Source organism: Saccopteryx bilineata, chromosome X (genome assembly GCF_036850765.1).
Source record: "Saccopteryx bilineata isolate mSacBil1 chromosome X, mSacBil1_pri_phased_curated, whole genome shotgun sequence".
NCBI classification, from domain to species: domain Eukaryota; kingdom Metazoa; phylum Chordata; class Mammalia; order Chiroptera; family Emballonuridae; genus Saccopteryx; species Saccopteryx bilineata.
Genome location: NC_089502.1, coordinates 68,058,384 through 68,130,472, shown reverse-complemented (window position 1 = coordinate 68,130,472; position 72,089 = coordinate 68,058,384).

Below are 72,089 nucleotides of genomic sequence, written 5' to 3'. Positions count from 1 at the left end.
TTGATAACTGTTGACCCTGCCTAGTGTTCCCCTGAAAACTTGCTCTGAGAAAACACCCTCGAAAGCTGTATCACATCCCCCAGAACCTAGTAGGCACCTCAAAGGACCTCCAAAGAAGGAACTTGACCCTCAGCTTCCTGTTGTGGCCCCAGAAGGACTCCAAAGCAGCACTCCCCTTCCTGAAGTCTAAATGGCCTCCAAAGCTGTGGCCCACCCCTGATAACCTGGTGAATGGCCCCAGAGGCTTTGAATCCCCACAAATTAGTGTCCCCTAACACCTTGTGAGTGGGTCTGCTAGGCTTTTAAAGTGGCATAATGCCCCTGTACTTCTGATGGGCTTTCTCAGGAGCCTCCTAAAAGCTGTTCCCCACTGGTTAGCACCTCATGGATGGCAACTAAGAGCTTGTTCTTTGAAAAAATGTTAAATAAAATTAATAAAAGTTTAACCTGACATCAAGAGAAAAAGAGGCCACAAGTAAATAAAATTACAAATGAAAGAAGAACAGTTGTAACCAACACCATGGAAATATACAGAATTATAAGAAAATGAAACAAAAAAAAATTGCCTACAAATTGAACAATTCAAAAGAAAAATTCTTAGAAACATACAATCTTCTGAGACTGAATCAGAAAAGAACAGAATACCTGATTAAATAGATTACTACTAAGAAAACTGAATGGGTTTTAAAAAAAAACAGAAAACAAAAACAACTCCCAACAAACATAAGTCCAGGACCAGAGAGTTTCACAGGTAAATTCTACCAAAAATTTAAAGAATTAATACTTGTCCTTTTTAAATTATCCCAACAAACAGAAGACAAAAGAATGCATTCAAGCTTACTCTACATGGTCACCATTACTCTGATACCAAAATAAGAAAAATGACACTAAAAAAAGGGGAGGAAGACATTTTGAGGTCAGTAAACTTGATAAACATAGATGCAAAAATTTTCAGAAAAATTAGAAAAATAAATTCAACAATGCATTAGAAGTATCATACACCATGACTAAGTGGACTTATTCCAAGATTGGAAAATGGTTAAATATTCCTAAATAAATCTACATGGTATACCACATCAACAAAACTGAAGATAAGAGTCATCTGACCATCTCAATAGATGCAGAAAAAGCATTTGAAAAAATTTAGTATCCATTAATATTGAAAACACTCAGGGAATTGTATGTAGAAAAGTAACATATCTTACTTTAATAAAGGTCATACATGATAAACCCACAGCTAAAATCATACTCAGTGGTATAAAGCTAAAAGCTTTTTCTCTAAGATCAAGAACAAGACAAGGATAGTCATTCTTGCCACTTTTATTTAACATGATATTGAAAGTATTAGACATAGCAATCAGACAAGAAAAAGAAAAGGTATGGATTAAGAGAGGAAGTAAATTATATTTGCCAATGACATGATAGTATATATAAAACAACACTCTACCAAAAACTATTAGAACTAATGTAAAGAAATTGGTTGTATTTTTATACACTAATAATAAACTATCAGGAAGGGAAATAAAAATTTTTATTTACACGGAATATATTACCTATATATAAATTTAATTAAAGTGATGACAAACCTGTAATCTGACAACTATAAAATATTGATGAAAAAATTAAGTATAACATATATAAATAGAAAAATATACCACACTCTTCATTAATTAGAAGAACTAATACCATTAAAATATCTATATTACTCAAAGCAATCAACAGATTCAATGAAATCTCTATCAAAATACTAATGGCATTTTTCAGTGAACTAGAACAAGTGATCTTAACATTTGCATGGAACTACAGAAACACCAAGTAGTTATTGTAATCTTGAGAAAGAAGAACAAAGTTGGACATAGCATGTTCCTTGATTTTAAACTATATTACAAAGCTATAATAAGCAAAATTGTATGGTACTGGCATAAAAACAAAAACATAAATAAATTAAAACAGAGCACAAAACCGAGAAATGAATTTACAGTAATATGGTTAATTAATCTCTGATAAAGGAATTAAGAATAGACAGTGTGGAAAAGACAGTCTCTTTAAGAAGTGGTGTTGGGACTACTGGACAACTACATGCAAATAAAAAAAAACTGAACCACAATCTTGTGCTATTTTCAAAATTAAATTCAAAATGGATAAAATCTGTGTGTATAAAATTTGAAACCATAAAACTCTTAGAAGAAAACATTGACAGTAAACTCATTGACATCCACCTCAGCAATATTTTTTTTGGATATGTCTTCCCAGTCAAAGGAAACAAAAGCAAAAATAAACAAATATAAGTATATAAAAATAAATAATTTTCGTATAGTGAAAGAAACAATCAACCAAACAAAAAATCAACCCACTTAATGGGAGAACAATATTTACAAATGACACATCTGATAAAGAGTTAATATACAAAATATAAAAAAGCTCATACAACTCAACATCAAAACAACAACAAATGATTAGATTTTAAAAATGGGTAGAACTCCTGAATAGACACTTTTTCCAAGGAAGATATGCATATGGCCAATAGCTACATGCAAAGCTACTCAGCATCACTAATCTTCATGGAAATGCAATTGAAAACCACAATGAGATATTACCTGACATCTGTCAGGTTGGCTACTATAAAAAGAACAGTGTTGGGGAAAATGTAGAGGAAAGAAAACATGTATGCTCTGTTGGTGGAATTGTAAATTGAAACAGCCACTAAGAAAACAGTATGGCGGTTTCTCAAAAAATTAAAAGAATTCTCTTATGACTCAGCAATTCTATTTTTGGGTAATTATCCATAGAAAATGAACACTTATTTAAAAAAACATACATGCACCCTTATATTTATTGCAAAGTTATTTATAATACCCAATACAATATATGAAATCAACTTATTCCTTAATACATGAACAAATAAAGATGTGATAATGAAAAAACATTAGAGTTTGTTAAAGATTTAGGGAAGGAAATATGTTTGACTAGGAGCAACACAGGGAATATTTTAGTGCTGTGAAATTATTTTTTAGAGTATTTAATGCTAAACACATTGCTCTATACATGTATTAAAGACATCGAATTGTACAGCAAAATTAATGAACATATGTTTTTTTTCTTCAATTTTGTCCTTTTGGAGGAAGGTATGAAGGGAATAAATGGTGACTGACAAAGACTTGACTTGGGGGAGTGAACATACAGTACAGTGTACAGAGATGTGTTGTGGAGTTGGGAACATGAAACCTGTATGATTTTATTAACTAATTCCACCCTAATAAATTCAATTTAAAAAAAAAAGAGGCCTTAGCCGGTTTCTCAGTGCATAGAGCATTGGCCTGGTAAATGGACATCTGGGTTAGATTCCTGGTCAGGGCACACAGGAGAAACAACCATTTGCTTTTTCCCCTCCTCTCTCCCTTCTTTACTTCTTCCCCTCCCACAGCCAGTGGCTGGATAGGTTCAAGGATGGCCCTGGGTGCTGAGGACAGCTGTGTTGGGACCTTGTCAGCCTCAGGTGCTGTTTGGATCTCAAGTATTGGTCCTAGATGGGGTTGCCAGGTGGCATCCGGTTTGGGCACATGCAGTAGTCTACCTCACTATCTCCCCTTCTCTCACCAAAACAAAACAAAAAAATGAAAAAAATATAAACATAAATAAATTAATATGTTAAAAATCTACTGAGAAGTTATGGGTACCCAAGATGGAACACAGACTGTGACAACACTATCTAGACATTGCTAGTGTAAGGCATAACCTCTCAGAAAATGGTGGGATAAAAGTGGTACTGATCTAAATAACTGTAGAAATGATGAGTTTATAAGACTAAAAATGAAAGGAACTGTACATAAGCAATTCATAAAGTTGGTAAAGGTACAAATTTACAATTCTGAAACTCTGATCCATGGCACTGTTTAGAAATGGAGGGTTATAGATAAGCTAGAATCAACCCTTTAGTACTGGATTAGAATTGAAGATATGAGATAGATGAATATGAACTCATCTAATATTTTATCTTAATATAGATACAAATTAATATATGAAACAAATATATACACATACACATATGCATACATATACATGCATGCATATATAGTATGCGTACACATGTATGTATACTGAGGTACAGAATGTACAAGATGATCTTAGAGCATCTTTTTTTCTTGTGACAGAGACAGAGAGAGAGAGACAGAGAGATGGACAGATAGGGATAGACAGGCAGCAAGGGAGAGAGATGAAAAGCATTAATTCTTCGTTGTGGCTCCTTAGTCTCTTTAGTTGTTCATTGATTGCTTTTTCGTATGTGCCTTGACCTGGGGGCTGCAGCAGAGTGACTGACCCTTTGCTCAGGCTAGCGACCTTGGGCTCAAGCTAGCAAACATGGGATCATGTCTATGATCCCAGGTTCAAGCCAGCAACCTTGTGCTCAAGCCAGATGAGCCTGCACTCAAGCTGGTGACCTCAGGTTTCGAACCTGGGTCCTCTGTGTACCAGTCTGGTGCTCTATCCACTCGGCCACCACCTGGTCAGGCTGATCCTGGAGTATCTTGTAGAGCTAACAAGTAAGAAAAAGCCCCCCCCCAAATACTACAATGGTAAAGGTATGTTAGAGACAAAGGAGTCAACTGAAAGAGCACATAATAGCCAAACATGAACAATTTGGAAAAAAGGCTTGTTATACTATACTTTCTACATAATTTCATCTAATCTGTCTCTGTATTTAATTTTTTGTTAGTTGATTCTGTTATGTACAATTTTTTTACATGCTGTAAATTATCAAGCTTTTTCTTAATAGGGTTCAAGATGTTTAAATGCCTTCCTTATCATAAAGTTATAAATATATTCTCATATTTTATTATAATGCTTTTATGACTTTATTTATAGAGTTTAACTCATTTAGAATTTTTTTAATGATGTGAAGTAGGAGTGAGGTACTAAAAGGCAGGGAGGACCTTGGAATGATTGCAGAAATTAAAGAAACCCAGTATGCCTGGAACATTGTAAATTGAGGAAATAGGTGAGAGATGAAGTTAGAGCAGTAGATCGGAGTGAAATCAAGAGGCCTTGTATCATATGAATTTGTTTGCATATTAATATTTTAGAAACTATATATTGCTATATTCCTTCATGCACCTGAAATTATGTGGGATAAAAGAACTCATAGATCAGTAAAAATAAGAGAGAAGCAATTATTTTGATCATTTAGTCTACAGAGAAGCTGCCTCCTATACACCTTATGCAATGATAGAATCGAGATTGAGATAAGGTAAGGAATATTTTTGTAAACTTCATATGTAATCCTGATAAAGGCAAAATAGAGAGAATCTCTGATTTAGTGTCTTTTTCAGCTTATACTTCCTTTTTTTTCATGAACATTCCCATGATTTCTTAAAGTGTTTACCAGATGCCAACACAGCAGGGTAGGAGATACAATACACTGAGTGGCAGGGATATTCATTTGCCTTAAGAGTATGCAGTTAGAAGAGAAAACGGAAGCCACTAAAAGATACCTAAATGCTATAAGTTCCTTTCCAGAACTTGGAAATATCCTGAAAGAGGCATATAAGTAAGTATATAATTATTTTAGTATATAAAATCACTTCACATTTGTTCAAAAAGCAATTAAAAACAACGTGTATAGGATGCAACTTAGAAAATCATTTTAAAAAATAAATTCTTCCAGTTAGTGATTGTTTCCATATGATCTAAATTTGTTTTCTGTATAATAGAAAAATAATCATATGCTGTTATTTGTTTTTTTAATTATAAAACTTTTGATCAAAGTTTACTTTGTGTGGATGGAGCTATGAATAAAACAATTCCAGAGAAATACATATGGTGAGAAAGCAAACCTTTCACAACAGAAGGCCTCAGCCATTTTGTGAGCCTATGGCCTTCATGCTAAGTCCTGAACTTTTTCTCCCCTTACTTAATTTTGCTTGTACCTTGGTGACTATTGTACAAAATGATCCATACACTTGAACTTTTTTATTTAATTGCCATGGAAATTTGATAATTTCATCCTAAAGGAGAGTTGAGTAAAACTCAGGAAGAGCTCCAATTACTGAAAACTGGAAAAAATTAATCTTGATTAAAGCATTTCCCCCATGAAAATAGGACCTCCTGAACTTTGTAAGGGCTGATTATGGGAGGTTGTTCTTTGGGGAATGCATAACTGTACTTATTCTAGGATTTTCCAGGAATATCAAAGTAAAATAGTGGAGACATCAAAAAAGACTTTTAAAGGTGTAATTTAGTGGAATGCTGGCAGCAACTTAGTCCAGTTCCTCTCTAAAATGAAGTGCCAAGATATGCAAACTACTTTCCAAAAGCATGATGGCTATAAGGAATGCCTGTCAGCTGTCATCACCAATAAGGTTTTCCTTGTGAAAAAAAAAATGAATCTGGAGGATCACAGGAGATTTATTGTTCACTTAAAATAAGCACAGCATATATTCATCACTAAGAGTCTCATTGGTTTCTTTGCTCTACTTAATACTTTTAAACATAAGAACTGGGAGAAATTTGCAAAGATTAGATTTCTAGCAAATTCTGCTTCATGACTAATCATCTTTATTACATAAATCAGTAGCTTCAAATTAATCCAATATTTTAAATTTATTGCTTTCCATGTGACACAAAAATGTTAATCTATTGTAGTTCTCAATTCTGAAATGACCCGAATTCATTTCATTTGATTGAAAATGTCTCCTCATTGCTTTATAGGGTAATGTAACTACAGAAAAATAAACATTTGTAGTCTGGAGTTATTTTAAACCATTCTTCCATAGTTAAAACCTGTATTTGCATTGCATTCTTTAATTTCAGCATCTGGCATGAGTGACAGGAAAATTTTCTATCTCAATATTAATTATATCACTTTCCACCATGTATTTTCCAGAAAATTGAAAGCTCTACACCACTCTCATCAAGCATAACTAATAAAAGTAAATATCAATTTGTTTATTATAAACATCTGGTATACAAAGTACAGACACTATAATACTATTTTAGTATCCTCAATAAATTAAAAGTATTCTTGTGTAAATTCATTCTTGGTGGGCAATATGTGGTCAGGAGTGGCAGTACAACCCAAGGTGTTCTTTAACATTGTCATTTGCCATGGAAGATTTCTAAAAGATTTTGAAAGTTACTTTGGAACATGCAACTAATAGTGTACACAGTGTTCCTAAAGCAAGGAGTAATTCTGTATTTGAACCAAGGATGATCATATTGGACAGAGAATTTATGAAGACTCTAGGAGTGTGTTTCTTCTACCATGTCATATCAGAAAGCCTGCACCTCTCCAGGACAACAAAAATAAAGCTCAGTTTCATAGAAGCTTAGATTTGGAAAGGACTGTAAAAGTGGAATTCACCTTCCTATTTTTTATGACAATTCTAATGGATGGTAATAGATCTATGTGAACATTACCCCAAAGAATAAGTCATTCCATAAATCAATTAATTTGATTGGATGGCATTTTTATTCAGATACTCCTCTTGAACTGGAACTAAATTTGTTTCCTGGTAACTTTCACCCAATTAATCCTAATGTTTACACCCAAGACAACCCTCTTTCCTCTTCCACATAACAATTCTTCAAATGTTTAGAGTTAATTATTTTGTCCCTAAAAAATTATTTTTTCTCCAGTTTATGTAGCTCTGGTTCTTTGAAACTTTTCTCACACGATTTTACTTCCAGGCAACTTATGATCCTAATCACCCCCTAATATGCACTTATTTCTCAATACCCCTTTTAAAACATGGCCTAAGAATGGATTACTTGTCTCTAAATGTGAAGAGTACATTATGGATTTTTCAGTCAATAAATTTCTATGTCAAACTGAACTCTCAAATTATCATCCTATTCTACTTTATATGACCAGTTATTAAGTGACATTGTTTCTTCCACTCACATGGTATGGAATAATGTTAACTTAGTCAAAAAACAAGTAGCTCAAACCTTCTGTCTTTACAGATAAAACAGCTGAAGTCAAAGAGGATATGAGAAAAGCAGAAAACCTTCAATCTTCTCACTTCATGGGGTAAGAGTATACACAGAAAACAATAATTCAGAGAATGAGGCCAACTTCAGACAGTTTCTGAGAACTACATAATTCCAGCATATATATAAAAAAAATTTATTTCTCTTAAATGTTCCGTAGTCACTAGGAGTTTGGAAGAATATGTTATATTTGGATACAAAGGTAACCTAGGTTGTGGGAATAGCAAAGATGAAGGTAATGAGTGAAGAATGTGCATTGAAAACCCAACTTGGTTGGAGAAAAAGCCTAAATGGAAAAGTCATTGGCAACAGGACCAGAAAAAGAGGTTGAGAACAGATCATGGAAGATCATATCCCCACCTAAAGATTTTGGACAATTACCTATCCTTAGAGAGGCTAATGTTTTCTCAGATCTAAGTCATGAAAAATCTGGCTGTTGGTGAGGAATAATAACAAATCTATATTCTGCTTATCCTTTTCTCTTCATCCAAGTCCCTCATAGACATGCCAAACATAATAGCTTTATTTTTTCTTTACTCCTGCTTTCAAACAGCATCCTGAGATCGGTTTTGCACTATTAGAGAAATAAATGGGCCAAGTTAAATACCAGGAAAAGTGAGGCAGATCATATTTATCTGATAAGTTTATATATATTCTATAAACCATTGACTTTTAGAACAGAAAAAGAACACATAGAGATAGAATAGAGGAGGGAAACAAAACCCACAGATGGCAGTGACAATTTCAAATTACACTGCTGCTATTTGAGGCGGAAAAAGAGAGAAGATATCTGGGCTCAGCACTCTCAGAACTACAAAAAACTGCCTATTTTTGATGCAGACATTTGGTAATGACAAAAATAAGGCTAAAGAACTAATATTTTTAGTTTTCTTTTTGATATGGCAATCTAAAATATATCATACTGTGGGACTGAATATGTAACTAATGGTAACACACTATATTAAGTTTACATAGGTGTGATATCATAGTGTGTACAATTCTGAATTACTATGGAGAACTAGAATAAGGTATTTGCTTCTATTTTTTTGAGGAAGGGGTGTTCATTTTTTTACGTGAGATTTTTAAATTTATATTAATTTTAATTTATTGTGTTAACATAGATTCAAGTGTCACACTCAATATAACTCCCTCAGCCCCACCCCATGTTTGCTATTACCCCCCTTTTTACCCCCCCTGGGATTTGCTATCCTGTTATCTGTATCTATGTGTTATGTATATATGTGTTCGCTAATCCTTCACCTTCTCTAATTGGGTCCCCTCATTCCCCTTTTCTCTGACTGCTGTCCCTCTGCTCCCTGTGACTCCATCTCTGCCTCTATTCTGTTCCTCAATTCACTTTGTTCATTAGATTCCACATATAAGTAAGATCATATGATATTTGTCTTTCTCTGCCTGGCTTATTTTGCTTAGCATAATAATCTCCAAGTCCATCCATGGCATCCTTCTTTTTCACAGCCACGTAATATTCCATTGTGTATATATACCACTGCTTTTTTATCTACTCATCTACTGACAGACACGGGCTATTTCTAGATCTTGGCTATTGTAAACAATGCTGCCATAAACATGGGAGTGCATATCTTCTTTTGAATTAGTGATTTGGTATTCTTAGGATATATTCCTAAAGGTGGGATAGTTGAGTCCTAAGGCAGTTCTATTTTTAATTTTTGAGGAAACGTCATACTGTTTTCCACAGTGGCTGCACCAGTCTGCATTCCCACCAGCAGTGCAGGAGGGTTCCCTTTTCTCCACATCCTCGCCAGTACTTATTCTGTGTTGATTTGTTAATGAGCGCCATTCTGACTGGTGTGAGGTGGTATCTCATTGTGGTTTTAATTTGCATTTCTCTGATGATTAATGATGTTGAACATTTTTTCATATGCTTATTGGCCATCTGTATGTCCTCTTTGGAGAAGAGTTTATTCAGGTCCTTTGCCCATTTTTTAACTGGATTTTTTTGGTGTTGAGTTTTATAAGTTCTTTATAAATTTTGTTATCAACCTCTTATCAGAAGTATTGGCAAATATGTTCTCCAATTGAGTGAGTTGTCTTTTTATTTTGTTCATGGTGTCTTTTACTGTGCAAAAGATATTTGCATCTTTATTGCTTTAGGGATAAGACAGTAAATAGAGGTATAAACATGGCTTTTTTAAATGGAAATAACAAACCATTAAACTGTGCTTAATTACAGCTCAGTATTTTGAGTCTGTTTAAAAAGGTGATTCTGAAGAAGTCCAGGTTATCTTGTCTTTCAATTATGCTGCATACCCATCACCTATGTATCCTGATTTATTGATGTCGCCCCATTAAAAAATAAAATTATTAAAAAAAAATAAAATAAAAAAATAAAAATAGACTCAAATGTGGGAAATAATACACAATAAATCTTTACAATTGCACATTATTGTCAAGAATATAAAGGATCTAATTTTTCTAATCTTAGAATCAATCTTGTTAAAGCCCCAACTCAATACAAGTAATAAAAGTGTAGCCTGATTTCAGCAAAAATAAAAAATAAAAAAATAAAAAAAATAAAAAGGTGACTCTGGAAGGCCATTGTGTTAAGGTATATTTCAACCACTTCTGTTTCTTAAATCAGGGGTAGCTCTGGGGTTGTTTCTGTTTTGGCACAGTTTTGTGCATAAACAACATAGTACTAAAATGAGCTTGTGAAAATAAAACATTATTATAGAACATGGTAACTAGAGAATGGTGATACTATATTATAAGTACACTTTTTTCACATCAATCAATTTATTTCCATTAACCTATCCTTAGTCATCCAGGCAAAAGAGATCAGTCACATTACTTTGCAAGAAGTACATGTTTGTGCTTTAAAGAGATGGTATCTGTTTATCATCTCTATTAGATTTTATTCTATGTGGAATTTCTTGAAAACTAACCATTACTATGAAACATATTAATCATTTTAAGAGAATATTTTACTAGCCTGCTGCCAAATGCATTACATAGATATTTAAAAGTAAAGGCATGTAGAATTCTAGTTAAGCTTGAGTGTTTTTGCTAATTTAAAATAAAAGTTAATAATTACTTGTAAATATAACTTTTCAACTGTTATCTTCACCTTTTAGTCTCTTTATAAATACTCAATGATTTGCCTGACTAGGAAGGAGGTGGCACAGTGGATAGTGTCAAACTGGGACATGGAGGACCCAGGTTTGAATCCTCGAGGTCACCAGCTTGAGTGCGGGTTCATTTGGTTTGAGCATGGGATCATAGATATGATACCATGATCAGTGGCTTGAGCCCAAAGGTCACTGATTTGAGCAAGGGGTTACTCACTCTGCTGTAGCCCTCTGGTCAAAGCACATATGAGAAAAAAATCAATGAACAACTAGGAGCTGCAGCAAAGAAATGATGCTTCTCATTTCTCTTCCTTCTTGTCTGTCTGTCCCTGTCTATCCCTCTCTCTGACTCTCTCTTTGTCTCTGTCAAGAAAATAAGTAAATAAATAAATATTCAATGGTTTCTATCAATGAATTAATGTCCATAATCATGAGTTATATATTTCAGTCTTTCAAAAGCCAGGCAATTTATCTGAAATAAAAAATAAATGATAATATAAAAATAAATTATGCATTTAAAAAGTCTGATGAGCTTAAATGATAATGGTAGAAGCGTTATTATTTATTAGTTGGTAAAAAACTAACATTTAGGAAAAATTAAATCATTCCTAAAATAGAGGCCATCACACTAGATTAGATAATATCAAGTCATTTATTACTATAGTTTGATATACAAATATTGATCTACTTACAACCTATGCAACTTACGACTATTCGACTTTATGACCACAATTGCTAGCCATGACTGCTCTGCATCTGGCAGCACAAGCGTTGCCCAGCTGGGCATAGGACAGTGCAGACCAGCTTCCGGCAGCACTGCCATCTTCGCGTGCACCATTTCAACTGTTATCACTGACTCGGTACAGTAATTTGTGTTTTGTGTCTTGGATAATTTTCATCAAACCCCTCCCAAGATGTCTACCAAGAGGAAATTATATTTGCAAATATTAAACCAGTTGTACTGGTAATGCAGTGTTTTACTTAAACCTGACGAATGTAAAAATAAGAAACAAAATGGTGTAGAGATGATACAAATGGCATAAAATGAACAAAGAAAATTATGATACATAACAATAATGAAAGAAAATTATGATAAAATATGACTTAAAGATTTTCATAACATCATTTCACAGTACTGTACATATAGCCTACTCAACTTACGACCAAATCGCGTTATGACCAGTCTGTTGGAACTACTCATGGTCGTAAGTCGAGCACTAGCTGTAATGTTAAAAATAATTATATAAATTAAGACTTATACGTGATTATATTTACTTTTTTAGTACTATTTAATAAGTCAGTTCTTACCATGATCTTTCCTTTATGGTATAAATGAATCATTTCTATTGTAAGAAAATAGAGCTTCCCTTGCCCATGAACACCTTGATCCAAGATAGAATAAAATTTAATATATATTTTTAGTAGAGCCCTTCCCCTTTTGCACCCTTTAAAGGCTCTCATAAATAATTACTATCTTTATTTCAGACAGCAGTAACAATCCTTTGTATTTCCACATAATTTCAACTTTTCAAAGGACATTTATTTACATATATGTTATCCAAACAATATCAATCTTCTGAGGAAAGACTAATAATATTACCTCCATTTGCCAGATATATGAATTTTACAACCACATAGCAGTTTGATGACTTTGCTCAAGTCATACAGTTAATGAGATAAATAAGTCTGGAAAACAGGTCCGTTCATTTCCGTCTCTTTGTACTTTTCATTCTGTCATCACCCAGCCCTGACCATTGATTATGCTGCTGCTGGTAATGATAACTAAATCAGTCATGATGGGCTACACAATAATTCCCAACCACAGTGACTTAAAATAATGCTTATTTCTCACTCATGTTATATTTCTAGCAGACCAAAAGGGGGTTCTGTTTCTTATTTAATTATTTCAGTGACCAGACTTGCAAAGGTTCCATCATCTTGTAATATCATTACCTGAAAAGCCTAACCTCCTCGGTCCACAGGATAGAGAAACAGAAGAAATGAATAGTTCATATCCACTACTTTAGATTTTAATCCAGAAGTGACACATATCACCTTTACATACAATCTATAGACCAAAACTTGTAATATAACACATTCTCACCTAACTAAAAGGAAACTGGGAAATGTGGAGAAATGTATGGACATTTGGTGAGCTGTAAATGTCCCTGCCATGATAGTAAGTGTCTGTTGAGTTTTTAAGATGTGTCAGGCAGTATGTTAAACATATAGTGTCATTGCCTCATTTGATCTTTATTCTAGTCTTGTACTTCAAATATAACAATTATACTGATGAAAGAACTGAGTTTGAGAATGACAACCTGCAAAAGTTTTACACATGGTAAATGGTAGAACCAAGATTTAAACTCAGATCATACTAATTCTAGAGCCAAATTCAAGTTAATGTATTCAAGTTCAAATGCCTTTCATATCATGAAATCCTTTATTTGAGTGAACTATAGCTTTCACTTATTCCTTCCCACACTTGACTTTAATTTCCACTTTAATTTTTATTTTAAATTCATGAGGCATAAGTGAGAGAAGACAAGTGAATGAATGATAAACAGACTCTTTTAGTTGTATTTTTTCTCCTTTCCCACAATAGTATTATTAGTTCTATTGAAAGACCTATAAGCCAACCAGTAAAGGTATTTAATTGTTTGGGCCTGCTTACTGCTAATCTAATATATAATAGTCATCCCTGTTAGTAAGCTTTAACTGTAAAATAATACCTATTATCTACCTTGTATCTTCTTGCAAGAAGGGCCCAATGATAGTCTTAATAATTTGGGACATGCTTGTTGTAAGATATTTCCTTTTAGAGTTATTTACAAATATGGTCATAAAACTATATTTAACATTAAACAGAAGTCATCTCAGATATATATAAAATGATCATTTTTTACAAAACTGTTAAAATAAAAGTTTTTAGGTAAACCTTTTGCTCTAAAATTCAATTACACTGAAATTCATTTTTTTCCTGAAAATTTCAGATAATTTTATCAGTTGAGATTTAAAAACCTCATGGAACTGGTTAATATGGAATATATTGGTTTAATAGATACATTTTATTAAATAGTATCTGATTAGTATCTCAGAGACCCAGTTAATTTGGAAACTAAAAGCCATCTCCCTCATTTTTCTAATGAGAAGTATGAGAGAAATTATTTATTTACAGTCAGACAGAGACAACACAAAGATAAAAACTTCTAACTTTCAATCTAAACTAATTTAAAATAATAATGATATTTACAAAGGATTGTTTCTGGAAAGTTAAAATTAAATTCTCTTAAAACACTATAAATATTTACATTAGGTAAGGTAACACATGTTTATAACTCATAGCCAAGAATAATTATATTGACTACTTGTCATCAAAAAATAACTAAGTTTCTACTCGAAACAGGTATAGAGAGACAAAAGATATAGAAACATGGTTAGAATATATGTATCATAAATAATGCATTAACTGGGGTTGTAGAAATTTTTATATATATCTTTGTACTATGTTACTTATACAATGAGCATGAGTTCCTTTTTATTATTTTTATATGTATTGAATTTATTGGTGTGATATTGATTAATAAAATTTTATGTTTCAGGTGTACAATTCTATAACACATCATCTGTATATTATATCATATGTTCACCACCCCAAGTCTTCCTCCATCCCTCATTTATCCCCCTTTTATCCTCTTCTAACTCCCCAACCCCCTTTCCCTCCTCTTTTAATCACCATACTGTTGTCTGTGTCTATGAGGGGTGGTTTTTTTTTTTGCTTAATCTCTTCATCTTTTTCTACCCAGCCCTCACAACACCCCTCCACTCTGACAGATGTCAGTCTGTTCTCTGTATCTATGAGTCTGTTTCTATTTTGTTTGGTAGTTTATTTTGTTTATTAGATTCCATATATAAGTGAAATCATATGGCACTTGTCTTTCTCTGACTGGCTTATTTCACTTAGCATAATACTCTCCAGGCCCATCCATGCAAAATAAAAAGTCAAAAGATTTCAAAACATAATAGTAGTTTGTATTTGTTTGAAATGTTTTACCTGATGATTTCAATTATCTTTCCTGACTTCCAAGGATAAAAAGAATAATTTCATACTAAGCCAAAATGTGTTTAATATGTGTCACTTTTCTGTAACACAGCAGTAGAAGATCTAAATTATTGTCTTAGTTGTGTGAACTCAAGCAAGCAGGAAATAATCACACAATTTTTTAAATTTGTCAAATAAGAATAAAAATACTTTCCTTGTATATATCACAGGTTTGTTATGTAAATTACATAATTTAATACATGTGAAAGCTTTTGGAAAAAAATGAAATTTGATTTATAAATTTAAGGTATGATTTTGTGTACCCACATACATAAACTGATATTCCCTTCATATACATCAGTATAAATATTCTAACATTTTTCCTACTCCATGTTTTGCTGTTTTGTTCATTTTATAGAAAGCAGACAAAAGTCAAAAAGTTAGATTACTTGTATTAAGTTCTATAGTAAATGCTAGACAAATTTTAAGAGCTATTCATTGGATTTTGTTTATATGCATATATGTCAGGCACTGTACTAGATATTTTACATGTATGTTATTCTTTCATCCTTGGTCTAACTCTGCAAGGTGGATTTTGTAAAGATGGATAAATAGATAGGTGGATAGATAGATGAATAGATAGTTAGATATAAATATCAGAGATGTTAAGTAAATTGGTCAAGGTCACAAAACTGGTAAGTAGCAGAGCCAGGATTCATATCTAGGTTTGTCAGTCTCCAAAACTCTTTCCTTTATTTTGTGTTATCTTTAAAAGAAACATACTGAAGCAGAGTCCATCTTCTTTTGGCATGCATACATGTTTTACAGATGTTGAAGTGGTACAGAATAGCATTTTTTTAACCCAGTTGCTTTCTCTAACAATATGAATGGTTCTGTTCTGTTGACCTTGTGTTTCTGTACTGAAAACTTATTCTAACTTGCCCTTTCTGTAAGACTAAAATATTTCTGATTGAATTTATTATACTCCAGAAACTTGGGGCCTTGAGTTTAAAGTTTTTACAAGGATAGACTTCTCTGCTGGATTTGATTATCTTATTGACAGCAGTCGATATCCTCATGCATAGGAATGTATTTACTTATAGGCACATAAGTAATTCATTTATAAAATTAAATTATCTGACTAGAGAGATTGTGTGTTTTGATTGTGTAGCTGTTCTTCTGAAACTGACTTACAACTGATAAAAGCCAGATGGAAAGTGGAAACAGTTCATTTCATGACCTTTTAAATGTTTAAGTTTATTAACCCTTGCACTTCCCATTTTTTGAAGTTTAGTGGTAGGGTGGAAACAATTTGTTTAGAGTTTTTAATATGCAAAGTTGTCAGTAAATGCTTATGACATTCTGTACCAGGGGAAAGATTTTTGATTTTAGAAAAGTTTCAAGGACAACACTATGGCTCTTCATTATATTATTGTTTATTATTCCTCATTTTTAAAATAATTTTTCATCAAAAAGATTCTTAACATGTATATTATATTTGCTATTCCCTCTTATGTGGACGAGAGCTGGCTCTTAGTATTTTCAAAGTATTTTACTATATGAACACATATTCATATATTATTTGTTTAAATGTAGCATATAAGTATATTTATTAGTAAAACATTTGTCATTTTTCTTAAATAACTTTTAAAATATCAGTTAATATCATAAGCAATTTTATGCATTATAAAAATCCATGCAGCAGCCCTGGCCAGTTGTCTCAGTGGTAGAGTATCAGCCTGGAATGTAGATGTCCCGATTCAACTCCCAGTCAGGGCACACAGGAGAAGCAACCATCTGCTTCTCCACCCTTCCCCTTCCCCCTTCTCTCTCTCTCTCTCTTTCCCTCCCACAGCTATGGCTCAATTGGTTTGAATGCATTGACTCTGCGCACTGAGGATAGCTCCCTGAAGCCTCCATCTCAAGCACTAAAAATAGTTCAGTTGCAAGAATGGCCCTAGATGGTCAGAGCATCGGCCCCCAAAATAGATTGCCACGTTGATTTCAGTTAGGGCGCATGCAGAAGTCTGTCTCTCTATTTTCCCTCCTATCACTTGGAAAAGAAAAAAAGTATCCATGCAACAACATTCTGAGGTATGTGCTATTATTACTAGCACTCTCACTTTTCAGACTGAACAAACTGAAACTTGGTGATTTTGACCAACTTTGCTATGATCACAAAACTGAAAAGCAATGGAATGAGTATTTAAACTCAGGCGATCTGACTCCAGAGTATATATTAATAACCAGTAGTCTATATTGTTTATTAATTAAAAAACAGTTTAGCATGATGGTTTGTTAAGCATTATACAAAGAAAACAGGCCTTTTCTCCTTTTTTAATTTTCATTTTTTTACAGAGACAGAGAGTCAGAGAGAGGGGTAGATAGGGACAGACAAGAACAGAGAGAGATGAGAAGCATCAATCATCAGTTTCTTGTTGTGGCACTTTAGTTGTTCATTGATTGCTTTCTCATATGTGCCTTGACCGTGAGGCTACAGCAGACCGAGTAACCCCTTGCTCAAGCCAGTGACCTTGGGTCCAAGCTGGTGAGCCTTGCTCAAACCAAATGAGCCCGAACTCAAGCTGGCGACCTCCGTGTCTCAAACCTGGGTCCTCCGCATCCCAGTCCGATGCTCTATCCACTGTGCCACCACCTGGTCAAGCTCTTTTTATTTTTAATAATGATACCACCACTTCTCCACCCACCTTAAAATAAAACAATAAAGTCATATTACACCTCCTCCTCATTCACTCTTCATGAAGAATCATTTGTCAACATCTCAAAATTCTATCTCTACAATGATTAATTCCATTATCTCTGCTATTATAGTAGCTCAAGCCCTAATCACTTATCACTTCTATTCTATTACTACTTTTCTTTATTTCCAAACATCTCCAAAACTAAACTATGCTACAGCCTGACCAGGTGCTGGTGCAGTGGATAGAGCATCAAACTGGGATGCAGAAGGACCTAGGTTTGAGACCCTGAGGTCGCCAGCTTGAGCACAGGCTCATCTGGCTTGAGCAAAAAGCTCACCAGCTTGAACCCAAGGTCGCTGGCTTGAGCAAGGGGTTACTCGGTCTGCTGAAGGCCCACGGTCAAGGCACATATGAGAAAGCAATCAATGAACAACTAAGGTGTTGCAACGAAAAACTGATGATTGATGCTTCTCACCTCTCTCCATTCCTATCTATCTGTCCCTATCTATGCCTCTATCTGACTCTCTCTCCCCCCCCAAAAAAAAACCACTAAACTATGCTACATATGACTACAAAAAAGCTTCTTAATGTATAATTAAAATTAGGACATTGTTCTTAAATATTTCTACTACTTTCACAATTAAGTCCAAACTAATCAACTTGATATTCAGGGTATTCAATAATCTGGCTTCCATGTTCCTTTCCATGCTTATTTCTTAGCTTTCATACATACATCCAATGTTCCAAACTAAAGAAACTACTCCTAATTCCTTAAGCATAGCTTTTTATTTATTCATACCTTTGTTCAATACTGATCTTTCTATCTGCAATTTTCTTCTTTGTCATTTGTGCCTAGTGGTATTTAACCATTCAAAGAATGTCTCAAAGTATGCTTCATCTATGATTTGTTCCTCAGTCCTCACATACACAGTTTGTATTTATCTGCTTCAATTGAACACTCATCAGATTGTTTTGTACCTTCTTTTGGCTTTTTTAATATTATGGAGAGATTCAGTTATTTCTGTCATTGATTAAATTTATTTTTAGATGATAAAATTCTTATGGTCAAGAAATATTGCTCCTTTATTGGTATAATCTACAAAGACAACACCAAAATCCTTATTAAATACTTAATGTTTATTGAAATGCAGAGAGGGCCACTAATATCTCCTAGGAGTTTACAGTCTCTGCACCAAATTGATTTTGATATTTTGTTCTAAACAATAGAATAATCTAAAGTTAAAATGCAAGAATTTCTCAGAGTATGTCTTGGAGTGGGAAGAATGGTTTCCCAGTATAATATAAGTCGAATAATAAATAATCAGTTGGTTTCTAAGGGATTTCTGGAAAGTACTATCTGTCTGCCACCCTGTTAAAATGGGATGAGTTCACGTATGAAACACAGAGTAATTATGACTCCACCAACCAAACAACAGACTTGCACTTTATCAAGCATGTAAAAAAATATAGATAAAGTAGATCTAGGTTCAGCAAAGCCTATGTCTGGTATAAGATTTGAAAATTACTCCATTCCACAAGCAAGAAAGCTTATATCTTGTTAAGTCCAAAATACAATGGAATCTGATATTAACTTGAAAACTAACTGAAGAGTCAGGGCAATGATTTTGGAAAAGCATTGATATGACAATCTATAGACTTGTGAATGAGAGTTGGTTTATTACCAACTAGTTATTTGAGCCTGAGTCTCCTTATCTTCTCATGAAATGAGGGTATAGGATTAAAATGGTATTTTTTATACATTAATGTTTCATGATTCAAACTGTATATACTAATGCCTATCAATAAGAAGACATATGCAAATTATTGCTAAGAAATGTGTTAAAAACATTTGTAATAATAATAGCTAACATTATGTACAAGGTATTTCCAAAGTGTTTTTACATAAATTGTTTTACTTAATAATCACAATGCACCATAACATTATATTAATACAATCACTCACATTATATGGATGAAGATATAGAAGTAAAGATAGGTTATAAAACTTTACAGCGGCACCACCATAAAAAGTTTTGCAAAACTGAAAACTGACCCATAGAGTTTAACATCAGTCTGCCATCTCAACTATGACCTTATATTGTTTCTCTTGTTATTCTTTCATTTCTTCTCTATATTCTAGACTCACAAACCTTTCCTCAGTAGCTCAGTCAAGTGCCTTGTCAGTTTCTTATGATGTTTGCTCTTCTTAGAAAGATTTTCTCCTAGTTTTCTGACCATCTAATTTTATTTATTACTTAGGTTTTAACATAAATATCATTTTTACTAAGAGGTTTTTTCCCCTAATATCTCAGTATTTATTAGGTAACCCATTGTATACTGTCAAAGGTCACTTGTATTTAACTCCTTTTTAACACATCTCAAAATTATAATAAAAAGTATTATAATTATATTATAATGTATATATATATATTTGTTTTCATTGCCCCCTTTAAAATGTAAGCTTCATGAGCCCAGGAACTTTAATTTGTTCACAGTATCTACTGTACCTAAAATGATATTAAGCACAAAGTAGTTGCTCACCACACTTGTTGAACACAACAGTAAATACACAAATACATGCTTGTTGACACTATATATGTGATGAGAGGAAAAGGTTGATACTGTTTTCATTTGAGGAAAATATTTCTGTAGTAATAATTAACTGGGTTCACAAGTGGACCTGGAACATGTAGAGAGAAAGGGCAAATAAAAAGGTACTAGCCAGACACAATTACTAAACATATCCCCTATATCTCCTAAAATAGGTTCCAAAGTTATACAGAGAATATTGTCTTGAAGGTTTTTCAGCTTACTGAGAACAAAGTGTTGTATAATTTAAATGTAGTTTGTATAAAATATTATATTATTTATATTAGTTTCAGGTAGACATTATAGTGATTTGACATTTTTATAACTTATGATGTGATCACTACACTAAGTCTGATAATCATCTGTCACTGTGAACACTTATAACAATATGTTTAGAAATGAGATACAAGATAGATGCATGTCAGTGAAGAAGGAGGAATAAAAAGGATGTGAGAGATCAAAAATAAAAATAATAATTTCAAAGACAAGAGGACCATTCTGTGATAAGCCACAGACATGGCACTATTTTTTATTTTCCTTTAGTGCAACCTCTACAGATCCTTATAAAACAGTTACTGAGGAAGAAGCAAAAGACATGATTGTCCTTGCCATGTCTCAAGCAAAAAAGTAGTTTCAAGTTCATAGTATTATCAGCTTGGATTTAAATGTAAAATTAATACAGAGTGAACATTTATAATTATTTAAACACATTTGAAATAGAAATTGCATAATAGAGTTTTACATTTATAATTATTGATGAGTACAGTAAACACGTTATATTTTCAAATTAAATTTTTTTCTAAATGCCAGAATATGGTTACAAGTGGAAGAGGAATATAGTTGTTCTTTAATAAAAGTTATTCTGAGGAAAAGTTACTGAAAACAATGACTAAATCAGATAATTAAATTATTAACAACTGTTCAAATATGTAATAATGATTGAGAAAGTAGACACTGAATTTTGGCACACTTTTGTAAATATGTAAAGACAAAACTTCTTAGAATAACCTTATGTTTTATTTCCACTTGAAACCTTACACTAGATTTCAATTTTTTAATTACGTAGCTAGATAGCATTTATAGAATGTTTTATAATTTATAAAATGCTTTGATATATATTGACTAATTTAAAAATACAATAAATTTCCTGGAGCAAGAATGGGCAACATATATTTTCACTCACTGATTTCCTTATCACCAACCATCTGGAAAACTATACATACAAAGTTTACTATTTAAAAGAAAAGTATAGATGTAATCTTTTAAAATATATATATATATCTTATTAATGTTGATAATGAAAATGGTAAGTTTAATAGATGTGTGAAAAAATAGATACTTTTTTTTAATATATGGAGTTATTGGAGCAAGTATAAATTCAAGCAAAATAAACCAAGTTTTATAAGACACTGGAAGACAAATTAAAAAGAAACCAACATGCTCCTACTGATGCTTTCAGGAAAATAGGCAAGACACTGCAAGCAAGACACATAGTTAGAAGACAAGAGGTGATTTTAAATACAGGTTTTTTGGGGTATATACTAATATTTTCATTCACAATCCTAAAATAAATATAGATGATTGTGTTGATCTTAGAATATAAATATAAAATATTTTAGCATATATATTTAGCTATTCTACTTCTTTATTATTCTACCTGAACTAACATAGTGGCAAAACCTCAAAATATGTTTAAAATAATGTCTAAGAGGTGAAATAACTACAAGCACAAAAATCTTGCATTTTATTTTACACTCAAAAAAGTGTAAAATTACACTCAAGTAGGAGAATAGTAACTTAGATATTTGCAAAAATAAAATGACTTAACAAGATTACTGGTCTAATTTTTACTAATAATAACTTATAAAAGCTAAGTTATATTAGATTAATGACTTTAGAATGACAACATATGAGACCCCCTTGGTTTTATCCCTTAAAGTTTCAACAATTTAAATAGATATAACTTAATAAAGAAATACCTTCTTGACACACAAATATTCCTTAGAAATAAGTGCATAGAAATATCTAAAAGTAAGCGACTGGGAGCAATCTGGAGATGTGAGAAGGGAGAAAAACTGAGATGAGCGAGGGGTGAAGGTTTACAACTGGGAGCTCATTGTAGGACTCGTCCTAGTATGGGGAGAAATCAGGTTGTGGCCCACACACTATTCAGCCAGAAGGAGCAAAGGGACTTAATGAACATTCTTGCAGGAGTGGGCAGTATGAGGTGTAGCTAAGCCCAGTGACTGAGGCAGGGACAAAACAGAGAGATACAGCCTCAGTTGTCTGGAAATCAAAATTCAAGACAAAATAAACAAAAGCATATATTTTAACCACCTGATAACCCCTACAGAGCTCACCTCCTTTCACCATTTGTGTCAGATTGTGGAGCACATTGTCTTCAACCTTGAGAACTGGTACTATAGAATCACATTTTCTCTGAGGAATGGGTACAATATGTGACCATTCCCAGGGTTGGGGCACAGAGGTAACCACATAAAGGTCCAAGGAAGATATTACAAGAATGATACAATAACACAAAAGGCTGTCAGATTCCTCCAATACACCCAGAAATCATGCATCAAGCTTACATTGACAGCAGCCTCTGGCTTCAGACAACAGCACTGGCATTTCACAGATCAAGAATCCCATCATTCACAACATTCCAGTTCAGTTATGGTTCCTTGAGACCCAGGTGATCACATCACAAGAAAACACCTTACTACCAGGGAACACCACCCTGCAGAGATTTGAAAAGCTATAGAAGTGCAAAAGATATTTAAAAATAGTATAATTCAACACCACCTAATGGAAAAAATAAGGAGAACCCTTCATATTAATTCATAAGAGAAGTGCCACTCAAACATAGATGCCTAGAAAGAGAAAGAATCCATCAAACACCATAAATGAACAAAATAACAAGTCAGCTTATAATGGAAATTTTAAAATCTTCGAAAACAAATGTAAATACATGGAAATATGTGATATAAATGACAGAGAAGTCAAAAGTGTATATCTGAAAATAAAACTCAACAAGATGCAAAAAACTACAGTCAGGTAGTTTAATGAGTTCAGGAACAAATCATCGAAAAATATAAAAACTTTACCAAAAAGATTAAAGCTTAAAAATAAATAAACAAAAATTATGACAAGAAAACCTCAACAAGCCCTGGCCGTTTGGCTCAGTGGTAGAGCATCGGCCTGGCGTGTAGAAGTCCCTGGTTTGATTCCCGGCCAGGGCACACAGGAGAAGCACCCATTTGCTTCTCCACCCCTCTCCCTCTCCTTCCTCTCTGTCTCTCTCTTCCCCTCCCGCAGCCGAGGCTCCATTGGAGCAAAGATGGCCCGGGCACTGGGGATGGCTCCTTGGCCTCTGCCCCAGGCGCTAGAGTGGCTCTGGTCATGGCAGAATGATGCCCCGGAGGGGCAGAGCATCGCCCCCTGGTGGGCGTGCAGGGTGGATCCCGGTCGGATGCATGCGGGAGTCTGTCTGACTGTCTCTCCTGGTTTCTAGCTTCAGAAAAATACAAAAAAAGAAAAAATATATGTAAAAAAAAATAAAACCACAACAAGAAGGGGAGAGAGGGGATGGAATAAGAAAAGATGAGAGATTAGCCAGATTACATATACTTAACACATAGATACAGACAACAGGGTAGCAATTTCCAGAGGGAAAGGGAAAATGAGGTAGGGGAGGGAGCAAAAAGGCTAAAATGGAAATGGAAAGAATCTTTGCATGGGGCATGGGGAGCATGATGCAGGGAATAAAAGGTGTTATATTGAGTGGGGCATTTGAAACTATGTCAACATAATAAATTAAAATTTTTTTAAAAAGATCAATTCACTAGCATAGGAAATAGTGCTGACTAAATGAAAGAAGGAATAACTGATATCAAAGATAAAAGTCTAACACTGATGCACAACAAAGAACAGAAGACATGGACATAAAAAACGATAAAAGAAAACATAGGTACTAAACTTACAGAACATGGCAGTAGAGAACAATTTATGAATTTGATCCCAAAGGCAAAGGAAGTAATGGCAAAAATAAATGAATAGAACCATATCAAACTAAAAAGCTTTTCTGCAGCAAAAGAAACTGACAACAAAACAAATAAGCAGTCAAAAAATAAGAAATTATATTTGCAACTTACAGCTAATATAAAGGGTTAATGTCCAAATTTTATAAAGAACTCACAAAGCTCAGCAATAATCCAGTTAAAAAATGGAGAAAGGACCTGAACAGACACTTCTCCCAAGAAGACATACAATTGAACAACAGTTATATGAAAAGATGCTCATCTTCACTAGCTATTTGAGAAGTACAAATTAAAACTACAATGAGATACCACTTCACAAGTGTTAGACTGGCTATTATCAATAAGACTGGTAATAACAAGTGTTGGAGAGGCTGTGGAGAAAAAGGAACCCTCACTACTGGTGGGAATGCAAATTAGTACAGACATTATTGAAGAAAGTATGGTGGTTCCTCAAAAAAAAAAAAAAAAAGAACAGAACTACCATATGACCCAGCAATCCCTCTACTGGATATCTACCCCCAAAACTCAAAAACAATTGCGCATAAAGACACATGCACCTCCATGTTCATCACAACATTATTCACAGTGGGCAAAGCATGGAAACTGCCAAATCATTCCTTGGTAGAGGATTGGATAAAGAAGATAAGAAGATGTGGTACATATATACTATGGAATACTACTCAGTCATAAGAAATGATGGCATATTGGCATTTACAACAACATGGATGGACCTGGAGAACATTATACTGAGTGAAATAAGTAAATCAGAAAAACCTAAGAACTATATGATTTCACAAATAGGTGGGATATAAAACTGAAACTTATGAACAAAGATAAAAGTGGAGTGGTTACCAGGGGCAGGGGGCTCTGGGGGAAGGTGTGTAAAGAGAGACAATTATGTGATGACATAGAGTAATTTGACTTTGGGTGCTGGGTACATACCACAATCAACAGTTCAAATGTTATAGAGATATTTATCTGAAACTTATATACTTTGTTGATCAATGTCATCCTGTTAAATTTAATTTTCTAAATCAAAACATGTAAAAATGATATAACTTTACAAGAACTATCTGACACCATCAAAAAAAGCAACATAAGAATAATAGATATATTAGAAAAAGAAGAGAAGGAAAAGGGAACAAAAAGCCTGTTCAAACAAATAGTTGATGAGAACTTTTCAAACTTATGGAAAGAGCTAGATCCTCAAATCCAAGAGGCAAATAGAACACCAAATATCTCAATCCAAAAAGGCTTTCTGCAAGGAACATTGTATTAAAAGTTAATGACAGGCCCTGGCTGGTTGGCTCAGCGGTAGAGCGTCGGCCTGGCGTGCGGAGGACCCAGGTTCGATTCCTGGCCAGGGCACATAGGAGAGGCGCCCATTTGCTTCTCCACCCCCTCTCCTTCCTCTCTGTCTCTCTCTTCCCCTCCCGCAGCCGGGGCTCCATTGGAGCAAAGAAGGCCCGGGCGCTGGGGATGGCTCCTTGGCCTCTGCCCCAGGCGCTAGAGTGGCTCTGGTCACGGCAGAGCATTGCCCCTGTTGAGCGTGCCGGGTGGATCCCGGTCAGGCACATGCAGGAGTCTGTCTGACTGTCTCTACCTGTTTCCAGCTTCAAAAAAAAAAAAGCCCTGGCTGGTTGGCTCAGCGGTAGAGCGTCGGCCTAGCGTGCGGAGGACCTGGGTTCGATTCCCGGCCAGGGCACACAGGAGAAGCGCCCATTTGCTTCTCCACCCCTCCGCCGCGCTTTCCTCTCTGTCTCTCTCGTCCCCTCCCGCAGCCAAGGCTCCATTGGAGCAAAGATGGCCCGGGCGCTGGGGATGGCTCTGTGGCCTCTGCCCCAGGCGCTAGAGTGGCTCTGGTCGCAACATGGCGACGCCGAGCATCCCCCCCTGGTGGGCAGAGCGTCGCCCCTAGTGGGCGTGCCGGGTGGATCCCGGTCGGGCGCATGCGGGAGTCTGTCTGACTGTCTCTCCCTGTTTCCAGCTTCAGAAAAATGAAAAAAAAAAAAAAAGTTAATGCTGTACAGAGAAAGAATTCTCAAGGTAGCTAATTAAAGAAGAAATTAGCCCACAAAGGAAAGCCCCTTAAATAATTATCAGACTTCTCAGCAGAAACTCTACAAGCTAGAAAACAGTGGAACCACATATTCAAACTATTGAGAGAAATCTCCAGTCAAGAATATGTTTTAGATACGAAGGAGAAAAAAAGACTTTTCCAGATATATAGGAGCTGAAGGAATTTATCACCAGAAAATATCCACTATACTAATTATAATTCTAACCCTTAATCATGTTATTAATATATTAAAATAAACTCAACAGTTAAATTTCCTGTTTTTATGTTACCAATCTAGTTCACCATTGAAAAATTCGTGACAAAATATTTATTTTTCTAAACTCAGAAGGAATGCTTAAGTGTATTTACATAAGAAATGTAACATTAAAGTAATGGAGCATAGCCCAGGCCAGTTGGCTTAGCAGTAGAGTGTCAGCCTGGGGTGTGGAAGTCCCTGGTCCAATTCCCGGCCAGAGTACACAGGAGAAGCACTCATCTGCTTCTCCACCCTTCCCCCTTTCCTTCCTCTCTATCTCTCTCTGCCCCTCCCGCAGCCAAGGTTCCATTGGAGCAAAGTTGACCCGGGTGCTGAGGACGGCTCCATGGCCTCCATCTCAGGTGCTAGAATGGCTCTGGCTGCAACTGAGCCACGCCCCAGATGAGCAGAGCATCACCTCCTGGTGGGAATGCCAGGTGGTGGGGATCCAGGTCAGGCACATGCGAGAGTCTCTGACTGCCTCCCAGCTTCTAACTTTGGAAAAATACAATAATAATAATAATAAAATAAAAAAATAATGGAGCATTTAAAACAAAGAAATGGCAAATATATTCTGAAGGTCTATCTACCCTATGTAAGTCTTTGGACATAGTTCAGCATGCCAGATTTTCTACATTTAAAGGAGAACTGACCTTGAAAGCAGCCCAATGGGCAAGTAACTGCTAAGGTCAATGGTGTTTTTTACTGCTCTGAACATTTCTGGAATTTCTTACAAAAGTCTGTTTACATAGAACTCACTGAATCTTCATTTTTTAGAAATAGGTATACTTACCTTTTAATTATTGAAAGTTTTTTTATTAATTTTACTAGGGTGACATCAATAAATCAGGGTACATATGTTCAAAGAAAACATGTCCAGGTTATCTTGTCAATCAGTTATGTTGCTTACTCATCACCCAAAGTCAGATTGTCCTCTGTCACCTTCTATCTAGTTTTCTTTGTGCCCCCCCTCCACCTTTCCCTCTCCCTCTCCCCCTATACCCCGTAACCACCACACTCTTATCAATGTCCCTTAATCTCATTTTTATAACCCACCTATGTATGGAATAATGCAGTTCCTGGTTTTTTCTGATTTACTTATTTCACTTCGTATAATGTTATCAAGATCCCACCATTTTGCTGTGAATGATCTGATGTCATCGTTTCTTATGGCTGAGTAGTATTCCATAGTGTATATGTGACACATCTTCTTTATCCAGTCACCTATTGAAGGGCTTTTTGGTTGTTTCCATGTCCTGGCCACTGTGAAAAATGCTGCAATGAACATGGGGCTGCATGTGTCTTTACGTATCAATGTTTCTGAGTTTGGGGGGTATATACCCAGTAGAGAGATTGCTGGGTCATAAGGTAGTTCTATTTTCAGTTTTTTGAGGAACCACCATACTTTCTTCCATAATAGTTGTACTACTTTACATTCCCATCAACAGTGAATGAGGGTTCCTTTTTCTCCACAGCCTCTCCAACATTTGCTATGACCTGTCCTGTTGATAATAGCTCATCTAACAGGTGTGAGGTGGAATCTCATTGCAGTTTTGATTTGCATTTCTCTAATAACTAATGAAGATGAAGTTTCTCTTGCTGAGCAAAAACTTCTTAGTCTGATGTAGTCACATTCATTAATTTTTGCCTTCACTTCTCTTGCCTTTAGAGTCAAATTCATAAAATGCTCTTTAAAACCAAGGTCCATGAGTTTAGAACCTATGTCTTCTTCTATGTGCTTTATTGTTTCAGGTCTTATATTTAGATCTTTGATCCATTTTGAATTAATTTTAGTACAAGGGGACAAACTGTAGTCCAGTTTCATTCTTTTGCATGTGGCTTTCCAGTTTTCCCAGCACCATTTGTTGAAGAGGCTTTCTTTTTTCCATTGTGTGTTGTTGGCCCCTTTATCAAAAATTATTTGACAATATATATGTGGTTTTCTTCCTGGGCTTTTTATTCTATTCCATTGGTCTGAGTGTCTGTTTTTCTGCCAATACCATGCTGTTTTGATTGTCGTGGCCCTATAATAGAGTTTGAAGTCAGGTAATATAATGCCCCCAGCTTCATTCTTTTTCTTTAGGATTGCTTTGGCTATTCGGGGGTTTTTATACTTCCATATAAATCTGATGATTTTTTGTTCCATTTCTTTAAAAAATGTCATTGTAATTTTGATGGGAATTGCACTAAATGTGTATATTGCTTTGGGTAATATGGCCATCTTGATTATATTTATTCTTCCTAACCAAGAACAAGGAATATTCTTCCATCTCATTTTATCTTTTTTGATTTCACTTAATGGTTTGTAGTTTTCATTATATAAGTCCTTTATATTCTTTGTTATGTTTATTCCTAGGTATTTTATTTTTTTGTTGCAATCGTGAAGGGGATTATTTTTTTGAGTTCATTCTCAAATGTTTAATTGTTGGCATATAGAAAGGCTATGGACTTTTGTATGTTAATTTTGTATCCTGCAACCTTACTGTATTGGCTTATTGTTTCTAGTAGTCTTTTTGTGGACTCTGAGGTTTTCAATATATAGGATCATATCATCTGCAATAAGTGATACCTTTACTTCTTCTTTTCTGATATGGATGTCATTTATTTCTTTGTCTTGTCTGATTGCTCTGGCTAGAACCTCTAGTACCACATTAAATAAGAGTGGAGAGAGTGGACAACCCTGTCTTGTTCCTGATTTAAGGGGGAAAGCCTTCAGTTTAGTGCCATTTAATATGATGTTAGCTGATGGTTTATTATATATGGCTTTTATCATGTTGAGATATTTTCCTTCTATACCCATTTTGTTGAGACTCTTAAACATAAAATTGTGTTGTATTTTATCGGATGCCTTTTCTGCATCTATTAATAAGATCACGTGGTTTTTGTTCTTTGTTTTGTTGATATGGTGTATTAGGTTAACCGTTTTACGTATGTTGAACCATCCTTGAGATTCTGGGATGAATTCCACTTGATCATGATGTATTATTTTTTTAATATGTTGTTCTATTCAATTTGCTAATATTTTGTTTAGTATTTTAGCATCTGTATTCATTAGAGATATTGGTCTGTAGTTTTCTTTTTTTGTGCCACCCTTGCCTGGTTTTGGTATGAGGGTTATGTTGGCCTCATAAAATGTGTTTGGAAGTATTGCTTCTTCTTCAATATTTTGGAAGACTTTGAGTAGAATAGGAACCAAGTCTTCTTTGAATGTTTGGTAAAATTCACTAGTATAGCCACCTGGGCCGGGACTTTTATATGTGGGGAGGTTTTCAATGTTTTTTTCTATTTCTTCTCTACTAATAGGTCCTTTTAGGCTTTCTGCTTCTTCTTGGCTCAGTCTAGGAAGGTTGTATTGTTCTAGGAAATTATCCATTTCTTCTAGGTTGTTGAATTTAGTGGCATAGAGTTTTTCATACTATTCTACAATAATTCTTTGTATATCTACGATGTCCGTGGTGATTTCTCCTCTTTCATTTTGGATTTGTTTATATGAGTTCTTTCTCTTTTTTCCTTGGTAAGTCTTGCCAAGGGTTTGTCAATTTTGTTGATCTTTTCAAAGAACCAGCTCCTTGTTCTATTAATTTTTTCTATAGTTTTTCTGGTCTCTATTTCATTTATTTCTGTTCTGATTTTTATTATCTCCTTTCTTCGGGTGGTTTTGTGTTGTCTTTGTTCTTCTTTTTCCAATTCCTTAAGGTGTGAAGTTAAGTGGTTCACTTGGGCTCTCTCTTGTTTGTTCATATAGGCCTGAAGTGATATGAACTTCCCTCTTATCACTGCTTTTGCTGCATCCCAGAGATTGTAATATGTCGTATTGTCATTTTCATTTGTCTGTATATATCTTTTGATCTCTGCACTTATTTCTCCTTTAACCCATTCATTTTTTAAAAGTATGTTGTTTAGTTTCCACATTGTTGTGGGATTTTTTTCCTCTTTTTTGCAGTTGAATTCTAGTTTCAAGGCTTTATGATCAGAAAATATGCTTCGTACAACTTCGATTTTTCTGAATTTGCTGATGTTGTTTTTGTGGCCCAACATATGGTCAATTCTTGAGAATGATCCATGTACACTGGAGAAAAATGTATACTCTGTCCCTTTGGGATGAAATGTCTTGTAGATGTCTATCATATCCAGGTGCTCTAGTGTTTCGCTTAAGGCCATTATATCTTTGTTGATTCTCTCTTTGGATGATTGATCTAGAGCCATCAGTGGTGTATTGAGGTCTCCAAGTATGATTGTATTTTTGTCAGCTTTTCTTTTATGGTCAATAAGTAGCTGTCTTATATATTTTGGTGCTCCTTGGTTTGGTGCATATGTAATAAGAATTATTATGTCTTTTTAATTCAGTGTCCCCTTAACCATTATGAAATGGCCATTTTTGTCTCTGAGTTCTTTTGCTGTCTTATAGTCAGCATTATCAGATATGAGTATTGCTACGCCTGCTTTTTTTTGAATGCTTTTGCTTGGAGTATTGTTTTCCAGCCTTTCACTTTGAATTTGTTTTTATCCTTGTTGCTTAGATGAGTTTCTTGTAGGCAGCAGCATACAGTTGGATTTTCTTTTTTAATCCATTATGCTACTCTGTGCCTTTTTATTGGTGAGTTTAATCTGTTTACATTTAGTGTAATTATTGACACTTGTGAGTTCCCTATTGCCATTTTATAGATTGCTTTCTGTTAGTTTTGTGTTTTTTTTGATCCTTCTCTTTCGTTTTTCTATCTTTTGTTTTTATTTGGTTGTATTCCATACATCTTTCCTCTGTTGCTATCTTTTTTAAATTATGTGCTTCTGTGGTGGTTTTTTCAATGGTGGTTACCATTAAATAATGAAAAGGGTTCCTATCCTGTTCATTGCAGTGCACTATGCACTATCTTGTGAGTACTTTTGCATTCCATCGTCCTTTGGTACTGTTATTTTCATCCTCTTCCCCTTTTTTGTTGTTGTCGTCGTCACAGTTTAAATTTGGTTTTGTTGTGTTCTTCTTGGAGCTTTTACTTGTGGCTTTGTTTTTTTTGTTTGTTTTTTGTATCTGATTGGATAACCCCCTTTAGTAATTCCTGAAGTGGGGGGTTTTTGATGATAAATTCCCTCTTCTTTTCTGTATTTGTGAATGTTTTTATTTCTCCTTCATATTTGAAGGATAGCTTTCATGGGTATAGTTTTCATGGCTGAAAGTTCTTCTCTTTCAGAACTTTAAATATTGGGGTCCATTCTCTTCTAGCTTGTAGAGTTTCTGTTGAGAAATCTGATGATATTCTAATGGGCCTTCCTTTATATGTTGTATTCTTCTTTTCCCTGGCTGCCTTGAGAACTTTTTCTTTGTTGTTGGTTTGTGCCAATTTTATTATGATGTGCCTTGGAGTAGGTTTGTTGGGGTTAAGAAAACGCGGAGTTCTGTTTCCTTCTTGAATTTGAGGCTTTAATTCTTTCCATAGGCTTGGGAAATTCTCACCTATTATTTGTTTGAATATGTTCTCCAATCCATTTTCTCTCTCTTCTCCCTCTGGTACATGTATTATTCTTATGTTATTCTTTTTAATAGAGTCAGACAATTCCTGTAGGGCTATCTCATTTTTTTTTAATTTTTGAGTCTCTTTCTTCTCTCTGTTGTGCCTCAAGTTGCTTGTCTTCTATTTCACTAGTCCTACCTTCTATCTGGCCTGTTCTATTAGCTATGCTTATTACCTCATTTTTCAGCTCATGAATTGAGTTTTTCATCTCTGTTTAATTTGTTTTTATAGTTTCAATTTCCTTGGAAATATATTCTTTGTGTTCACTGAGTTGTTTTCTGAGCTCCCTAAATTGCCTTTCTGTGTTTTCTTGTATATCTCTGAGTATTTTTAGGATTTCTATTTTAAATTCTTTGTTATTTAGCTTCAAGTTTTTCAGTATATTAAATTTTTTCTCCATAGATTTTTCCTCATCTATCTGTGTTACCTCTCTTTCTTTTGTATCCATGATATTTGATTTTCTCTTCCTTAATGGCATCTGAGGGTGGTTTTGTTGATAGTATTAATGAGAATTAATAAAGAATAAAAAGTTAAAAAATAAAAATAAAAAATAGAAAAAAATTTTTTAAAAAATTATTTCCCATCCCTCTTTTTTTTCTCTCCTCTCCTCTCCCCTCCTTCTTGAGAAAATCTTGTGGTGAACTGTGAATTATATTGTGCTAAATACAACAAATAATGCCTATAATGGAGGGCCTGAGTTGGGGAGAAGTAATAAAAGGGCAAAAAAGGGGGGTATGGACCCACAAAATGCTAATAAGGAAAAAATTTGTGTCAAGAATAAAATTATTTGCTTTTAGGTGTTGGTTGACTAAGAGATATGATGAGAGGAATAAGAGGGAAACAGGAAAATGGGGGGAAATTAAAAAATTACTATTGTATTTAGTGTAACAGGAACTAGATAAATTGGAGAGCCAGGGTTGGGAGCACTGCTAGTCAGTTAAAAAAAAAGTGAAGTAAAAAACCCCCAAAATGCCACAGACATAAGTTTGAGTCCCAGATAAGATAATTTGTTCATTATTGAGAATTGAATGAGAGGAGACGTAAAGGAGAAAGGAAGAAAATAATATAGAGGGAGAAAAGAAAGAGAGAAAGAAAAAGAGGGAACCACTAAAAAGGAAAAAAGAAAAAGAGGAGAGAGAGAGAGAGAGAGAGTTAAGAATTTTGAAGTGCAACCTTCCTAGAGAGAAAGGAAGAAGAAAGGAAAGATAATGGGAGATGTAACACTTATGGGTAGTGTAGTTCAAGGAGCGGAGAGAGTAAGACCAGCAGACAATTAAATGACCAAATTGGAAGAGCAAAAAAATAATCAAGACATGAAGATAAGAGAAACAAACAAACAAATATAATAAAATGGGATAGGTTATAAAGTCTGTGGATTATTCTTGATTTTGAGAGATTATCTTCTTGCTTTTTCTTTTCTCTCCCTCTTCCTGGTCGGTGACTCTGTACCCCAGGTTCCGCCCCTGTGGCACACTTAGGTAGAGGTTTGTAGTTGATAAGTCTCTATGGTGATGTCATATATTGGGGTTCAGTCTCAGTGGCAGTGAGACTCATTAGCATTTGTAGGCTCCAACAGTGAGAGAGTCCATGTTCCCGGAGCCTCTCTCCTAGTCTTTCCTTCCTGAATTAGTAGCCTGATAATCCAGCTATGGGGTTACTGCTGCCTCTGCCTGGAGAGTAAGAGGCTCAAAGAGCTGGTAAATCCCCACTCTATTCCCTCTCAGCACAGGGGTCTGGGTAAGGCTCAAGCAGTCAGAGCTGCTAGCATAATCAGGCGGGGTTTCAGCCCACACAAAGACCTCTGACTCTGCCCCTCTGTCTAGTAACACGGGAGGGTGCCCACTCCTGGGATGCTCGGAGGAATCTCTCACTCACTGTCTGTGCGCACAGACCAGGATATGGAGCAAGCCGCCTCTCACTCCAAATGAGACCCCCGCCCACATGGAAAAGTTCCAGCGTTGGAATTAGCTCTTGCTCCCTCCCCATGTGCGGCTTTTTAAGGGTGCTGGGGCAGCCCAAGATTCTGCTTTCAGCCCACACAAAGGCCCCTGACTCTGCCTCTCTGTCCGGGAACACGGGTGCCCACTCCCAAGGCGCTTGGAGGAATCTCTTGCCCACTCTCCATGCGTGCCAACCAGGATATCAGGCCAGCTATCTCTCACTCTGAGTGAGACCCCTGCCCACATGGAGAAGTTCCAGCATTGGAATTAGCTCTCGCTCTCTCCCCATGTGCGGCTTTTACAGGGTGCTGGGGTGGCCCCGAGATTCTGCTCTCGGCCCACACAAAGGCCTCTGACTCTGCCTCTCTGTCGGGTAACACAGACGCCCACTCCCAGGGCTCTAGGAGGAATGTCTCGCCCACTATCTGTGTGCGCCGACCAGGAGATCAGGGCAGATGGCTGCCCCACTTGTCTTTCTTTGTGTGGGTTTGGCACGAGTGTTAGCTTGCATTGACTGGGTTGCCACAAGTACAGTTGTTCCTCGGCTTGGATCTCTGTGCCACAGCCTGGTTTGGCCATTTGTGCTGTGGCCTGGATCTAATCACCCCCTTTGCCCGCCTTAGTTCCTATACTCTCAGTTCCCAGTGAAGGCAGCCCTATTTAGGTTAGTGAGGAAGGCAGAGTGTTTCTTACTCCCTATTTCCTTTGGGGTTTGATTATATATTTAGCCAATTTTTCGCTTGACCATACCTTCGTGTGTATTGCAGAACATCTGGAGGTTCCAAGGATAGATTTTTCTGTTTCTGGTTGAAGATCTTGTTGATTTTGGGGGGAGATTTACTGGTATCGCTCCCTACAGTGCCATTACTCTGACGTCATCCCAAAAGTTCTTTTTTAAAATCACTTGAAATCAAGTCTATAAAATATATCTTGTTAATCTAATTTGAACTTAGTCTAAATATTCAATCCTGTTTCAAAAAATCAAATTTATTTCAAAAGATGAAAATATGCCACCATTGTATATGTTTGAAATATTTTACAAGTGTCTATACACTGCTACAGTAGAGCTGTGGAATAAATATTGTTCTATCTGAGACTCATCAATGATTCTGCCACTAGAAGCTAAGTTTCACAAGGACAGGAGTTGAAAGTTGGATTGTTTGGTATCCCTTGTGCCTGGTACAGTGGCCATTACATCACTGAGATTCAAAACAAACAAAAAAAACTTTAGTATGTACTGTTTCTGGAAATGGAGTCCATTACTACACGTAATACACAATTTTGCAAATAGTTTAATATATTACTGCATGTATTATACAGTTTTATAAGTAGCATTTCCCTTTGACAAATTCTGATGAGAAATTTTGTTGATGAAAGTAGTTTAATGTAAAGAAAACCACCAGAATGGAATGTTTTCTAAATCTAATTTTGCCATTCATTCATTATCTGATCTTAAGTCAGTGGAATAACTTAAGTCTCTACTGCTTCTTTTGTGAAAAGGAAAAAATAATGCTGTACTACAGAATTACTAAATATCAGAGATAACATGTAAGGGCAAAGAAAAGATTACTCCTGGTCCATGCTTTGCTACTACTAGCATGCTGGTAGTATTATTTACATTTGTAGTACTTCAGTATTAATACAGCCTTCACATACATCTTTCAGAATTTAAAAGTTAAAAGAAAACAGAGTGAAAACTTCACTTCTTACCCGTGAGTGTGATATTAGGGTTCCATTTCTGAGTTTCCTTCATTAACCACCATTCATATCTTCAGAAATAATTCTCATCTAATTCGAAGTTTATGTGGGAAGACTCAGTGCCATCTGAACTGAAGAGAGCAAAAGGGAAAGGAAGTAATTCCATTGATGATACATGGTAGGGCCACTTTCCCCACCTTCCCACACACATACATTTCACAGAAGTAGTATTCAGTTCCAATCCTAAAATGGGGAAAATAACAATAATCTTATATAACTTGTGGATGGACGATCAAAGCATATTATTTCATCTTTTTTTCATTATCTGAAGAATCTTAAGCATCTTCAGTAATAAAACCACAACTTTCATTTATAAGTACTATTAAGAGAAGTGTTACTATCTCATATATAATTTAGTTCCTAGGACTACATTCTGCTGGGCTTTTGGTCTCTGGGGTTTTCATACCCCCAGATCCAACTTTAAGTTCACATTGCCTCTACTTCCAGCTTCTTAATCTTGGGCTCCTAAGTCTAAATTCTCATGCTTCATTCCCTTCAACATAAATGAAACACTAATAACACCACACAGATATTTAAGAAAAATTACTTACAAATCACTAACAGGAACATTAGTGTAAAAAAAGTCTAGAGTTCACTATAATGGAATACAACCTATAAATAATAAGCTATAAGTAATAATTGAGAGAATTAAATTCCTTTTTCTTTTTTCTTAGAAACTATCGACACATAAACTTTTAATTGACTACATATACTACACAAAGCCAGTCAAAATGGGTGCAAAAAAGACTGAAGATTTGGTGGTTAAAAATAATTTTGTTTTGAAAAGAAAAAATCTAGGTATTTGAAATACTGATTACTTATATTTTACCACCTATTTATTTAAAGCTGATAACACCCTACATGATTTACATAATATTAGAAGCTTTTTGAAAAAGTTTCAATATAATTTCATACTATCCCTATGTTCTGTCTCGTCCAGTAGTTTTCAACATTTTTATACTTGGGGACCAGTACAAATAGGACAATTATTTTAGGAACAACTAAAGCAGAAATCGCCCTGAGTATAAGTGAATTTGACTAAGATCATTGGGCGTATAATCTTTATACAACATCAAGGTGGCTAACTCTCTTGAGGATCAGAAGGAAATTTATGATGAACCAGTCCACAGACTGGTGGTTGAAAAACACTGGTCTAGTCAATATAGCTATTAGAAAACTGGATTTTTTTTACTACTGATTATTTCAACTAAATAAACAATCTAAAGTTTTTGATGGAGAAAAAAAGTGTGAGTAAAATAATATGGTACTTTTCTTTCTCTGACTGGCTGATTTCACCTAGCATAATGCTCTCCAGAGCCATCCATGCTGTCACAAAAGGTAAGTTTTCCTTCTATTCAAGGCTGAGTAGTATTTCATTGTATAAATGTACCACAACTTTTGTATCTACTCATCTATCAATGGACACTTGGACTGTTTCAAGATCTTGGCTACTGTAAATAATGCTGCAATGAATAAAGGGGTTTCACATTTCTGCAGATATATTTCCAGAAGTGGAATCACTGAGTCATAAGGTAGTTCTATTTTTAATTATTTGAAGAAACTCCATAATGTTTCCTACACTGGTTGTACCAATCTGCCATCCCACCAACAGTACATGATGGTTCTCTTTTCTCCACGTCCTCACTAACTCTGTTGCTTGTTGATTTATTGATGATAGACATTCTGACAAGCATGAAGTAATAGCTAATTGTGGTTTTAATTTGTATTTCTCTGATGATTAATGATGTTGAGCATCTTTTCATACGTCTATTAGACATTTGATTATCTTCTTTAGAGAAGTGTTTGTCAGGTCCTTTGCTCAGTTTTTAAAATTTATTTATTTTTATTTAGACAATTAAATTTAACAGGGTGACGTTGGTCAATAAGAGTACATAGATTTATAGAAAACATCTTTATACCATTTGGGCAGTCGATTATGTTGTATACTCATCACCCAAAGTCAAATCATCCTCCATCACCTTATATTTATCTCTCTTTATGCCCTTCCCCTCCCCCACCTCCTTCCTCCTCTCCTCCCTTCCCCTCCCCCTGGTAACCACTGCACCCTTATCTCTGTCCATAAGTCTCAATTTTGTGTCCCACCTATGTATGGAATCATACAATTCTTAGCTTATTCTGATTTATTTATTTCACTCAGTATAATGTTATCTAGTTCCATCTATGTTATCATAAATGATACTATGTCATCATTTCTTATGGCTGAGTAGTATTCCATTGTATACTATATGGTTTTCTAAAAAATCTAATTTATCCAGATAGTTCCTTCAGGAATGTGAGTTCAGCTCTTCTGTCACTTTATTATGCACTTTAACTCTTATAATGTATTGCACATAATAGGCACTTGCTGAATATATATTGCTTGTCCAAGTAATTTCTAAACAACCATTTGAAAATAATGAGTCTGGAAAATTGGTAGACTAGTGGAAAAAACATTGAATTTCATCTAGCAACATAAATGTAAATGATTATTAATATTTTCATTAAGAAGACAGAAACTAGGACTTACAAATTGGTTGACTCCCAACATTTAGAAATTTGCAAATAATTTTACCATTATCAAAATATTATGTATATTTTCATCATATTTATGGTCTCTGGTATATGCCCTTTCAACTATAAATAAGTTAAAATTTACTATGATTGAAGAAAAAATAATTTTTTGCCAACATGATAATTACATAAAATATGGTCACAAAGTATACAACGCACAAATGTATAAATGATTTCTCTAATGTAGTGGTTATTTAAACATACTTGCTTTCTAAGCTGAGATTGCCATTTTCCAGCAATTTAACCTTAGTCAAGTTCAATAAACAGTACATTTTAATTTTTTCACTGATAAAATGAGAAAACTAGTAGTAACTATTTCATATTATTATATTAGGGACAAACTAAAAATAACTATGTACTTTTTTCTACTGGAAAAACAAAATAATTTTTTTAGTTCAGTAAGTTAGATTACATACAAGTCTGTGCTTATATACACATACATTTCAAGGCAGTTCTGTAGAGTACGTTCTTGAGAAATGCTTTCATTCTTAACAGCTATTATTCAATGGCAAGGCTATAATATAGCAAGGCTGATAATTTAACACCATACTGTCTGATCTATTCCTCTTAACTTTTTGTGTTGGCAAATAACTTAAAGATTGTCTATTTTAATGTTTAAGGTAATATGGAAATTTTTTTAAATAAATGACTATTCACTTAAAATATATTTATTTGCTTTGCTTACTGGTCATTTTGATTTGGCTTCTTGTAAAAAATACTATAGAAGGTAATTGAGAATTTTGCTGCTTATGCATATTACAAAAAATATATTTGAAAGTCAGTCTATTTGTACAACTGAGGTTTATATGCTTTTATTTAGTTTTGACATTGCAAAACTGAGAATTTTCTAAGAATCTAAAATATGACACCTATAAACCAAAATTATAATATGAAGTATTAACCATGATACTGACTTACAATTGTATTCTTTGTTCCCTAAATTTAACTGGTCAGTGTGGAACTTCAAGCATGCACCCTATACCAACCATTTCAGATAATTGGGGATCTGAATAATAGGAATGATATAAGAAAAAGTGTGGCTCCACTGAAAAGCAAGAAGCATTGTTAAAATTATAACCACCTAATGTCTCTTTGTATTTGTAGGTCTTCACATTGAGTGTTTTATTACATGTTATTAATTCCATCCCCTGTGCCAAAAAGTAAGTAAATCTCATCTTATTCATTCAATTGTTTGGGCATAGAGTACCCCAAACCATACGGGTCTTGTTTGAAATCCTTCCAAATTATAGATATCCATGTGCAACTAATAAAAGCAAATTTATTTGGTGGTATAGAAATGGAAAGCTGCTCTTCAGTCAAGTCCAAGGAGATCACCATGTAGGCTAACTACTAAAACCAAGGGAAATTACCTCATCACCACTTGATCCTGATCACCGTAATGAATATTGTAATTTAGCCAATGTTAAAGTATGTTGACTTTACAGTATTGGAATTAATCCACCTGCATTGCAGCTTAATGAAGTCATTTCTAGACTGTAGTGGTTTTGAGGATGAAATCATCTTTGCAGGCTCAGATGCTGAACCACATAATCCTTAGAATTAATAATGTTACCAAAGTGCTTTAATTTTATAATAATAATACCTGTGTTGCATAGCATAACCCTGCCAGATTTAACTTAAGATCATACATTTATAACCTGAAGATATTTTTTAGTGGCAATTTGAAAGATTGTCTATCAGTTTGTATTCTCTGTGAAGAAAAAATGCAATCTACCAGTTATTAGCTGCTTTATAAAAGGTTAATTTGTAAAGGTATTTTAAGCTTAAAACAAAACTGTACCTTATCTGACACACAAAATCACAAATTTCTTATTTAAATTCTATATCAGATGATCAATTTGAATTTCACCTACAGGATGAATTGGGATCTATGATATTAATAGTAACACCATTATATTCTTTGAAGACTTGGAGGTTTTTGTTGGAATCCATAGGAGTCCGAAAGACCAGAGTAACAGGCTTTATAAAAAGGAAGAAAGGAGCCCTGCTGGGCACTTCTCTGGGGGAGAAGAGCACCGGTTAAAGACTGGGGGCGAGTTATATAGTGTTTGGAAGAGCCTGAGGGGATACTGAGGCAAAAGTCCTGTGTATGTCCAGAATGCTCCTCCTTGGGGGACTTTGAGCATGTGGGTGTTGAATCAAAAGTCTGGTATGTCCAGAGCCCCTCCTTGGGGCGGCTTGTCAGCTTCTTGGAATTCCTCTGTCTCAGGGGCAATAGGCCAGTAAGGGTGAGGTCTGACAGATAAGTGGAACATCAAGAGGGCAGTTTGGAATACACATATCTATCATTCCTCAACTCTGTGGTTACATATAAAAGAAAGGCAGTTATTAATTTTATAATATATGGTGAAGGGTGATGAGGAGAAAGAGGAGAAAAAAATTTGAAAAATATTGCTTCTTCTGGAGAGAACTCAAGAAGGGAACCTTGCCAAGCCAAGTCCCTCATCCAGTTAAGGAGGTCGTCAATTTCCATGCTATGAGGTCTGAACCAGGCAATGTCTCCGAAAACCTGAGTGAGGAAGTAAAAAAATTTTGCGAGGTAATAATTGTTAGTTGATAGCTGTGAGTGCTGTTTGAACAGGTTGACATGGTGATAAATGGTTTCCTGGATGAGCCTCATGAGATATGCTGTTCTGGTTCCTCTCGAATGGGAGGACATGTGGAGATTTTTAGAGACAGGGAACATGTTGGTGTAAGTTTTAGAAGGACTGAGTATGTGTGGTTAAAAGGAAGGGGGTTTGGAGAACATTCAGGAGGGAACTTCTCAGGCTGAGGGGCGGCTTCTTCCTGCTGTCATCCCTACCTATTTGATATTTCCCTTGTGAAGTTCTCCTTGGGGTATTGGGTAATAGAAGTGTAGGAGCATTTGATTGTAGGTAATCCTAGAGATTTCTCTCATCCAGACCTGTAGGAACTTGATAAAGAAGAGGACAAGCATTTGCAGATCAGGAATGCAGAGATAAGGAGGGTTATAGAGTGGGGAGGGGGGTTGAAAGTTCTTCCATGGTAAAGTTAGAGATATTCTTTCCTGGTAACCCTGGAGAGAACAGTTATCTTGAGCTAAAAGAAATGTTTCATGTCCATTTGTAGGCTCCTCTTCAGCCAAGAAGACCCAGCAATCTTGTCCTCTTTATGTGAAGGGTAAAAAGACTGAGAAGCATTAAGAGGTGATTGCTATTTATTCTCCTAGTTCTTCAGGGATACGAGAGAGATTTAGGGTTAGGGGACCTGTAGGGGTTGAAAGATAGGATCTAGGAGGTTTGCTGATATAGGGTTTCAGATTTTTCTGTTTTGCGAGAGCAGATTTCAGGGTTGATGTGTAGGATTAGGTAAATTTTTCCAATTTTCTGATTGGCGAAGGTCTGCATGTGGTTCTGTAAGAAACCAGTGAACAAACGTAAGAGGCAGGGTTCAAAAGTTAGAAAAATAAATAGGAGAATGAGTGGACCAATGAAAGGCAATAGTCAAGATGCCCAGTTTGTGTGAAACCACTGATTCCATGTATACAAATTCGCTGGGCTTCAGAGAGAGAGAGAGAGAGAGAGAGAGAGAGCAAACAGGAATAAGACAGGGAAGTAGCCAGTCCCCCTTCCCCTAGACCTACTTTTATAGAAATTTCTAAAGCAATAATAAGAGGGATTATTTGTACAGCTTGTTTGGTTCTTAGATTGACAGGTAATGTACTAGGAATTGAAAGAGGCTCATGGGGTGGGATTAGGTTAATATTTGGGGTGAGATAGACTAGGGTACCGGTTTCTGTACAATTAGTAGGGAGATATATATAGGTGTTGATCCCATATGAGTAAAAAATCCCTGATTCAGTGAGGCAGGCTGAGAGGTAAATAGAGAATAGAAGGACAAGGGGTCAGTTTTGTTTCTCTGTTTCTAAGCTTCAGATGGTCAGGGTGGAGGAAAGATTTGTCCAAATAAGTTGGGAGAGTAGAGGATTGATAGCTAGGGTGACTGATTAAACATTCTTTGAAAACCAGTTTTCTGACTGTACAAATTCTTTTTTCTCAGTATAAATCTCCTACAACCTGTACAAACCTTCTACAACTTACATAAACCTTCAGCTTTCATGAACATTCTTACCCAGAAATAACTGGCCTTCCTAACAACTTCATTTTCCTGTTTCTTTCAAAAGTATTTCCATACCTTATACCTTCTATTATCAAAACCATACAATTCCTTTCTAGTCAGAACTCTTGATTTAAAATTTTTCAACCTCTAGTGACAATCAAGCTGACTTTCTTTTTATCCTAGTTTCCCTTTTCCCAAAGCCTGACTAAAAGAGTCCTTAGTTTTTTTCATATATTTTCCATATATAGACCAACCAGCTTCAGGTTTGTGGTTGGAGTAAGGCATGCCATTTTTCTACTTTAGCAGCAGTGGGAGTTGTCAGGATCATGGTGTGTGGACCTGTCCATGTGAAAGTTAGTCCTTGGGTGATGTAATGCTGGAAGTGCCTCTTGGACAGTCTTTGAACAGTTTTCTGAGTAACCTATAAATCCTGCAAGTACTTAGGGAAAGGCTGGTTACATTTCTACACTTTGCAGTTAGAGTTTAAGTCTTAGTGACCACTGCTTCTAGCTGGAATTAGCAGCAGGTCCCAGCCTATAATAGGCATGGAGCATTGAGATAAGAGGAATAAAGGAGATACTATACATTAAATAAAGTAACAAAATCAGACTGTCAATACCCATGGTAGAGATCTTTGAAGGATAAAAAAACTTAAATATTCAAGCAAGGCATAGTAGATGGCCCTTGTGTTTACAAGAAAAGAGATTAACTTATCTGCTATTTGGAAGAAATACCTTAGGCTCATGAACAATGTCCTTGGGCCTTCAGTGGCAATTCCCAGCATCCTGGGTAAGGTCAGGTCACAGGTAGCTGGAGCAGGGTTAGAAGAGACTGAACCCTCTCCATGGAGAAAGGGTTACCTTCTCGTGTCCCTCTAACCACAGCACAGGTGTGTCAACCGGTGGGGCTAGGAAGCCTGCCAGATTTCAGTTCAATGACTTTTTTTTCCACTCTGGAGTAGGGCCCTGATGGAATCCTTTGAAGTCCCTTAGGGTGCTGGAGCCAAATGCTGGTATTCCCTGACTTCTTTTGGATCTTATTTGCCTTTTCTGTTACTTCTTTGGTCATTATAGACCTTAAAAGCCATGCTCAGAAGATCTCACTGAGGGGCTTGACTAAGAGAGCAAAATTGGAAATCCAGTGTTTAAAGAGGCCTATTAGACTGAGGAAAGAAAAGATTTGATCTGTGGTGGTAGGTGATGGGAGACTGTGGAGGGTCTGAGTTTGATTTAGGGTGAGACCTCAGGGGTGGGGGTTAAGGCAATGCCTAGATAGACTACAGACTGAGAATGAAGTTGAGCCTTAGCAGAGAAGACACGATATCACTTCATAGTGAGGAAGTTAAGAAGGGTGGAGGTTTGTCTCCTTGAAACAGGCAGGGAGGGGCTGTAGAGGAGTAGGTTATCTACATATTGTAAGAGAGTACTAGTTTTGAGAGTGCATGCTGCTAAATCCTGAGCTAGTGCCTGCTGAAACAGGTGTGGGCTGTTTCTGATCCCCTGGGGTAAAATAGTCCATGTAAGTTGCTGGGCTGCATTAGTGTCTGGGTCAGTTTAAATAAAGGTAAACAGAAAGTAAGACTCAGGGTGTAGAGAAATGGTAAAGAAGGCATTCTTGAGGTCTAGGATCCTGAAGTGAGTGGTGTTTGAGGGAATGCATGACGGTAACTTGTACAGATTAGGGACTACTGGATGGAGGGGAACTATTGCCTCATTGATTAGGCATAAGTCTTGTATGAGGCGATAAGCCCCTGAAGGTTTTCGAACAGGAAGGATAGGGGTATTGCAGGGAGAGTCCATGGGGATGAGTAAGCCTGGTTTAAGAGGTGGGCAATTATTTGTTTAAGGCCTTAGAAACAGACAGAGTTACACATTAAACAAAGACTTCACATATTATGAATTAAAAAATTTAAATGAGTGTACTTTATTTGTTTCAATTTAAATTATACTAGAGATATTTTCGGACAAACAAAGAGACAAGATGGATTATTCACTCACCCAGTTCAATAGATGATTTGGGTTTTTTTTAAACCTTTTCGAGATGACAGGGAGTTGCCAGCATAGAGAGGAGGAAGAGAGAAAGCAGATGGATGGACAGTGTGAGCAGCTGGATGAAAAAGAAGGAGGGTCAGAATCTGCAAGAGGAGGAGAAGGAATTTAAAGTATTGGTGTGGTGCCAAATGGTCAGAGGAGTCAAAAAAGATTTAGAGCTTTGAGGAGAGGTGAGGGGGCGAGGAAGAAAGAGGCACAGTCACAGTTTATAAGGAAGGAGGAGGGCTCAGAGAGGAGACAGACAGAACTACAGTTTGTAAGGAGGGAAGAGAGGTCAGAGATGAGACAGGCACTGCAGCCAGATCCACAGCTTCTAAAGAGGGGGGAGGGGATAAAGAACACAGTGGAGAAGGGGAGAGACTCCTGGCCAGCAGGGGAGGAGAAAAAGAGACTGGTGAATGAGAAAACAGGATTTATTGAAGGGAGGGGGCTTTCTGGAGGGAAGAGACTCCAGCAAAAAAGATTTGCTGAGGGCCTGACCTGTGGTGGTGCAGTGGATAAAGCATCGACCTGGAAATGCTGAGGTCGCCGGTTCAAAACCCTGGGCTTGCCTGGTCAAGGCACATATGGGAGTTGATGCTTCCAGCTCCTCCCCCCTTCTCTCTCTGTGTGTCTCTCTCCTCTCTCTGTCTCTCTCTCTCGCCCTCTCTCTCTTCTCTCTAAAAATGAATAAATAAATAAATAAATAAATAAATAAAAGATTTGCTCAGGGACTAGAGAGGGGTCTCGAGAGAGGGGTGCACTCGGGGGTCAGGCAGGAGAAGGAGAGAGTTGGGAGTCCACAGAGAAGGAAAGATTAGGAGCAGAGGTTTTATATGAGATTCCTTTGGCCAAAAACAGCCTGCATGTAGAACAGAAGGCACAGAAATTAAGGACAGGAGAGAAGGGAGAAGAAAGCCTGCACATAAGGAATTTCTGATGCCCTCCCTGTCCGGTGGCAGAAATTGTCAAGATCTCTTAGGATATTGTAATCAAATGTCCCATTTTCAGGCCAAGGGGAGTCATTTTCTAGTCTGTACTGAATCCATGCCACATTACAGAAGAAGATTAATTTCTTCGGTTTGAGGTCTGAGAGATGGAGTTTGGTGAGGTTTTTTATGAGACATCCTAGAGGGTTCTGATTGGAAGGCTTAGACTCTGAAGAGCCATGGAGACAGGTGAGCAAGAGGGGGCATCCCCGCCTTTTTTCACTGTCCCAAGAGGAAAGAATTTCCGTGTGGAGGAGTCATCCCTGATAGAGGTCAGAGAGCTCTTAAGACAAGAAGTCCAAGAGTGGAGAGGTTTGGCTAGGCGCCTAGTCTTCCATGCAGTCCACTGAGACTGAAAGTCAAACCTCTCAAAATGTGAGGCGTATCAGAGAAAACCGTCCGACCAGGAAGGGGTGTTTTTAGAGATAAATTTAGAGGCTAACCAGGGAAGGGGAAGGGAGAAACTCCTTACCTTCTGGTCCAGCAGGGGTTCAGGACAGGGTTAGACTGCTGGCCAATCAACCTTGTCCTGGGTTTTGGCATCAAATGTTGGAATCCATGGGAGTCCAAAAGACCAGAGTGACAGGCTTTATTAAAAGGAAGAAAGGAACCCTGCTGGGCACTTCTCCAGGGGAGAAGAGCACCAGTTACAGACTAGGGGTGAGTTATATAGTGTTTGGGAGAGCCTGAAGGGATACTGAGGCAAAAGTCCTGGTATCTCCAGAATGCTCCTCCTTGGGGGGCTTCGAGCATGTGGGTGTTGAATCAAAAATCCTGGTATGTCCTTTCCAGAGCCCCTCCTTGGGGCAGCTTGTCAGCTTCTTGGAATTCCTCTGTCTCAGGGGTGATAGGCCAGTAAGGGAGAGGTCTGACAGATAAGTGGAACATCAAGAGAGCATTTTGGAATACACATATCTATCAGTTTTACCATGGTGTCATGTATCTCCTTGATTCTACCCATTCCTATCTCACACTTTCGATGTATTCTCAAAGTGGCAACTAGAGAGAACTTGTTGAAATGAGGAGAGTATGTCACATCACTTTCATGCTCTAACCCTTCAATGGCATCACATTTTATTCCAAGTCAAAGCAAAACTCCTTATAATGACCCAGATTCCTTATGTGACCTTCCATCTACCTTAACCTATTAGTCTTCTGACTTTATCTCCAATCCTCTCACCCTGGTTCATTCTGCTCTAGCCATGAAAACATCTTTTCTAATCCCAGAATTTGCCAAAGCACATGTTAACTCACAGACAATGTTCTTTATATTCCCTCTGCCTGAATTCTTTCTTTTTAAGATATTGACCTGTTGCACTAACTGATCTCATTCCAATCTTGACTCAAAATTCACCTATTAAATGACAAATTTTCTGACCACTCTAACTCCATGTTTAGTTCTATCCCAAAAATTTATATCCCTGTTTCTTGTTTTATTTTATTATTTAAGTCTTAACATCTAACACATTATAAAATCTGCACATAAAATATATATTGATTCTTATTTATTTTTTGACAAGCTTTTCTTCTTTTGATCAGTTGTTATATATCTAAACATAAAACTTTGCCTGGAAAATGCAGGCACCTAATAAGTGTATTTTTAAAAAGTAATTAACCCAAATCATTTTTAGGTCACACCTGAAATGAATCACATATCTCCCACTGATGCATATGAAAGAGAGTACAATTTTCCTTATCATTCTGTGAGAATCTTTTCAATTAGTTAAAACTCAAGATTAAAAGCCATAAGCTAGTGGTTCTCAAAATAGTGTTAAGGAACCATCCATATGAAAATATCTGTAGTGTTTGCAAAAACACAAGTTTCTTGACAACAAAATTATTCATTAGAAATTTGTAACAGATCACCACCAAAGTAACAGTTTTAAAAAGCATAGCTTATAATGCCATTGTTGAGAGAGAGAGAGAGAGAGAGAGAGAGAGAGAAAGAGAGACAGGGGGAGAGAGACAGGAATAGTGAACTGCTTTTATATGTGCCCTGAACAGGAAATCAAACCAGCAACCTTTGCACTCCTGGAGGACTCTCCAACCACCCAAGCTATCCAGATAGGACATAATTTTTAATGACTGATTGATTGATTTATTAATTTTGAATGAGACAGAGAGAGGAAGGGGGAGAGAGAGGGGAGTAAGAAGGGAAACATTCGTTTCTTGTTCCACTCAGTCATGCATTCATTGTTTGCTTCCTGTTTGTGCCTTGACCTGGGATCGAATACACAACCTTGTCTTTTCAGGATGACACTCTTAACTCACTGAGTAACTGGCCAGGGCCTATAATACATTTATGTACTAAACTTTGAGAATTATTTTGAACTAGACATGAACTATCATTGGATGTGCAGTCATCACTATTGTCTTCAAATAATTATTTCTTTATTTTAATAAAACATTATTTTCATAATAACAATGAAACTAAAAAAAGAAAAAGAAAAAATCAGTGTGTACATCTAGTACTGAATAATTTGGGAAATACTCAGGATGAAAATGCAATCATGAAAATTTTACCTTCAAAATTTGGTCTACCTTTGGAGACCTGAAGATGGCAGCAGAGTAGGCAGATGCACAGACTCCCAGCTCACACCACCAAACTGGATTACAAACTAATTTATGAACAATCAGCGTGAAGAAACAACTCTGGACTACAAGAACACCTTTCAAAAACAAGGAGCAAAGAAGAAGCCACAACAAAACGGGTAGGGAGTGCCTGAATCTCCCCTGCTTATAGGAACAGAGAAGGGCGGGTGAGGCTGAGAGCCCAGAAGGGCTATCACTGCAAGGAAAAGAGCAGAAAATACTGCTCACAGCCACTTGTCTGGCAACCAGGGAACGAGGTGTGTTAAAAGGGCCAGCTTGTCTTCCAAAATGAAAGGGGAGAGAGAGAGACAGATGGTGAGGGGCAGAGGAATGCATGGGATGACATGAGAAGCTGACTCATGCAGTGCTGGAGGTGGCCATTGCTGGGGGACGGACTGATCTTTTCACAAAACAAAGGACTGAGGTGCTTCCAGGTCATAGATCTCCAGAAATCTCTATAGCTCCAATCAGTGCAACAAGACACAGCTGAAAACAAGAAGTGGGGAGGAGAGACAGTAACTCAGGTGTCCATGTAGATCTAAGATATACCTCCCCCTACTAAAGCTGAGAAAACACCCTGCCCCCAGAGAGAGTAACTAGCAGAAGAAGGCTATAGAGTCTCAGGTTAGAGCCACCACATTCCTGGATACAGTTTCAAATAATCCCCCTGCTGAGATCAGTAAACAAGACTATCACATGTTAAGAAAACAAACAAATCAAGACTTCAAAGAAGACCAAATTTGAAAGTGGATTACAAATAAAGATGATGCCAACCCAAGAAGACCTAGAAATTACACAATTGAAAACTGGAGGCAGACGACACCAAGCCTAGATTCAACCAGCTCTACAAACAAAACATCCAAACACACAGAAATAATGAGAAGACAGAGAAGTTCAATCCAAATGAAACCACAAGAGAAACATCCAGGAAATTAAGTGAGTGATATGGAAATAACCAAACTTCCAAATGCAGAGTTCAAAATAATCACTGTACAGATGCTTACGGATCTTAGAACAATAATAGATGGTCATTATGAACACCTAAATAAAGAAATATCAAGTATAAAAAAGAATATTGAAATATTAAAAAAGAATCAGTTGGAGATGACAAATACAATATCAGAAATAAAGACCACAATGGAAGGAATTAAAAACAGGATGGACGGAGCTGAGAATCAAATCAGCGAGTTGGAGGATAAGTGGAATGAAGGCATTAAAACAGAGAAGAAAAATAAAAGAGGCTCAAAAAGTCTGAGGCAACTCTTAGAGAGTTCTGTGAAAGATGAAGAGAAATAACATCTGCTTCATAGAGGTTCCTGAAGAAGAAGAGAAAGAACAAGGGATAGAAACCTTGTTCAATCATATCATAGCAGAAAACTTCCCTAAATTAATGCAGGAGAAACTCTCACAAGTTTAAGAAGCACAGAGAACTCCATTAAAGAAAAACCCAAAGAAACCTACACCAAGCAACATCATAATTAAAAAACCAAAGCTAAGTAATAAAGAGAAAATATTAAAAGGTACTAGAGAAAAAAAGGCCATCACTTACAAAGGAGCCCCCATAAGGATGACATTAGACTTCTCAACAGAAACACTTGAGGCCAGAAGGGAATGACAAGAAATATTCAAAGTAATGCATAACAAGAGCCTACCACCAAGATTACTTTGTCCAGCAAGGCTATCATTTAAAATTGAAGGAGAAATAAAAAGCTTTCCAGACAAAAAACAACCTCAAGAATTCATTACAACCAAACCAATGCTGCAGGAAATGTTAAGGGGCCTGTTGTAAACAGATCAAAGTGGGAAAATAATATAGCAAAAGAGGAATACAGCTTTAAGAATAAAATGGCAACAAACAACTACATATTAATAATAACCTTAAATGTAAATGGATTAAATGATCCAATCAAAAGACATAGGGGTAGCTGCATGGAAAAGAAAACAGGACCCATACATATGCTGTCTACAAGAGACACACATTAAAACAAAAGATGCACACAGACTGAAAGTAAAAGGATGGAAAAAAACATTTCATGCAAATGGAAATGAAAAAAAAACCTGGTATAGCAATACTTATATCACACAAAATGGACTTTAAAACAAAGGCTATAGTAAGAGATAAAGAAGTCCACTACATAGTGATAAAGGGAGTAATCCAACAGAAAGATGTAACTATTATAAATATCTACACACCTAATATAGGAGCATCTAAATATATAAAGGAGTTTTTGATGGATATAAGGGGCAAAATCAATAGCAATACTATAATAGTAGGGAATTTCAATACCCCACTAACATCACTAGATAGATTCGCAAGAAAGAAAATTAACAAAGAAACAGCAGACTTAAAGGACACACTAAATCAACTGAATTTAATAGATAACTTCAGAACCTTTCACCCTAAAACAGCAGAATATACATTCTTTTCAAGTGCTCATGGTACATTCTCTAGAATAGACCACATGTTAGGGCACAAAAGTGGTCTCAAAAATTTAAGAAGATTGAAATCATATCAAGCACTTTCTCTGATCACAGTGGCATGAAACTAGAAATCTACCACAACAGAAAAAATCAAAAATTCTCACACATATGGAAACTAAATAGCATGTTATTAAATAACAAATGGGTAAACAATGAGATCAAAGAAGAAATTTAAAAATTTCTAGAAACAAACGATAATGAGGATACATCAAATCAAAATTTATGGGACACAGCAAAAGCAGTCCTGAGATGGAAGTTCATAGCATTACAGGCATGCCTCAAGAAGCTAGAAAAAGCTCAAATAAACAACTTGACCTTACATCAAAAAGAACTAGAAAAAGAACAGCAAGTAAAGCCCAGAGCAAGTAGGAGGGAAATAATAAAGATTAGAGCAGAAATAAGTGACATAGAAGCTAAAGAAACGGTACAGAGAATCAATAAAACCAGGAGCTGGTTCGTTGAAAAGGTAAACAAGATCAATGAACCTTTAACCAGACTGACCAAGAAAAAAAGAGAGAGGATTCAAATAAATAAAATTAGAAATGAGAGTGGAGAAATAACAACTGACACAACAGAAATACAAAATATTGTAAGAAAATACTGTGAAGTACTTACGCCAAAAAATTAGACAACCTAGATGAAAGACAGGAGCATCTAAATATATAAAGGAGTTTTCCAATTTGTCTCCACAAGCAAGTGAAATAAAAGACAGGATAAACAAATGGGACTTTATCAAACTAAAAAGCTTCTGCACAGCTAAAGACAATAAGAACAGAATAAAAAGACATACTACAAAATGGGAGAATATATTTGACAATGCATCTGATAAGAGGTTAATAACCAAAATTTATAATGAACTTGTAAAACTTAATACCAGGAAGACAAACAATCCAAAAATGGGCAAAAAAAATTAATAGAGACTTCTCCAAAGAGGACATACAGATGGCCAATAGGCATATGAAAAAATGCTCAACATCACTAATCATTAGAGAAATGCAAATTAAAACCACAATGAGACATGACCTCACACCAGTCAGAATCGCGCTCATCAACAAAACAACACAGAATAAGTGCCGGTGAGGATGTGGAGAAAGGGAACCCTCCTGCACTGCTGGTGGGAATGCAGACTGGTGCAGCCACTGTGGAAAACAGTATGGAGATTCCTCAAGAAATTAAAAATTGAACTGCCTTTTGACCCAGCTATACCACTGTTAGGAATATATCTGAAGAACACCATAGCACTGTTTGAAAAGATGAAATGCACCCCCATGTTTATGGCAGCATTGTTCACAATAGTGAAGATCTGAAAACAGCCCAAGTGTCCGTCAATGGACCAGTGGATTAAAAAGCTTTGGTATATATATACTATGGAATACTACTCAACCATAAGAAATGGTGACATCGGATGGACCTTGATAACACTATACTGAGTGAAATAAGTAAATCAGAAAAAACTAAGAACTATATGATTCCAATCATAGGTGGGACATAAAAATGAGACTCAAAGACATGGACAAGAGTGTGGGGTTTACAGGGTGGGGGGGAGGAGAGGGAGGTTGTTGGGAGAGGGGAGGGACACAAAGAAAATCATTTAGAAAGTGACGGAAGACAATTGGACTTTGGGCGATGGGAATGCAGCATAATCAAATGTCAAAATAACCTAGAGATATTTTTTCTGAATATATGTACCCTGATTTACCAATGTTATCCCATTAAAATTAATCAAAAAAAGAAGGGTTTAGTCCATGGTTGCAAAGATGGTCTAATTATGCAAATGAATTAATGTACTAATATTAACAATTAATGAGCACCACATTAACAAAATGTAAGATAAAAATCATTTTATCCTGTCAATAGAATATAGAAAATGCATTTGATAAAATATAACTTCAATTTATGAATAAAACATTCAATAAAGTGGTTATAGAAGAAAAATATCTCAACATAATAAAGGTCATACATGGAAAACCCTAAGCTAATATACTCAATGGTGAAAAACTGAAAGGTTTTCCTTTAAGATCAGGAAGAAGACTAGGATGTCCAATCTCACCACTGTTAGTCAAGTAATACTAGAAGTCCTAGCCAGAATAGTCAGGCAAAAGAAATTAATAAAAGTCATCTAAATTGGGAAGGAAAAAGTAAAAGTGTCACAGATGATATGATTCCTTATATAGAAAACCCTAAAGACTGTCCAAAACTCTGAACAAACAAACAAATACAGTAAAGTTGCAGAATATAAAATAAATGCTCAAAAATCCATTTCTGGCCCTGGCCAGTTGGCTCAGTGGTAGAGCGTCGGCCTGGCGTGCAGAAGTCCTGGGTTCAATTCCCGGCCAAGGTACATAGGAGAAGCGCCCATCTGCTTCTCCATTCCTCCCCCTCTCCTTCCTCTCTGTCTCTCTCTTCCCCTCCCGCAGCCGAGGCTCCATTGGAGCAAAGATGGCCCGGGCGCTGGGGATGGCTCCTTGGCCTCTGCCCCAAGCGCTAGAGTGGCTCTGGTCGCAACAGAGCGACGTCCCGGAGGGGCAGAGCATCACCCCCTGGTGGGCAGAGCGTCGCCCCCTGGTGGGCGTACCGGGTGGCTCCTGGTCGGGCGCATGCGGGAGTCTGTCTGACTGTCTCTCCTCATTTCTAGCTTCAGAAAAATACAACAGAAAAAAAAATCCATTTCTTGTTTTTGGTGTTCTGAATCATGATAACATATGACCCTATGTATATTTTCTTATACATGTCCTTTATTTCTTTTTTTTCTTTTTTTTTTGTACATGTCCTTTCTTAGGCCTACATAACAATTTCTGTGGTTTCATACACAATAAATGCAATATGTACATATAGTAATGTAAAGATGTAATATAGGAATAAAGTTTAAGATTTGTGTGCATGTATGTATACATATGTTAAAAAGTTAAAGGAAATAATGGAACCAAATAACTATTTTTAAAGAAATGTAATGATTTAGTAGTCAGCTAAAAATCTTACAAATTCAAAATGTAAATTATTTTTATACATTACGTTAAATTAATTTTTTCTGGAATAAAAATCCATTTAATTTAAGTACTAAGAATATAATTTTAGAGAAATAAAAGAAAAAAATTTTGATGCAATTGCAACAAAAGGAATAAAATACCCAGTAATAAACTTACCAAAGGATCAGGAAAACCCATGTACTGAAAACTATAAAGCATTATTAAAAGAGATTGAAAAAGACACACAAAAAGATGAAAAGATATTTCATGTCCATGGACTGGAAAACTTCATATAATTAAAATGGTCATGTGGTCCTGGTCAGTGGCTCAGTGGATAGACCATTGGCAGGAATGGATGACCTCGGTTTGATTCCCAGTCAGGGCACACAGGAGAAGTGAACGTTTGCTTTCCTTCCCCTCCCTCTTTTCCTTCCCTCCCTCTTCCACTCCCACAGTCAGTGGCTTGATTGGTTTGAGTGTGGTCCCTGGTACTGAGGAGAGCTCTGTGGGTCTGAGTGTCAGCCTCAGGGGCTAAAAATAGCTCAGTACTTGAGCATTGGCCCCAGATGGAGGTTTCCTGGTGGATCCCAGTCAGGTGCATGTGCATGCAGGAGCCTGCCTCACTATCTCACTATCTCCCTATCCCTCACCCAATATATATAATGTTATCTAAAGTAATATGTAGATTTAATGCAATCTCTATCAAAATTACAGTGGCAATTTTTAAAGCAACAGAACAGAAAATCATTAGAATTCTATGGAACCACAAAAAACTTTGAATGGTAAATGCAGTCTTGAGGGGGGAAAAATTAAGCTGAAAGTATCACATTTCCTGATTTCAAATTACACTACCAAGTGACAATAATCAAAACAGCATGGCATTGGCAGAAAAACAGACACACAGACTAATGGAACAGAATTGAGAGCCCAGAAATAAAGTCACAGGTGTATGGGTAAAAAAATTTTGACACAAAAGTCAAAAACATACAGTGGAGAAAGAAAAAGCCTCTTTAGTAAACAGTGCTAGGAAAATTGGAAAGCCTCAGTCAAGAGAATAATAATAAACTACTATTGGCCCGCATATACAAAAATAAACTTAAAATGGTTCAAAGGCTTAAGTATAAGACCTGAAACAATACAATACAAAGAGGAAAACATAGGTACTAAACTTAAGGACTGTGTCCCTAGAGAGGATTTTAAGAACTTGACCCCAAAGACAAAGGGAATAAAGGCAAAAATAAATGAGTGAGACTATATCAACTAAAAAACATCTACACAGCAAATAAAACCACCAACAAATCCATGAAGTAACCAATTGAAGGGGAAAAATATTTGCAAACAACAGCTCCAACAAAGAGCTAATATCCAAAATATATAAAGAACTCATAAAACTCAACACCAAACAAACAAACCATCCAATTAAAACATAGCCAGAGAACCTGAATAGACACTTCTTCCAAGAAGACATACACATGGTCAACAGATATACAAAAAAAATATGTTCAACTTTATTAGCTACTAGGAAAATGAAAAATCAAAACTATAATATGATACCACCTCACACTGGTTAGAATGGCTATCATTAACAAGACAAGTAATGACAAGGGTTTGAGGGGTTGTAGAGAAAAGAATCTTTATTCACTGCTAGTGAGAATGTAAACTGGCACAGCCACTAAGAAAAACAGTATGGAGGCTAAGAATAGAATTATCATATAACACAGAAACCCCTATTCCTATTCTGTGTGCTTACCTGAAAAATTTTAAAACATTTATTTTCAAAAGGATATGCACTTCTATGTTCATTGTAGCTTTATTCATGGTGGCCAAGACATAGAAACAACCAAAGTGTTCTTTGGTATATGATTATATAAAGAAGATTATATATATATATATATATATATATATATATATATATATATATATAGACACACACACACACACACACACAAAGAAATATTTTTCAGCAACAACTTGGATGGGCCTTGAGAATATCATGCTAAGTGAAATAAATCAGGTGAAAAAATTTAAGAACCATATGATTTCACTTAAATGTGAGACACAAACTTACAACCACAGGTAAACAAAAAGGAAAAGCAAACAAAAAGTCATAGATACAAACAAAAGTATGGTCATCGGGTATATGAAAATATGATGAGCTATCATTACTCAGGGAAACACCAATCAAATGTGAAATGATATACCATCTGTTAAAATGGCTATTATCAAAAAGTCAACAGATAACTGATTATGTTGAGAAAAGGAAATCCATGTATGCTTTTGGTAGGCATGTAAATTGGTACAATCATAGAAAACTAGACAGAGGTTCTTCAAAACATAAAAAATAAAATTGTCATGTGATCTAAAATTATTGGATATATATCCAAAGTAAATAATATCACTATCTTGAAGAGATAGTTATATCCCCATGCTTATTGCAGGATTACATAATATCCAATATATGAAAACAACCTAAATGCCCACTTACAGATGAATAAATGCAAAAAAAAAAAAAGTTATCTTTACAGTGACATGGTTTGTGCCTTAAAATGAAGGAAATTCTTTTATTTTTAACATGAACACTCTGAAGTATTTATTGTAAGTGAAATAAACCTGACATAGAAGAACAAGCACAGCATAATCTCACTTATGTGAGATTTAAATAATCATAACCTATAAAGTGGAAAATGGAATGATGGTAGCATGGAGTTGTGGGGTAGAGAAACAGTCAAAATAGAAAAAGGTTCAGTTATGTAAGATGAATAAATTCTATAAATATAATGTACAGTCTGGTGACTATAGTTAATAATACTGTATTGTATCCTTTATATCCTTGAAATTTGCCAAAAGAGTTCATCTTAATTGTTTTCACTGCACACACATACAAACACACACATACAAATTGTGACTATGGGTGGTGAATGATATGTTAATTAGCTTGACTGTGGTAATATCATTTTATAATATATACATATATCAACACAGCACATTGTGTATCTTAAATATATACTGTTTATTTGACAGTTACTTCAGTTCAGCTAAAAAAATTAAAAAATGATTTTCACAAGACATGTACAAACATACTGTACAAACACACACATAAAAAACACACACATGTACACACAACCCACCAAGGGAAAAAATATTCCAAAATGTTAATAAAAATTGTTTTTCAACCCTCATACTGGAATTCTTTCTTTAGAGCATTCTATCAATCCTTCCTTCTATTCTCAATTCTGCTACCTTCTTATTCCCTACTCTAGGCAAATGACTTACCTATTTTTTTCTTGTTTTGTGTTTTCTGCTGTAATTATGTATTTATATATATATTCACTAGCTTGTGATTTTACCACTACCATTTTAGTGTTGTTTATTAGTTCTTATTTTGAAGACTCCCTGCCCAGGCATTGTGGACATGTGATTCACAAAAGTGGATGAAGTAAAACTTATCTTTGGTGCTCATAGTCTAGTGAGTTTATTATAAAACAAAAATAAGCAAAGTATCGAGTTTCTTCTAGTTGATCTGGAAATAATTCTTTGTAACAAGTCAATCGAATTCAATAAGCATATTGAGCACCTACTATGTCAGTCCAATTTACTGACTGTTTTGATAGAGCAAATCATGTCTTTAAAGGGCTAAGTAACAAAATGGTTTTACCAACAAAAAGCATAAGTACATTATGAAACCAAGAAACTAAAAAGAAACTCTTTCAGGTTAAGCTTAAAGCAAAGTGGTTTGCACTAAAAATACTGGTGCATCATCTGATCCTAAAACTAACCATCAGTGAAAGGCAGTGAAAACTTCAAAAAGAACACCATACCAGATCTCTTCAATTAAAGTAATCTAGTCAGATTGATCCAAACCAGATATTTCCTTTAATTTAAAAAAAATTTAATGCCTACTCACTTTAATCTTTTAACTGTATAATGAAATCACAGTTACTTCCATTAATAAGACTGACATTACTAAATCAACTCCAATGCTACATTTTGATAATACAATAACAATCACACAAAATAATTTCCTAGATGTTTCGAGGAATAGCACCTCACTTGAGACCAAAAAAAAAAAAAAAAATAAGGTGCTTGCAAGGATTTTTTTATCTGAATAAAATTTTAAAAAATTATTTTAATTGAAAAAAAACTGCATTTGCAACAAAATCTGCCCTGAGACTTGAGTGGAGAAGCACAGGTTTACAGAACCAAGCCCCAATCATTGTCCTGTCTACAGTCACACTTGAATCCTAATTTCTCTGTAAAGAAAAATTTGGCAGCCATACAAAACTAAATGTTTTGCTCTAATGTCCAAAGTACACACAGCATGAACCTCACATTTGTCCTAGCTGTAAAATAAAATGAGAGTAATGTTTAGAAGGCTGGAGGTATGAATAAACAGTATTGATTGCATTTATTGTAACAGATGTTAAATTTATTTTTAAAAATTATATATATTATATTTATAAATAGCCAGTTATACACAAAGTTAATGGTATATTCTCCAAAAACTTTCTTTTACTTTAACTTTTTGAGTTTTCTTTCTTCTTTTCACTAGCTTATTGTCTTGATAACACTGGGGAACAAAATTTTTGTTGCATCCACAAAAACACTTGTTCTTACCTAATTTGAGAGTGCTGATCTCAAATCTGACATTAATTTTTCTCTGTAAGCTACAGTATTTTTTTCAATTCAAGATTTTAGGGATACATTTATCTGACTCACCCTATAGGCCGGTCTGTGAAAATATTTTCTGACATTAAACCAGTCCATGGAACAAAAAAGGTTGGGGAACCACTGTAATAAAGAAGGAGATGGAGAGGTACAGCAGGAGTCATTAAAAACCTGGCCATGTTTTGTATTTTTATTCTGTTCTTATTGTCTTTAGCTGTGCAGAAGCTTTTTAGTTTGATAAAGTCCCATTTGTTTATCCTGACAATGCATCTGATAAGGGGTTAATAACCAAAATTTATAAATACCTGTAAAACTTAATACCAGGAAGACAAACAATCTAATCCAAAAATGGGCAAAAGAAATGAATAGACACTTCTACAAAGAGGACATACAGATGGCCAATAGGAATATGAAAAAATGCTCAACATCACTAATTATTAGAGAAATGCAAATTAAAACCACAGTGAGACATCATCTCACATGAGTCAGAATGGTGCTCATCAACAAAACATCACAGAATAAGTGCTGGTGAGGATGTGGAGAAAAGGGAACCCTCCTGCACTGCTGGTGGGAATGCAGACTGGTGCAGCCACTGTGGAAAACAGTATGGAGATTCCTCAAGAAATTAAAAATCGAACTGCCTTTTGACCCAGCTATACCACTGTTAGGAATATACCCGAAGAACACCATAGCACTGCTTGAAAAGAAGAAATGCACCCCCCCATGTTATGGCAGCATTGTTCACAATAACAAAGATCTGGAAACAGCCCAAGTGTCCATCAGTGGACGAGTGGATTGAAAAGCTTTGGTACATATATACTATGGAATACTACTCAGCCATTAGAAATGATGACATCGGATCATTTACAACAACATAGATGGACCTTGATAACATTATACTGAGCGAAATGAGTAAATCGGAAAAAACTAAGAACTATATGATTCCATATATAGGTGGGACATAAGGATGAGACTCAGAGACATGGACAAGAGTGTGGGGTTTACAGGGTGGGGGGGAGGAGAGGCAGGATGTTGTGGGAGGGGCACAAAGAAAACCAGTTAGGTGACGAAAGACAATTGGACTTTGGGTGATCGGAATGTAGGATAATCAAATATCAAAATAACTTAGAGATGTTTTCTCTGAACATATGTACCCTGATTTATCAATGTCATCCCATTAAAATTAATCGAGAAAAAATATTTTATGTTTTCATATTATTGTAAAATTTTCAACATTTAGTTTAACATAATGAAGTAGAATGTCTTCTTGGGCATTATCTTTGTGAAAATATAATAATTTATATAATGCAGTAAATACATTAATTCACTAAGAGATATGACTGCATCAGCATTTGTCTACAATTTCAAAATAGAACATGTTAAAACACTTGTTTGGCCCTGGCCAGTTGGCTCAGTGGTAGAGAGTCGGCCTGGCGTGCAGAAGTCCCTGGTTTGATTCCCGGCCAGGGCACACAGGAGAAGCGCCCATCTGCTTCTCCACCCCTCCCCCTGTCCTTCCTCTCTGTCTCTCTCTTCCCCTACCGCAGCCGAGGCTCCACTGGAGCAAAGATGGCCCAGGTGCTGGGGACAGCTCCTTGGCCTCTGCCGCAGGTGCTAGCGTGGCTCTGGTCACAACAGAGTGACGCCCCGGAGGGGCAGAGCATCGCCCCCTGGTGGGCAGAGTGTGGCCCCCTGGTGGGCGTGCTGGGTGGATCCCGGTTGGGCACATGCGGGAGTCTGTCTGACTGTCTCTCCCCATTTCCAGCTTCAGAAAAAATACAAAAAAAAAAACAAAACACTTTTTTAATCATAAAATTTGCACAAAACTTATTTAAATTTTATTCAGTCAAAAATTTGCATTTGTAGCTTTTGCATTTGTGTACTTGTTGTAGACAATCTTGTTTGATGCTCATCACTAACAGCTCCAAGATCTTCGGGAAACTTATCAAGGTGACTGTTCAGGAAGTGAATCTTAATGCTCATGTTACATTCAATGTCACAAAAAGCCAACAGCACCCTTTGAACCAAAAGTTCAGTTTTCTGCTTTTTTGTTGCCAGGGACGTTCTTTGTAACTGCAACAAAACACTGCCATGCTGCTTTCTCCTCCTTATTCATCTTCCTGGCAAATTCTTCATCACATATGAGGGTTCGAATTTGAGGTCCATCAAACACATATGCTTTTATCTTCTTGAAATACAAGGCAGGAAAAGCAGAAATAATATGTTGAAAGCATTTACTTTCTTTATTTATAGCCTGAACAAACTGCTTCATTAAGCCAAGTTTGATGTGAAGTGGGGAGGAAATGATCCTGTCTCAATTAACTACAGGTTCATTCACAATATTTTGCATCCCTACTTTCAGAACTTCACGTTTCAGCCACTCCTTCTGTGTTCAGTGTTTCTCCCGAGCTCGGCTGTCCAACAAACACAGAAAGCAAGGATACTTCATGAAACCTCTCTGTTGTCCTAGCATTTTAAGATCCACACAAATGATCCAGTTATGCTCCTCATACTTCAGAAAGTCGAGGACAATTTTTATGTCATTATAATCTTCTCACAGATGAGTTGAATAACCAATTGGAACCGCTGCATAAACATTACCGTTGTGTAGAACACATTTCAGACTCCGTTTAGAGCTGGCAGGAAACAGCCGCCATTCTGTTGGACTCTAAGTGGTAACACCTAGCTGGCTGAGAAGACTACTGATATCATGACAGTAAACAAAGTGTTTGTCTTCAGAAGAAAAGTCCAGAAAAATTTTTTCACACTTCCTGAAATGGGATACTTTAGCTGACTGTGAAGTACACTCTTTTCTTGAAGCCTGGAGGCTAGTAACTCAACTGCTTTCTTTGATAGGCCCAAATCTCTTACTAAGTCATTCAATTCAGGTTGGCTAAACTGCTGAGGGGTTAATGACTGACTGCTTGGCATCAGAAGACAACCCTTCAGATTCTACCATTTCCTCATGCAGCTTACCAAAATACATTTGATCATCATGTTCACTTTCTTCATCCTTAGAAAAAATAAAACCATTGAAAACTGGAACCGGCAGTGTTTCAGAGTGTGGGATAAATTGTAAGGAGTATTAGAATATGTGATCATATGCCGTTTTTTTGTGCTAATGCCCTTTGTATGGATCAGACAGAAATAACAGTCACTGCTGTGGTCCTTAGGTTCATGCCAAACCATGGGAATACCAAACGATATTCCTTTGTGTTTTCCTTTTGTCCAGTCATGAAGCATTTCCTCACAATTATGACACACAATATGAGGAGCCCAATTCTTGTCTTGATCATCAAAAGGAACTTGAAAATAGGCAATATATGCACATGTCACAAATAATGAAATATTGTGCCTTTGATGTTGAAGTGTGTAACAGCCACATACATAACAGAAGGTGTCAGGACTATTCTTACATTTACGCCTACTCGAAGAAGCCATGATTCAATCTTAAAACAAAATAAGAGAGTGTTTTTATCAGATGATAAGTTTTTACATTTAAAAACAACTACAATTATGTAAATGTGATGTTTGTAAAATATTAATTGCCTTGTGGTTATGTTCAATCCAAGAGTCACTGCCCTTTAACTCCAATTTAAAAACCAATGCATACCATTAACTGTAATAAAAATAAATTAAAATTGCATAAAAACTAGAACATGCACCAAAAAACGGATTTCAAATTTAGAATCTGCAATGTAGACATATATAGAAACAGTTCTAAAAACTTATGCAACAGAAAATGGAAAAAAAAAAATGTGTTCCCCAGTGTAATGAGTCCTTCCTTATAAGTTTCCATGTTGTAGAATAATTCCTTCAAAACAAAAACCATTTTAAAATGAAATGTTACTTTTTTGGTCAAACTGACCTATAAATTAATTAAATACTGTAGCCATTGTTTTAAAGATGGTAGATTATTTTCACTATAATTCAGCAGTTTTAACGTAGGTGCCAGTGTTGTTTGAATCTTGTAATTAGTTTTTTTGTTTTTAAATTATTTTTTTTATTCATTCATTTTAGAGAAGAGAGAGAGAGAGAGAAGGGAGAAGGAGTAAGAAGCATCAACTCCTATATGTGTCTTGACCAGGCAAGCCCAGGGTTTTGAACTGGCGACCTCAGTGTTCCAGGTTGACGCTTGATTCACTGTGCCACCACAGGTCAAGCCTGTAATTAGTTTTTATATTTGTATTTTAAAGTATTGATTAGTTATTTTTACCAGGCTGTTCCAAATTCTGAATACACATGTAAAGCCCAATCGTAAAACAACCTCAGTTTGAATAGGCTGCATGTCCTCTGCTTTGTCCCACCACTTTATTCTCCACGTCCCTTTCTAAAAATTTTTACAATCCCCAAACACTCACAAGTGGTAAACCCTTTTTTTGGTTTCTAATAGCACCTTCCAGTTTCTGTTTGTGTAAATACAAATATGTATAAGTATATGATATGCTCATGCTCTCCCTATATTACACTAAATTTTGTGTGCAATATATGCTATTTTAACCTTACTGTCTTTCAATTAATATATATGTATACCCCAGAAATCTTTCCACATCAGTTCAAAAAGAGCTCCTTTCATATGGGCCCATCCATTTTCATATTTTTGCAATTACTAGCCATACTCAGTGAGCAAACTTTTAAACATGTATCAGAATTTTGTACAAATGTATCAGTGATAAATTTCAAGAAGTAAATTTTCTAAATAAAAGAAAACATGCATATTTAATTTTGACAAACATTGCCAAAGTATTACTCTTAAGAACATGAACTTGACTCCAATGGCAAGAGAAGTGAAGGCAAAGATAAATGAATGGGACTACATCAGAATAAAAGTTTTTGCTCAGCAAGAGAAACTGATATCAAAATAAACAGACAGCCAACTAAATGGGAACTGATATTTTCAAACAACAGCTCAGATAACGGCCTAATATCCAAAATTTACAAAGAACTCATAAAACTCAACAACAAACAAACAAACAATCCAATAAAAAAATGGGAAGAGGACATGAACAGACACTTCTCCCAGGAAGAAATACAAATGGCCAACAGATATATGAAAAGGTGCTCAGCTTCATTAGTTATTAGAGAAATGCAAATCAAAACTGCAATGAGATACCACCTCACAACTGTTAGATTAGCTATTATCAACAAGACAAGTAATAGCAAGTGTTGGAGAGGCTGTGGAGAAAAAGGAACCCTCATACACTGTTGGTGTGACTGTAAAGTAGTACAACCATTATGGAGGAAAGTATGGTGGTTCCTCAAAAAACTGCAAATAGAACTACCTTATGACCCAGCAATCCCTCTACTGGGTATATACCCCAAAACCTCAGAATCATCGATACGTAAAGATACATGTAACCCCATGTTCATTGCAGCACCGTTCACAGTGGCCAAGACATGGAAACAACCAAAAAGCCCTTCAATAGAAGACTGGATAAAGAAGATGTGGCACATATACACTATGGAATACTACTCAGCCATAAGAAATGATGACATCAGATCATTTACAGCAAAATGGTGGGATCTTGATAACATTATACAGAGTGAAATAAGTAAATCAGAAAAAAACAAGAACTACATGATTCCATACATTGGTGGAACATAAAAACGAGACTAAGAGACATGGACAAGAGAGTGGTGGTTACCAGGGGAGGGGGGAGGGAGGACGCAGGAGGGAGAGAGTTAGGGGGAGGGGGAGGGGCACAGAGAAAACTAGACAGAGGGTGACGGAGGACAATCTGACTCTGGGTGAGGGGTATGCAACATAATTTAATGACAAGATAACCTAGACATGTTTTCTTTGAATATATGTACCCTGAATTATTAATGTCATCCCATTAACATTAATAAAAATTTATTAAAAAAAAAAGAATTGTGTTATTTTTTTCTTTCCCTAGCATTGTATAAAACTTTTATCTCATAGATTTGCCTATATAGTATATTGTCAAGCTTTGAAATATTTTTCCTATTTAATGATTGAGATTTTGTGGTAACAGTGTAATTTTTTAACTTGTTCTACTGTGATGGTGGTTGAGTGCATTTTCATAGGATTAAGGGCCAGTTTCATTACTTTTTCTGTATTTTCACATGTCCCTTATTTTTAATTGCAATGTTTTGTCTCACTACTTGTAGTAGGTACTGTATAAGGACCACACCCAACTGGACCCTTAAGAAGGAGGACCAGAAGACTTGCTTTCTGAAATGGCCTGAATTAACATTATCCTTACACAGGTTATGATGCTGCTGTTGGAAATAAATTTTCCACCTGAAAGCTTGTGACTCTTCCCTGCTATCTGTTTATTCTGCAGCCTACTTGAGTAGGTAACTGAGTTTTCTTACCTTCTCTAGTTAGTGATTTTCACCTTTCTTCTTTAGGCTTGAGAGAATGGGAGGCAAAATTAAAACTTTCTTGGATGTTTATACCAGAAGTTTGTGTCTACATGTAAAGGTTCACATATACAAAAGAAAAACTATCAGATTTACTCTAAAATTAGTCCCTTACAAAACTAATACATCAAAGAAAAAAATCATCATTATTAGGAAAAACTAAAGATATTTTTAGACACAAAAAGAATCTGGCCTGACCAGGTGGTAGCACAGTGGATAGAGCGTCAAACTGGGACACAGAGGACCCAAGTTCAAAATCCCGAGGTTGCTGCCTTGAGTGCGGGCTCATCAGCTTAAGCACGGGGTCGCTGACTTGAACATGAAATCATAGACATGACCCCATGGTGGCTGGCTTAAGCCCAAAGGTTGCTGGCTTGAAGCCCAAGGTCGCTGGCTTGAGCAAGGGGTCACTCGCTCTGCTGTAGTCCCCAGTCAAGGCACATACGAGAAAGCAATAAATGAAGAACAAAGGAGCAACAAGGAAGAATTGATACTTCTTATCTCTCTCCCTTCTTGTCTCTCTGTCCCTATCTGCCCCTCTCTCTCTCTCTGTCACACACACACACAAAAAGAATCTGAATGTTCACCATTTACAAATAATCTGAAGACTAAAGAATTTTTAGGAAATATATTCATATTCTGCCTTAAAAATCAATGAACCAGAAGGCAGTAGTTATGTTGTTAATAAATAGAAAATGCACTCATGTATCATTATATGATATATATAAACAGATTAACAAAAGAAAAAAAACACAGGTGAAAGACAAGAAAGGGTTGTTTATTCTTGTTATTTCTTCACGTCCCACTTGCTCACTAATCCTTCTTATTAACTTAAATTCTGCACTAACAAAGCTTTTGTTACAAAAAAAAATCAAGAGACACCTTATTATCTTCATTTTATTTGACATCTCAGAAGCATTCATTACAATTGACCAGTCCTTTCTCTTGGATCTTAATGCTAATTTTTCTACATATTTTTTTTCTATTTCTAGTTTTTCTATACACCTGACACATTATCAGTGTCCTTTTCCTATTTTAATACTTTACTCACTCATTAAATGCTACAATTCTTCAAGATTTGATCAGAAACATTTTGTTTTATTATTTCATACTTTATTCTTATATGGTTAGGATTCTTATGATGTCTGCATCTATTCAGGAATATCTTATTACACTGTAACCTGTAAATTTTAGTTGGCTGATTCAGGTTGTTTTTCATGATTGTAAAGCCAGGAGTCAGGGCCAGGGCCACCATCAGAGCAGCCCGGCCCTTGCAGGTTCGCATTGGATTCGGACAGTCGGTAAAGAAACCATGGAGCCAAAAACTGGTGGGCCATAGCCTTTAATCCTACCTTGCACCCGGCGGGCAAGTAAAAATACACACTGGACTCCAAAACCCAGTCACATTCAGTGCTCACAAAGCTACTGATTTATCCGAGTTTCCTAGAATCAAAGGTTTCTAGCTCACCAGACTTATTCTCCTCAGTTCCCCATCTCCTTCCTTATCCCAGATACAAACTCTGTACAAACTGGCATCTCACTCAGCACTCCGCCATCTTGGCTGCTTTTCCTGGCCTCCTCCACGTGGCCTCCTCCCGCTGCTGGCTCTATTCTCTCTGCTCTCTCATGCTAACCTCAGGAACCAAGCGGCAAGTTCCCGTTCTACCCCTATTTTATAGTGTAGCTTCACAACCTCTAATCCAATATACAAAATAGGGAAGTCTCTAATACAAAGTCACTTCTCTGAGGCATGATTGGATTGTACCACCCCTCATCAAAAAGGGTGGGAAAGGCTTAATCCCAAAACCAAGCCTCATGCTACAATTCTCAACACACATTAATATCACCTGGGCAACGGCCTCTTTAACAAAGTGAGCATAATACATTTTATCTGCCCAACAATGATAAAACAATGGTAGAGTTACCAGAAGCTTATCCACAGGTTTTCTATTTCAAATATTTAATTTCAATAGTCTAAGTGGTGAACAAACTCTGTTGAATTGATTTATGCCCAACTTACAAAGCATATAAATTGGTAATATAGAATTCCTGTTTATTAATTAATTGAGAAGAACAGTGGTTGAACCATTTTACATTTCTACAATAATATCAATTTACGACAACATTTATCCTCACCAACACTCATTATTTTCCATTTTTACTTAATAGCCATGCTCACGGGTATGACTTCTTATTTCCTTGTGACTTCTACAGTGTGTCTGTAAAGTCATGGTGCACTTTTGACTGGTCACAGAAAAGCAAAAAAAGACCATAGAAATGTGAAATCTGCACCAAATAAAAGGAAAACTCTCCCAGTTTCTGTAAGATGATGTGGCAGCATGTGCAGATGATGATGTAACACCGTGTATACAGCAGAGCAGCCCACGGCCATAACAGTCAAGATGTGGACAGTACAGAGGAAAGTTCAGTGTGTTCTGTGGTTCACTAAATTTGAATCCGTGACCAAAGTGCAACATGAATATAGGCGTATTTATAACGAAGTGTCACCACATAGGAATAACATTACTTGGTGGGATAAGCAGTTGAAGGAAACTGGCAGTTTGGTGGAGAAACCCCATTCTGGTAGGCCATCAGTCAGTGACGAGTCTGTAGGGGCTATACAGGATAGCTACCTAAAGGAGCCCTAAAAAATCTGTGCGTGAGCCCACATTGAATTGCACTGAATAGGTATGAAACTGGGAGAGTTTTCCTTTTATTTGGTGCAGCTTTCACATTTCTATGGTCTTTTGTTGCTTTCCTATGACCAGTCAAAAGTGCACCATGACTTTACGGACACACTGTATTTGTATGTTCCTGATAACTCATAATATTGATGATATTCAATGTGCTTATTAGCCACTGGTATATAGTCTTTGGAGAAATAATTTTTCCAGTTTTGAATTGTTCTTTTCTTTATTGTTGTTTTTGTTATTCTTGCATTGTAGGAGGTTTTTTTTTAATATTATGGATATTAATCTCCTATAAGATATAAGACTTGCAAATAATTTCTATGATTCTATATTCTCTTTTTCCTCCTTTGGTGGAGTCTTTTTTTAGCGGGGGGGGGGGTGGCGACAAGGACAGACAGACAGGAAGGGAGAGAGATGAGAAGCAGCAATTCTTTGTTGTGGCACCTTAGTTGTTCATTGATTGCTTTCTCATATGTGCTTTGACTGAGAGTCTCCAGCAGAAAGAGTGACCCCTTGCCCAAGCTGGAGACTTTTGACTCAAGCTAGTGACCTTCTGCTTCAAAACAGTAACTCTTGGGCTCAAGCCAGCGACCACATGGTCATGTCTATGATCCCATGCTCAAGCCAGCAATGCTCCGCTCAAGCTGGTGAGGCCATGCTCAAGCCAGAGACCTTGGGATTTTGAACCTGGGCTTTCAGCATCCCAGGCTGACACTCTATCCACTGTGTCATTGCATACTCAGGCAAGAAGCTTTTTTGATTTACAAGCTTTGAAGCTTAATGAAGTTCAATATATCTATTTTTTTCTTGTGTTTTTGATGTCACTCCAAAAATTCCCATGAAATCAAATGTCATGAAGATTCCTTCTTGTTTTTTTGTTTATAGTTTTAGCTTTTCCTTTCAAGTTTGTTCTATTTTGAGTAAATTTTATATATGGTATGTGTTAAGTTTCCAACTTCATTCTTTTGCACATGAATACCCAGTATTCTAATTTTTGAAAAGACTGTTTTTCCTATTGAATGACCTCAGCATTTATTTTGAAAATTAATTAACCATATATAAAAAGATTTAACTGTGGATTCTTTATTATATTCTAATAATCTATATGTCAGTTTTTATGCCAATATCACATATTTATTCACTATAGTGATAAATTTTTAAAACAAGAAGTGTAAGTTTTCCAATTTGGTTCTTTTTTATCAATATTGTTCTAGATACTCAAGATCACTTGAGAGTCCATATGAATTTTATTATGAATTTTTATTTAATAAAATCATTACATTGAGATTTTGATAGCAATTGCATTTAATTTGTATATCAATTTAGATAGTATTGTCATTGTAACAATATTAAATATTAAATGAACAGAGAATACATTTTCATTCATTTATCTTTTAATTTCTTTCAAGAGTTTTTTATCCACTCATCTACTGATGAGCACTTGGGCAGCTTCTAAATCTTGGCCATTGTAATTAATGCTTCAATGAACATAGGTGTGCATATACTCTTTTAATTAGTGTTTTGGGTTTCTTCAGATAAATTCCCAGAAGTGGATAAAAAAAGTACTGGTACATTTATACAATGAAATACTACACAACCACAAAAAAGAATGAAATCTTACTTTTTGTGACAGCATCAATAAACCTGCAGAACATTATGCTAAGTGAAATAAGCCAGTCAGAGGAAGACAAGTACAATATGATTTCACTCATATGTGGAATCTAATGAAAAAAACAAACTAACAAGTAAGATATAGGCAGACCCACACATAGAGAGTAGGCTGACAGTTGTCAGGGGTCAAGACTGGATGAAGGATCTACATAATGATAAAGGGAGTAATCCAACAGGAAGATATAACTATTATAAATATCTATGAACCCAATATAGGAGCACCCAAATATATAAAACAGACTTTGATGGATTTGAAGGGTGAGATCAACAGCAATACTATAATAGTAGGGGATTTCAATACCCCACTAACATCACTAGATACATCCTCAAGAAAGAAAATTAACAAAAAAACAGCAGACTTATTGGAAACACTAGATCAACTCGATTTAATAGATATCTTCAGATCCTTTCACCCTAAAGCAGCAGAATATACATTCTTTTCAAGGGCTCATGGTACATTCTCTAGGATAGACCACATGTTAGAGCACAAAAGTGCTCTCAACAAATTTAAGAAGACTGAAATCATATCAAGCACTTTCTCCGATCAAAACGGCATGAAACTAGAAATGAATCACAGCAGAAAAGCTCAAAAATTCTCAAACACATGGAAACTAAATAGCAGGGTGTTAAATAATGAATGGATTAAGAATGAGATCAAAGAAGAAATAAAAAAATTCCTAGAAACGAATGACAATGAGCATACAACAACTCAAAATTTATGGGACACAGCGAAAGCAGTGCTGAGAGGGAAGTTCATAGCACTACAGGCACACTTTCAGAAGCTAGAAAAAGCTCAAATAAACAACTTAACCCTGCATCTAAAAGAATTAGAAAAAGAACAGCAAGTAAAGCCCAAATGTAGTAGAAGGAAGGAAATAATAAAGATCAGAGCAGAAATAAATGACATAGAGGCTAAAGAAACAATACAGAGGATCAATGAAACTAGGAGCTGGTTCTTTGAAAAGGTAAACAAGATTGATGAACCTTAAAGTAGACTCACCAAGAAAAAGAGAGAGAGGACTCAAATAAATAAAATTAGAAATGAGAGAGGAGAAATAACAACTGACACAACAGAAATACAAAATATTGTAAGAAAATACTATGAAGAACTGTATGCCAAAAAACTAGACAACCTAGATGAAATGGACAAATTCCTTGAAACATACAACCTTCCAAAAATCAATCTGGAAGAATCAGAAAACCTAAACAGACCGATTACAACAAATGAGATCGAAACAGTTATCAAAAAACTCCCAACAAAGAAAAGTCCAGGGCCCGATGGCTTCACAACGGAATTCTACCAAATATTCAAAGAAGAACTAACTCCTATCCTTCTCAATCTATTTCAAAAAATTCAAGAGGAAGGAAGACTTCCAAGCTCCTTTTATGAGGCGAGCATAATTCTGATTCCAAAACCAGGCAAAGACAACACCAAGAAAGAAAATTATAGGCCAATATCTCTGATGAATATTGATGCTAAAATCCTCAACAAAATATTAGCAAACTGGATCCAACAATATATGGACAAAATCATACACCATGATCAAGTGGGATTTATTCTGGGGAGGCAAGGATGGTACAATATTCATAAATCAATCAATGTGATTCATCACATAAACAAAAAGAAGGAGAAAAACCATATGATAATTTCAATAGATGCAGAAAAAGCATTTGATAAAATCCAGCACCCATTCATGATCAAAACTCTCAGCAAAGTGGGAATACAGGGAACATACCTCAACATGATAAAAGCCATCTATGAGAAACCCACAGCCAACATCATACTCAATGGGCAAAAATTAAAAGCAATACCCTTAAGATCAGGAACAAGGCAGGGGTGCCCCCTTTCACCACTCTTATTTAACATGGTCCTGGAAGTCCTAGCCACAGCTATCAGACAAGAAGAAGAAATAAAAGGCATTTGAGTTGGAAAAGAAGAAGTAAAACTATCATTATTTACAGATGATATGATATTGTATATAGAAAACCCTAAAGTCTCAGTCAAAAAGCTACTGGACCTGATAAATGAATTCAGCAAAGTGGCAGGATATAAAATCAATACTCAGAAATCAGAAGCATTTTTATACACCAACAATGAACAGTCAGAAAGAGAAATTAAGGAAACAATCCCCTTCACATTTACAACCAAAAAAATAAAGTACCTAGGAATAAACTTAACCAAGGAGACTAAAGACTTGTACTTGGAAAATTACAAAGCATTGATAAAAGAAATCAAGGAAGATACAAACAAGTGGAAGCATATACCGTGCTCATGGTTAGGAAGAATAAACATCATTAAAATGTCTATATTACCCAAAGCAATCTATAAATTCAATGCAATACCAATTAAAATACCAATGACATACTTCAAAGATATAGAACACATATTCCAAAAATTTATATGGAACCAAAAGAGGACACGAATAGCCTCAGCAATCTTAAAAAAGAAGAATAAAGTGGGAGGTATCACACTTCCTGATATCAAGTTATACTACAAGGCCGTTGTACTCAAAACAGCCTGGTACTGGCATAAGAACAGGCATATAGATCAATGGAACAGAACAGAGAACCCAGAAATAGACTCACAGTTCTATGGACAACTGATATTTGACAAAGGAGGTAGGGAAATACAATGGAGTAAAGACAGCCTCTTTAACAAATGGTGTTGGGAAAATTGGACAGCTACCTGCAAAAAAGTGAAACTAGATCACCAGCTTACACCACTCACAAAAATAAACTCAAAATGGATAAAAGACTTAAATGTAGGCCGTGAAACCATAAGCATCTTAGAAGAAAACATAGGCAGTAAGCTCTCTGACATCTCTCGGATCAATATATTTGCTGATTTATCTCCATGGGGAAGTGAAATAAAAGACAGGATAAACAAATGGGACTATATCAAACTAAAAAGCTTTTGCACAGCTAAAGACAACAAGAAGAGAATAAAAAGACAAACT